Genomic DNA, 71,249 nt, shown 5'->3' on the forward strand with positions numbered 1-71,249 from the left:
CACCCACCTTACATGATCTCAAATATTTTTAAATCTGTACATGTTAGTGTGAATACACCTGGTTAATAGTTACTTATGTAAACATTTTAAGCATCTCTTGCTAATTTTTAAAATCTAAATAGTATTTCTGAAGCAATTGGTTTAGATAAACAAGACAAAAAATGACATGCAGATGAAGACTGGAAAAAATATAAGGAGAACTCCAGTAACATTAACATGAAAACTACACTTATTAAAAAGGACAGAATGGATTGGGTACTTACAATGTAAAAGAAAAAAAAAGAAAAGCTTTATCCTAACAATTTTTACAAGAATTCACGTTTCCTACATCTATATTTAAAACATTACCTTGTTGGCACGAAAGGATTTAACTTAAAAAGATGGCCAGGTATTTTAGTGTTTAATACAGGAAACTATACTTTTTAAAAAAACTGTATTGCTCAGGCAGATAAACAAAAGCCTTTAAAAAACAACCCCCCAAAAAAACAATGTATTTACTTTTTTGTAACACAAAATTGTTACTGCTGACTTAAGGGCGTGCCATGACCTAGTTATATACAAGACAAAGATGGGTTCCAAATCAAAGGGAAAAATCCAGATCTTTTTTTAAAGTCTTCCTTCTTCATTTGAGTCCTCTAAATGTTGTCAGACATTAATACAAACACTGAGAAGTCCTGAAATGGAGGTTGTGGATTCATTCAAATCAAGTATCCCCTTTTGGAACAAAGGAAAACCCAGTTGGCCATTTAATTCCATTGCAGAAAAATGGCTGCCTGATCTGTTGGCCTCTCCTTAGCTGTCTGCTGAAGGATGTTTTTAGATCAGCGTCTAATAACTCAAGCCCAATGGAAGCTGCGCGCTGATTGGCTGCGGCTGCCTGGTGCCTTTAACCAGCCAATTACCTAACCACGGCCAAATTACAAACCAAAAAGCACAAGACGAGCTAAAACAACACGAAGCCCCAGCAAGGCGACCGGGGGGGGGGGAGAAGCCAAAGAGGGGGAAGGAAGGGGGGAAAAAAGACAATTCCGAGAGAGCCTTCCACGGCGGACTTTCTTTTAACTGAAACAAAATGGAAGGTCCGATCTGATTGGCTGCTCAGGACCTTTAATAAGCAAAGCTGCTACTTTCCTCCTTCCTCCTCCCACCTTTGGAATCGTGAAATTGACAAATTGTAACGAAACAGGGGTGCCCCCCCCCGCGTTCAATCAAGCAATCCCTCGGAGGTGGAAACATTGCGGTGGCTTCTTTGCAACGTGCCAGTGGAAGCCGAGTGGCCGGGGCCCGACCCCATGAGACACAGCCTCTAAAAGCCCCGGCCGTTCAGTTTTTCCTCCCTGTCCAAAACTTGTCCCACCTATGTCCATCTTGTTTAGGAACAGTTTGGCGCTTAGGTAAATGTAGCCGGCAGATTCCAAGGGAATTTGGACGGGCGGCTAAAGCGGAGGGGGGAAGCCGCTTTGGGGTGCCAGTCGGCTGGGGAAAAATGCATGGTCCTTTATTTGGGGCGGGGAGGCGCTCCAGGGCTGCGGGTCCGGGGGCTTTGCAGCGCGTTGCAGCTGCTGTGAATGTGCATTCGGTTGAGGGCGGTTAGCCATTAGCCGAGGCTCCATAGCGGTGAATTGTGGGATGCCTGAGAAGCAAGCAGAAAGCTCACACACACACAATATGTGTTGGCTCGCGAAAAAAAAGAGAGAGAGGAGGCAGGAGGTTTTCAAAACCCGTGTAATGTAACCAGCCAAATGTGAAAGAAAAAAAAAGGCGCTCGCCATTCGCGGCAAAGGAGACGATCGGCCACCGAGTAACAATGTCGTTCAAAGAGATCAAGGCAGGCGAGAAAGCGAAGCACACAGAAGACCATGGCAAAAAACAGAGTTCAAGTGAGATTCAGTCTATTTTTTCCCTCCCTCTTCTTTCTGTCTCTTGTCTGACTCTGAACGGGAGGGGGGTGTATGTGGTGGTGGGGGACACCCGTTTTAGCAACTGCCTTGGATGTATATTATTTTCCAGCTTAACGATATGGGGGGGATAGCTCTGAAATGCTAATATCTCGGGCTTTTTTTTTTTTTTTAACTTTGTTGAATTTTTTCCCCTGCCTTCTCTCCTAGGCTGGATCAACGGAATGGAGAGCAGCTCCCAAGCTAGCACCTCTGCCGAGAGAAAAAATCACCATTGCAAAAGTTACAAGTTGATTATTGACCCAGCTTTGAAAAAAGGACAGCACAAACTCTATCGTTACGATGGGCAACATTTTAACATTCCTGTAAGCATTTGGTTTTGTTTTTTTTAAGGGTTTCTCATCACATTCCTTATCATTTCTTTCTTCCCCCCTTCATTTTATTCTCCTACCCACCCATCCTTTTAGGGGTGAAAGGGAGGGGGCAAGGGGTGTCTTGAAAGGTTGTGACAAAATGTACAGGAGATATTTTAAAGTTACACCTCCTGATATAATTCAGTCTGTCAGAATCCAAAGGTAAAACCTGCAGCTGTGATTCCCAGCGGAGTTGCAGTTTGACATGTGTGTGGTTCCTCCACCCCCAAACATTCTCCTTAGTTTTCATTGTTTTAAATGGTGTCAATCTGCATTTCAAAGATTGCTTTTGTTGCATCTGTGCCTCTCATACCTCAGTTGCTTCTTCTTCTCAGAACTCTGGTCTTGCCCCAGTGGATTGTGTCAGAGATCCCAGGATAGGACGAATATGGACCAAAACCAAAGAGCTGGAGCTTTCTGTCCCTAAATTCAAGGTACACCTGTTTTGATGATTGAATGGAGACTTAAGTGCCTGTTGCCACTTTATTGGTAAAGTGATTTGGAAAGTTCAGTTTGGCAATCTTTAAAAAGTGGCAGAATGAACCTTTTTAATATGAACCTGCTGTTTGTCAAAGTGTGTTTGACTAATAACTCAAGGACCTCTTTGGGTCTTGAATTTTTAAATTAACTGTTTGCAAATAAGTTATTTGTGATGTGGTAGCAAGATATTTCTCCATGAACTGCTGTGGTATTGGGGAAGGAAAATGTCTCTAGTATAGCTGCTTTTTAACTCCAAGAGATGTCATTATCAACTGCTCACTCCCTGTATGTTTTCTTTTTTCTTTTAACTTCCTGCTACTCTTTGTGCAAAAAAAAAAAAAAATCTTCAGATTGATGAATTTTATGTGGGGCCTGTGCCTCCCAAACAAGTCACGTTTGCTAAGCTGAATGACAATATCCGTGAAAACTTCCTCTTGGACATGTGTAAAAAATACGGTGAAGTGGAAGAAGTGGAGATCCTCTACAACCCCAAGAACAAAAAGCACCTTGGAATTGCCAAAGTGGTCTTTGCCACAGTCAAAGGAGCTCGAGAAGCCGTACAGCACCTGCACAACACCTCTGTCATGGGCAACATCATCCACGTGGAACTGGACACGAAAGGTGGGAAAGCCGCCTCTGAGCATCCTGTCCTGTCCTCACTCCCCCTCTCTTCTGCCCGGTGGGGGGTGGGATGCATTTGCAGATTGGACTGGGAGCGGGGACTAGTAATTAATCAAAAAATACTGCTAAATAGATGTCAGTCAATTCCCCCCCTCAACCTCTCTGCTTTTCTGTGGGCCTTTGGTAGTCACGTGGAGCAAATGTGTTGTCTGTTGCTAGGAGACAGTCCTGTAATTTACAAAATGCTACCATCCTCTCCATTTCACTCACTCATTCATGCTGACACTTGGCTCGCCAAACGGTGTCCCCCCACCTCCTTGCCAAAAAGTACCCTTTGCACTTAGCTGATAGCTTCAAACACATTTTTGATGGAGTTTAGAAATGTTATTTTAGAAAAAGCTTGAGAGGGGAAAAAATAAAACATTATCTCTGAAGTCAGTTTACAGCAGTGTTCTTTTTTGTTTAGGCATTTGGCTGCTGGAATCTACATTCAGGAGGCACTGAAAGTCTTCCCCCCCTCCCTTTTGTCTCTTAAAGAGACAGTAACACACTTAAGGTCTACATTGCTGACTGTGTGTGTGTGGGGGGGAAATGGACAGTACTGCAAATCTAATGAACAGTACAACTTTGAATGCATTGATTATTTATATAGTTTGTAAAAACATATATTCTTCAGGCTGCAATCCTATGACCAGTTTCCTGGGAGTAAGTCCTGTTCAATAAAATGGGACTTACTTCTGAGTAGACCTCAGGATTCCTCCCCAAATGAATAAAATTGGGGGTTTGCTGTATTCTCTTAGTTTTTTTTTCTTTTTGGCCTGGAGGAGGGAAGCATTTAGAATACTTCAGACTAGTTTGTTTGACATATAGATGCGAATGTGCCTCTCCTGCTAAGAGAGACACATTTTCTTTCCTGTTAATTGTCATATTGAAAATATTTTAAGTTCTTAAGCAGACTGTTTGGACAACATGCCCCAAATCATCTGTATGTAATAGAACAGTTTTGACTTTCTTTCCCTTGTGTTAAAAAGCACTCAAGTTTTGGATTGCATTTTCATACAAAGAGGTATAGAGAATGCCAGAATACATTTTTACCTTTATTGCTGGAGTTCTGTTTTGATTCTGAGGCACTACCCATCTTCTGATCAAAGCTAAAATATGAGGAAGTGTCATGTATTTATGCTAGAGAAGTAGCTTGAATGAGATTATGACAGAATAGATGTTAGAAGACGTTGAGTAGATGGATTTATTGTTCAGTGTTCTATCAATATTTGTTTTGAGTACCCAAGACATAAGTTATCCAAAGAGGGGCATAGTCAGTGAACTACCCCACACTATGTGATTTGAGCAGTACAGATTGAGAAACTTGCAGTCTGATCCATGTGTCAATTAAGCTGGGGTATTTAGATTTGCAGCCCAATCCCATATCAGTTTACTTGAAAAAAATTCCACTGAGTTAATAAGATTTACTCCCAAGTAAATGCACATGATTGCTTAAGCAATCTAACTGAAGTCAATTAAACTTAATTTCCCTAACTCAGCCTAGTTTTGTAGTTCAGACTGGTACTAAAAACTTTTTTTTGCATATTTGCTGATACTTAGAATATTCAGAATATGCCCTCTGTATGCAGCTAACTTCAAATACTTGTGCTCACTTCCTCCTTTGCAATATCTGCAATATTTTGCAATATTTTGTAACCTAACAAGATACACTGCATTCAGTTTTTACATGTGATACTAACAATAAACAAGCAAATGTGTAGATGAACAGCCATTTGTTTTTAAATCCAACCATTTGCCAACTGATCTATACTTTTAAATCATTTATCTATACTTTTAAATCATAGTGAAGTTAATGTTAAAGGGAACACATGGCATTTCTAGTGTGTTTTAATAGTTATTTGATGAGCTCAGAGGACTACAAGTGTGTGTAGCACATGAACTCCGATGATGGACCCTAGAATGAACTCTGTAGCTTTCAGTGAGTCACTTAAGGTGAAATCCTGACCGAGTTTGGCTGTTGTGTGTTTCCCCCCTACAGTAGGATCCATTCTACCTTAGTTTCTGTCGTCAGTAGCACTGTCATGTCCTATGTTCTCGTTAAGTATTTTAGTATTTTAAAGACTTCAGATAGAATCTTTGCCTCTGTGTGAACTTAGTAGGTGACCTTGACCAAGCCATTTTCTCTCGGCCTCAACCCCTGGAATGCAGTATGGGGTATGCAACACTGGCCTATTTTCTACACTGATATGAGTACATTAGTGAATTCATGTGCCCCCAGACCCTACTCTGCATAGTGTGCTGACTGAATTGTATTAGCAGAGTTATACCACCTGTAGTTGCTGCATCAGTACATCACCTTAAGTTTGGACATGGGACTAGAATCTCTGTTTTTCCCCTTGCACATTAGACCATTAGAGAGGATTAATGTTTGGCCTCCCAAGATTCTAGCAAGAGTTATGGACCCCCAGAGGGCTACATGTTTAACCTCGTCTTTTCTAAGCCATGCATCCTGGTCCTATTCATGTTTACCCATATGTAAGTCCCACTAAAAGGGCTTATTCCCAAACAAGTGTACATAGAATTGGAATTTTACTGGTCTGTGAGAAACGGGTAACCTTTTGAGTTAGTTTGAATAAGAGTGTACAATGTACCTTTTATGGGGAAATTTACCATGTCAGATTCTAGTGTTCTGTTCTATGCCATTTGGATTTGTAAAACAACATATTTGACATTTTCCGTATTCGAGCAGAAGCCCACATGAGGTTGTATATTACATTTTTTGTTACAAGTGGACCAATCTCTAAATGTAGTAAACTATTTTGAGAAGAGAAATTTCCCTTCTCCAAAAGAAATGACAGTATAAAAAGAGTGGCCAACCCTGCTGAGAACCAGTTTTGTTTTGAAGAAACCCTCCTTGTTATAATGTTCTAAATGTACAGTGAAACTGGTGTTAGCTGTGCCCTAGTTAACTTTTCTCTTTCATAAACTATGTTTTGTTGCTATACCCAGCTGATCGCAAAGAGTGTTAAAACATCTGCCTCATTATGTTTGTGAGAAGTGCGATTGGTTGAGTTTCCTGTGAAGAGGTATTCTCCCCTCACTTGACCTGACAGGCAGTATTGAATATTTCAGCAGATCCAGAAGTCTTGCTCCCTGTTGGCAAAGGAAATGAATAAAATGAGGGTTCTAAATGGAGGGCTGGGAAGTTTTCATTAACAGTTGTGATATGCTGTGTGTTTTAAGAACAGCTTGTTATTATTTGTCCAGGTGAAAAACGTATGCATTTCTATGAGCTACTAGTAAATGGACTCTACACTCCTCAGACCCTTCCTGTAGAAAATGAGCCGGATGTTTCACCCACTGTGAATGAAACTCTGCAGGTATCTTTCACTTGATTATTTTTAATAGTATGCACTAAGTTTGATAGAATATGTTCCCAGTTTATCTCCATTTGTAATGAATGGTGGGTTGTCTGTCTCCTTATGAAGATACATCTTTGCGTTCTTGTCCAGACAGCTGCCACCTCTAACTTCCATTATTGGGGTAATGGAAAGAATTCTGTTGAAGCGTCAGGTGTACCTGAAACTTTGATCCAATCTAAAGAACGGTGCCGAGTTAGATTCTGACTATGGCAATTGCATGATACTTTGTTAACCTGCATATAAAGATTGTCAGGGACAAATTGATCCTGATTAGTGCTAGTTAAGGTCCCAAATTTTAATCCATTTAGAAGGTAGATTAATCAAGCAAAGCACTGGATGAGCAGTTGGTGGGGTTACATGTGTACTTGCTTTTTAAGATTTTTTAGTTCAGGGCTGTTGCTTGTACTAAGACTGGAATATTAAAATATTCAAAACAGCCTTGAGGCTTTGTTAAAACGCACACATTAATTTAAATTAGTTAAAAAGCAGATGCTTGATCTATTGAAACATTAATTGGTTGACCACTCTAGTAGATATTTTGGTGGAATTTCATACCATTGGTCAGGAAATGTTACAAGACCAGAGTTCCAGGATCTGTGTTGGATGATTTCTAGGCACAGTGTATGATGTTTGTATCTCATCCTATAAAGTTTGTAACACCCTGGTGCAGGGAGATGTTAGGGTTTTTGGATAATATATTTTCCATTGCAAAACCCATATCTTTTTGCATCTGGTTCCTACACACCCAAAAGAGAGCCTCCTTCCCTATCCATATCCCATTTTCATTTCTGAGAGAAAGGTTTATCTACAATATTAAAGTAATAGTTAATAATGTAATTTTAACACTACAAATTCAGGGTGTTTTTTTTTTGCAAAGTGTATGCATTTAGTCACTACATCAGAAAGTTTAAATTTGTTGCTAAGCAGTTTGTTCCACAAATAAGTATAATAGCAAAATAAACAGCTTATGATTTTGTGACTTGAGAGTACTGGAAATGAAAGTGGTTGAGTTAAACTTAATCACTGGCTATTTGTCTAGCCTACTTGTATAGAATCCCCTATGGGGCTGGAAGACACTGTGCTGTGTGATTCTTAGCATGTTTATTTGGAGCTCAGTCCCTACAAAGTGTGCATAGGATTGCCATCTTTCTAAGTGGTTAAAAGTTTATTATTTACATTGGTGATTGAATACCTTGAAATATCAATTGCTTAGATCTAACAAAACAGATTTTTAAGATTGCTGACCCTTTGTTCTGTCTACTCAATTCCACACTTCAAAACAAGAATCAAACTGGTGTAGTGTAAAATAAAATCTATTTTTTAATTTTTGTTTCTGTGGTATGTCTTTTGTCAAGTGTAAAAGGTAAAGGTCCCCTGTGCAAGCACCGGGTCATTCCTGACCCATGGGGTGACATCACATCCCGACATTTCTAAGGCAGACTTTGTTTGTGGGGTGCCTTCCCCAGTCATCTTCCCAGTCATCTTTGTCAAGTGTAGGAAGTTTAATTAGGAAAGCTGTTATGATTACTTCAAGGGTCTAATTCTGCTGGAGCTGAGGTTGCTGTTCATAAATGGTTAACATCTTGTTAGAGCCCCAGTCTAGTGAATTTCACCATTTGTCCCTTTATACAGCATTCATGACAAGTAGCATGTTTGACTGTTTTGTGACTTTACTCAAAACTATAACTTGCTGTGCTGTATGATTTTTTAGTGTGGGCACCTGGTATCTCTTGCTATCTAAACTATCTGATACTACTGGTATATTTTTATCACTAAATTGTTTTAATTTCATGATTTGACGTGTTACGCTTTAACCCTGTCTCAATCAACAACCTCATGCTGGGTTTATTTGTGCAGAAAGGGAATAATAGAGTGTTCTAATCATCCATCCCTTGTGGAAACACCTTAAGTGAGTGGCTTAATCACTGGCATTCATTTCTTCAACAGAGAATAAGGGAGGGGAATAAATCACAAGTTTTCAGTTGAACCCCATTGTTACTTGATGCCTTCTTTTTAGTGTTTGGTTTTGTTGATCGTGGATTTGCTATTGCTGTGCTAGCTTAAAGGTAAATTCACACTGCAAACCCATGAAAATTGGGGGTTGATGTTTTTTGTAGGTGCTACTCAGTCAAACCTGCATCAGGTACACTGTCAGCATTGTTCTGAAGATTTTTATTTTATTTTTCTCTGAACTTCAGACTCAAAAGTGGCCTGGTGAAGAGAGCTTTGAAGTAAATTTTAATTGGGAGTAACCAGTTGTCTGTGCTTGTGGTTCCTAAAAATCCATATCTGGAAACATTCCAGGTTGTCGTTGCATGTCTGTATTCAAAGATCTTGTTTTTATTTTACCATTCAGACCCAACCTCTTCTAACACTAGTACATTTCATTGAGTCTCTCTTTCCCACCTGAATCAGAGTTAAAAATAATAATGTTGGTGGGTGAAAAGGTTCCAGAAACTTTCTATCCTGTGTTGGTTCCAGAAACTTTCTATCCTGTGTTCAATCCTGAGAGACTCAGACTGTGACTGAAATCTGCTATTTGGATTTAGTTGGATCTATTTGGATCTAGGAAGAGTGTCTCCATGTTAGTCTGTATTTTGTTAAATAATCTTTGCTGTTACCCATTTACGGGGGTGGGGGAGGAACTTATTTCGCCAACTGTTCCGCTAAAACCACATGCAGGCAGGTGGGCTGATAAAATGGCATAACAAGAAAACTAATGTTTTGATCTGCATGAGATGGTTCATTCATTCCTGTAGCTTTGGTAGTTTGGGAGATTAATATCAGCTTTTCTTCACTAATGTCAGTTAGATCTCTTAATAGAAACCTATACTTTTTAATTTAAAATATTTTTATGTTCACCTTTCTCCTGAGCCACTCTGGACTGTGTGTGGTTATTACCGTAGTAAGCGCTAATAGTGTCGGGATCAGACAAAGGACAGTTGAGACAGTGACTTCCCATATGAGGTAGCAGGAGTAGGTGGAACTAAGCACTTCTATTTACTTTCTCCCCGATTGGGAGTCAAAGAGGCTTGCATCGCTGTCCTCCCTTTTATCCTCACAACAACCCTGTGAGATAGGTTAGGCTGAGAGTGTATGACTGGCCCAAGGCCTCTATGGCCTCACCAGGAGGCAGTGGGTCATTGTAAGTCTCTTCCATGGTCAGCAGAGACTTGCCCAGTCTCAATTGGGCTCATTCAAATTCCCTTTATCACAAAGAACCATGTCCACACAGGTACCCACACAATCACGACTCTCTTCACCCGCTGCTTTGCCCCTTTAAAACAACAGGGGGCTGAGCTGTGCCTTGCCATGGGGCAGTTCCACCAGGCCTGCACAGCCCTGGTTGCCTTTTCTTGGCCAGGGCCACACCCCTCCTCTAGGTTCCTCTTCCTCCTCTATGCCTCCTCAGCCTTTCCCAACCAGCTTGCCTTCCTCTCCTCCCCTGTCTCTCTTGACATCTCCCTGTTTACTTGGGCTCCAGTAGGGTTGCCAACCTCCAGGTACTAGCTGGAGATTTCCTGCTATTACAACTGATCTCCAGCCGATAGAGATCAGTTCACTTGGAGAAAATGGCCGCTTTGGCTATTGGACTCCATGGCATTGAAGTCCCTCCCCTCCCCAAACCCCGCCCTCCTCAGGCTCTGCCCACAAAACCCCCCTTTGGTGGCCCTGGCAACCCTAGGCTCCAGCCACATTGGCTAAGCCCATCACCTCTCCCTTCTCTGAGCTTTGTTCTTCTCTTAAACCCTTTCTTATCTATCTTATCTGTAACTCAGTAATCAATATTATTAGACAGTCATTTTAATTATATAGCACAAATTCTCCCATCCAATACAAAGTCTGATCCTGACTTCTAGTGCAAGCCCATTAAGCAAAATTTTCAGCTTAAGACTTGGAGAAAGATTCAAAAGCAATGTATGAATTTACATTTATGCCCCTCAGACTTCTCCAATCCCATTTCATTCATATTTTTTTAGAAAATAATGTTGTGAATGAGAATCCATAGCAAATATGTGTGTTCTGGTAATAATTCTAGTAGGTCTTGAGATACATTTATCAATACTTTTCTGATTCCCTTTTTTGCAGTTGGCTGATACTCTGAAACGCCTGAAAGACAGTAGCCTTTCTTCCGTGGGATCATCAACTACTCCAAACAGTAGCACCCCATTTTCCCATGATACGGCCTTTTCCAGTTGTCGGCAAGACACCCCAAACTCTTTCAGCCAATTTACCCCTCAGTCCCAGGGCACCCCACTCACCCCACGCGTGGGAACTCCATTTTCCCAAGACTCGGCATACTCTAGTCGTCAGACGACACCAGCTTACCATTTCAGACAGGACTCTGGGTATAAGCCCAGGAGACACGAGACAAAATTTACCGATGCCTACAATAGACGTCCAGGTCACCACTATGTTCATAATTCTGCAGGTGCTTTTCGAGGGTCAGAGCATCAGTTTAGCACATTCAAACCCCATCAGCAAGAGACTGTGCAATATTCCCACACTCCTCCTTTGAGCCACTCGGGGTCTTCAACTTACAAATCGGCCTTCTCCCCATACCAAGCACCGACTACGTATCCTCCACCTGAAGAGCCACCCCTTCCCCCAGAGTCCAGAGAAGTCGAGTACGAGCGACCTCCGCTGCCTCCCACAGAGTCGCCCGTTAAAAGCAGCACTGCTACCACCGCTGATTTTGTTCCAGTGAAGGAAAAGCCCGAGGAACCCCCTCCCCTCCCAGAGTCAAACAGTCTTAATGAACCAGCTGTGGTCCCCTTCTCACAGACTCCAGAAAGGAGTGAGACCCCGGGCACCCCGACAATGGAAGCAGAAACTCAGCATAACAGTTTGGACTCGAGGATTGAGATGCTCTTGAAAGAGCAGAGAACAAAGCTATATTTTCTCAGTGAGCAGGACTCAGACAATGAGATTAGAATGGAAGGAAGTCCAATCTCCTCCTCCTCTTCCCAGCTTTCCCCAATCCCAACATTTGGTTCCAGTTCTCAGCCCAGTCACAGGGTACAAACCCCATCCTCACGTCCTTCCAGCACTGGCTTGGAGGACATTAGCCCAACCCCATTACCAGATTCTGATGATGATGAGCTGGTTCTTGGCACGGCTTCTCTCTGTCAGAATTCAAGAGGAACATCAGATGCCAGTATGACTCCGGTTGACCAGCTGTGTAGGACACCTAAAACGGAGTCCTCTGAGACTAAAGAAATGCTGCCTGGTAACCAGAGTCCAGTATCAGAAAAAATGGAAGAGGTAAGCAATTAAGATCAACTCTGTGTGTCACAGATATGGAGAACCTCTCCTTTGGGAGTTGCACTGTTGGTTTAATTTTGTGGCTCAGTGGTAAAGCATCTGCTTGGCATGCAGAAGGTCCCAGGTTCAATCCCCAGCATCTCCAGCTAAAGGACTAGGCAGGTGGGTGATGTGAAAGACCCCTCCCTGCCCGAGACCCTGGAAAGCCGCTGCTGGTCTGAGAAGACAATACTGACTGTGATGGACCAAGGGTCTGATTCAGTATAAGGCAGCTTCATGTGTTCATATATAGGATGTGTGTGTCCTAAGTTTCTCTCCCCCTGGTTTAGTAGGCATCCCGGCCATTCATGTCCGGGGTATACTAAAATGTTGCTTATAGATGAAAGTCCAGAGGTTACAGCAGGCATGGCAAAGTTTTGTGCAATGGCCTGTAGAATCCATCAGACGCTGCTGAGAACGTCGGTATGCCAATAATTTTAATGGGTAGTATAAATAGTTTATAATGATTGTGCAAATAACTATTTTACAATTTGTATAAACCTGTGGGTAGAGTGTAATACTAAGGGTTTAAGTGGTAAACTGTGAAGAGCTGTGCTGGTCTATGACTGTTTTAATAAAGATTATGATGTGTAGGACACCTAAATCTTTACTGGTTCCCATGCACATGCAATCCTTCATTTGTAAACTGGGAGGCTCATACCTGCTTGGAAGCTATGTAATCTACTCTAGGAAACTGGGATGGGTTAGAGTTAGGTGGCGATTTTACCCATGCTCAGAGACACTAATCTGCAGTCATCTTGCAGGTATAGGGAAGGCAAACGCATCACATGATGCATGATAACTACTTCTGTGATGTAAAACAGTTTGGGGGTTGAATGAGGCGCACCTGACAACCAGCTTGGTTGAGTTTTGTTGAAATTATTTCATTGGGAAAGGATAGGTGGAAAGGATTGGTCTGTGTGCTTTCCTGTGCAGTTTTTATGCCTCCTGTGGGAAACCATCTTTGGTCAGGGTATGCTTATGCTACACACCTGGCTGTCAAGGCTGACAGACAGGACTGCATATGTAGAACGAATTAGCAAGGAATGTGGAATATGTGTAAAGGGTCAGATGAAAAAGAAGAGGGGTTTGATTCATCAGCACAGGACACTGCCTTTTTACCCCCCCACCCAAATTATAAAGTTTTTCATCCTTGTGCTTCATCCTGGCTTTCTCTGAATTTCATTAAAAGCTGATCTTGGCAAAGCCCTGTGTGTGTATAAAGTGCAGTCAAGTCACAGCCGACTTATGGCGACCCCTAGCCTATGTAAAATACAATATTTCAGTCAGATTCAGAGGTCTTGTTGTCTGAAATCTTAGGTTTTCTTTTTAAAAAATCCAACCCCAAACATTAATAGTTACATTGCTGCTGATTATTTTATAGTTTGCTAGCTTAGTACTGACTGGCTATGTCCAAGCATACCACCTCTGGCCTGCCCTGTATGGACAGGAGAAAAAGGGAGGAGAATAAAAGAGCTTCTTCCTGAAGCTCATTGTGGCTCTGGAAATCATTTTGCTGAGGGAGGGAACACGGGCTGAATTACTGCTGCCAGCCCCATTGTGTTCATGTGTGTAAAGACTAGATGGAAAAGTTATCCATTGTGGCAGGAGATAATCACCTATCTGTCTTCCTGCTTTACTTTCTGAAGAATGTCCGTGCTCCAGATAAGTCTAGTAAGACACAAAATAGTCCAATGTTTATCAGAATATAAAAGATCCTTAATGCTGCTTTTGTTGGAATTAAGCCCCAGCGAACCTGGTGGGACTTCTTTCCAAGCAAGTATGTATAGTATCCTGTCTGTAGCATGTCCACAACAATAAAAGAGAGGGAGCCTTATGGAATCCACATTTCTTTGATTTTTGTTCTATTTGTGCACTCCTCTAGAACTTGTAGATCATTGTGATGAGGGTTTCTGACTTTTCTTGATCCATAGTTCTGAATAAATTATTAAAGACACACACCCCACACACACACACCTGTTTTAAAAGACGGCTGACTCAAGCTTTGGGGATTTTTTTTTTTTTTAAGGACTGAAGCTGAAATAATGGCTATTGAAACCTGAGATGTAGCTTTTCCAGCTTGCAAATGAGATGGGAAGGAGTGCCAGGTTTTAGCCTATGAAGGGGTTGGGAGAAGAGGAGCTCGTGTTTCAGCCTATTGTGAGGCTGCTGTTCCTGGCCAGTCTTTCAAAGAATTCCTCAGCAAGAGGAGGAGAGCTGGGATCTGGGAGTTCTAAAGCATTTGGGGAAGGAAAACAGAAAAGGCTTCAGTTGACTCTACCCCTTTGCCAAAAGGAGATTCCGTGGATGCCTTGTTTTCTTCATAATTCATATAATGCCGACAAATGTATATTGTTACATGATCTGTCTGTGGATAGCAGTTTCTATAGTTAACATGTCTGCAGGGTTCGACATCTCAAATGTTTTTATAACCAAATTAATAACGATGGGGTGACTTTCTCTCTCTGAAATATGGATGACCCATCATTAGCTATTCCAGAGCCTCAGTTTCTATTTCCACCAGTATTGAATGGGAATGTTGCCATTTTTCTGGAAGAAGCACTAAGGTGTATCCCTGTGTTTTCTTTTAGTGGCGATGCTTGTTATAAATTTATGTAATACTTTGCCCTTTTTGTTTATCCTGGCAACAGGGGTCTTAACTAGCTTAAGCTGATGAATGGTAGTGTTCTCAAGGCCACCTGATGAACTTCATGGTTAAATGGGGGCTCAGACGACCCTCCCCAACCCAGCATGTGTGTCAAAATCAGACCATTTTGCTCAGGGCTTGTTGTCCATCCAAGGCATTCAGTTTGCTTACAGTGTGTCTGGCTGGGGTTACAGTCCTTGACTCCTCAGCATGGCGTAGTGGTTAAAAGTGGTGTTTTGGAGTGGTAGACTATGATCTGGAGAACTGGGTTTGATTCCCCACCCCTCCATATGAGCAGCAGAGGCTAATCTGGTGAACTGGGTCAGTTTCCCCACTCCTCCACAAGAAGCCAGCTGGGTGACCTTGGGCTAGTCACACTCTCTCAGCCTCACCTTCCTCACAGGGTGTCTGTTGTGGGGAAGGGAAGGTGATTGTAAGCCAGTTTGATTTCTTTATTAAGTGGTAGAGAAAGTCAGCATATAAAAACGAACTCTTCTTCAAGCCCTTGACTCTTTGCTGTTTCCCACGCCCTTTGTCTGCGGTCACACCAACATCTTCACAGGTAGATGACGGGGATTTGGCACTTGGGACCAAAAGGTCGCCCACCCCTAATGCAATGCCTTCTGTTTACTATTCTTTCTTTGGTTGTGTTTCAAAGTTATGGTTATGCATTCCAAAGGAAGCCTCACAAAAGCTGAAGATCTGTACACTGCTAACAGTGTGACTTGCTTCTGCATAGATCAGGCTACAATCCTGTCTTGGCTAAATGAATGCAGCCTTGATGTGGGAAACAAAGTTAAGAGCAGGAGAATCTTTGCTGAGGAAACACAGAGATTCTATATAGCACATAGGATTTCTGTAGAAAGATGAACTGAGAACAAAAGATGAACTGAGAACAAAAGATGAACTGAGACCAAATGAAAAAAGAACATAAAAATAACTGAACATTATCTTTTGGGTAAATTAATATGAAATCATTTATATTGCCCACTCCCATCAAGAAACACAGTACAATAGAATTGCCATTATACATAAAGAGGTGTGCATTAATTACCTTTCCCATCTCTCTCATCAAACTGCAGCCAGATCTGGACATCAGAGGGTTAGTGTGTGTGTGTTAAGTGCCATCAAGTTGCTTCCGACTCATAGTGACCCTATGGACATCAGAGGGTTAGTGTGTGTGTGTGTGTTAAGTGCTGTCAAGTTGCTTCCGACTCATAGTGACCCTATGAATCAATGTCCTCCAGAACGTCCTATCTTTAACAGCCTTGATCTGATCTTGCAAATTGAGGGCCGTGGCTTCCTTTATAGAGTCAATCCATCTCTTGTTGGGCCTTCCTCTTTTCCTTCTGCCTTTAACTTTTCCTAGCATTATTGTCTTTTCCAGTTATTGTCTTCTCATAATGTCAGGGAAGTACGACAGCCTCGGTTTAGTCGTTTTAGCTTCTAGGGTCAGTTCAGGCTTGATTTGCTCTAGAAACCACTGATCTGGGTTTTTTTGGCAGTTCACAGTATCCATAAGACTCTCCTCCAACACCACATTTCAAAGGAATCTACTTTCTTCCTATCAGCTTTCTTCATTGTCCAGCTTTCACACCCATACATAGTAACATGTACATAGTAATAGGGAATACGATGACATGAATTAACTTGATCTTGGTTGCCAGTGACACATCCTTAATAGGGGACACTCTGAAGTACTAGTGAAGAGGGAAAATCTTTCCATGGCTTGCTTGCTTTGAATTTCAGCAGTGTTGATTCTTGGTGTGTTTGTAGCGAAAGGGGATATTAGATTAGACAACATAGTTACCTGTCTCCTATATGGTGCTGCTATGTGTTCTCTGGTTCCACACAATAAAGGGCAAAATTACTCAAAGATTATGGTGGGGTATCGACGACGCATAGATGTTAATCTGAAACTGACCTGGTGGTATGGCAGATACTCTGGCAAGGCATGTTTAAGTGTTGCCAGGCCCAGTCCACATTTTGAAAGACTTTCAGCTCTGATCTTGCCTTGGGGAAGCTCTAGGCTTGCCAGGTCCCTCTTCGCCACCGGCAGGAGGTTTTTGGGGTGGAGCCTGATGAGGGCAGGGTTTGGGGAGGGGACGTAAATGCCATAGAGTCCAATTCCCAAAACAGCCATTTTCTCCAGGTGAACTGATCTCTATTGGCTGGAGATCAGTCATAATACCAGGAGATCTCCAGCTACTAACTGGAGGTTGGCAACCATAGGTAGCTCAGTGAGGTGAAGGTGGGGCGGGGGTTGATGTTCCAGATTACTTCCAAACCATTATTAAGGTCACAGGCACCAAACAACTGTTTGGATGAGCTCTTGTGCTTTTTGTCATATCACTTTAGATGAACAAAACTCAACGAAGGACTGGTGTGTGAGTATACTTAATAGAAACTTGTTTTGCACAATGTGTATCACTTACATTCCCTCAGCAGGCCAGGCAAAACGTACAAGACTATTGCTGCTGTGTATCTGATCTTCTGTCGTAGCATTCATTCGATTCCCCCCTTCCCCTCTCCAATTGACAATCCCCCCTTGGCCGGGGACTGAGGGCAGGATATAAACAACTAAATAAATAACCAAAACTACAGTTTTGAGCCGTTAACAAACTCTGAGGAATTCTATATCATATTTTTTTCTACTATGCTTTTCAGAGAGTCTGTTAGTGCAACTACAGGGTGATACACAGTCTTTCTTCCTGCTACATCTCTGATTTAAACCCCCCCCCCATTATTTCTGTTAATTGATATTACCACCATACGTGGAAAGGCTTCCATGATAAGCAGAATTGTCCTGACCACTGAATTTCCTGCACGTGTTTCAGTATTTTTTAAAGTGTCCCTCCTGCTGCCCTTCATCCATTGTTGGAAGAAATCGATATAGCAATATTTCATTTAGCTCTTTCCGTCTGCCTCCTTGTCACCCCTTTTTCCTTCCAACTGCATGAGATATTCTCTTTCTGCCTACTGTTTTTTAGCGTTGGTTCATTACATGCTGTTTAACAGATGAAGCAATTCTGCCTTAAAACTGTTTCAATAGATAAAGAGACTAGATTACTATATCTATATATTCTGAAATTCTTTATTATTGTTATCTATTCTTTAACTTGGTCCTTTGGATACTAACTTGATTTCCTCAGTGTGAGTCCGTCCGTCCCCCCAGTAAGATTTGTAGTTGGTGGGGGATTCAACCATTGTCTACCAAAAGGCTTTTGAGCCTTAGCTATGTCCATTGTTTTTAATAGGGGGGGGGGAGGAACAAATCAAAAGAACACAAACACTTGGCTAAACATATATGTTTGTTCATTGCTGACTGAAGAAAACTGTTGACTTGGGGAATGTCAGATGCTTTCTAAGATCTGTGTTCCTTTGGGCTAAGGTCTACTTCTACAAATCCAGAATCCAATTTGAATACTGTTTGCTAATTATGAAAATCAAGGATATTAATTGTTTCATTATCTACCAATTGCTTTGTTCTTGTTTAGCTAGCACAAAAAAAGATGGGGAAGGATCATAGGAAACATCTTTACTGGAGGCTTTACCTCTGTTCAATTAGTCCACAAGTTGAAGTTCCTGCAGAGCAGATTCTAATTTGTTTTTCTACCAAGAGTTGAATCGTGGAGAGTTCAGTACTAAAAACGTGCACTCCTTAGCATGCAGCATTTAGCCATAGTAGAAATGTGCACAACTACCTCGTATTGGTTTCAGTGGTGGTTCCATTACATTTACTGTCAATTAAGTGTGAACAGGATCGCAACCTAAAAAACCAATCCTAGTTTTCTCCTTAGGAGATGCCTTCAATTTTACTCCTTTTGACTTGCCCATGTACCATCTAAAAATAACTTAAGAATTTTGAAATTATAAAACTCATTTCATTTTTCTGTGTTTCTCAGTATTACTGACAAAGATGGAGAAGGAGTTGACGCACGCTGCGCTTGTATACTTTTTAAAGGGAGGTACTCTGTTTGATTAAATTAGTTTTGCAATTTGGAATAATTTGGAAATTCAAACAGGCATGAGATATTTTTCATTAAAATTATTTACTTTTAAAAGCCAGTTAAAGCCTAGAGAAGCAGAGATTACAAACAGACTACCAATTGATGTTGTAGACCCTCCCAGCAAGAGGGAAGCAAAACATTTTGCTTTAAGAACATAAGAAAGGCCCTGCTGGATCAGACCAGGGCCCATCAAGTCCAGCAGTCTGTTCACACAGTGGCCCATCAGGTGCCTCTAGGAAGCCACAAACAAGACGACTGCTGCAGCATTGTCCTGCCTGTGTTCCACCGCACCCAAAATAATAGGCATGCTCCTCTGATACTAGAGAGAATAGGGATGCAGCATGACTAGTATCCATTTTAACTAATAGCCATGAATACCCTTTTCTTCCATGAATATGTCTACTCCCCTCTTAAAGCCTTCCAAGTTGGCAGCCATCACCACTTCCTGGGGCAGGGTGTTCCACAATGTAACTATGCGTTGTGTGAAAAAATACTTCCTTTTATCTGTTTTGAATCTGTCACCCTCCAGCTTCTACAGATGACCTCGCGTTCTAGTATTGAGGGAGAAAATCCTCTCCCTGTCCACTCTCTCCAAACCATGCATAATTTGATAGAGCTCTATCATGTCACCCCTTAGCCGCCTTCTTTCCAAGCTAAACAGCCCTAAGCATCTTAACCTCTCCCCATAGGACAGTTGCTCCAGTCCCCTAATCGTTTTGGTTGCTCTTCTCTCCGCCTTCTCAAGCTCTGTAATATCCTTTTTTAGGTGCGGTGACCAGAACTGTATACAGTATTCCAAGTGTGGTCTCACCATAGATTTGTACAAGGGCAGTATGATATCAGCAGTTTTATTCTCTATTCCTCGTCTAATTATGGCCAGCATGGAATTTGGCTTTTTTACAGCAGCCGCACACTGGGTTGACATCTTCATTGAGCTATCCACTACCACCCCAAGATCCCTTTCTTGATCTGTCGCTGCCAGCACAGATCCCATCAGTGTATATGTGAAGTTGGGATTTTTTGCCCCAATATGCATCACTTTACACTTACTCACATTGAATCTCATTTGCCATTTTATTACCCATTCTTCCAGTATGTAGAGATCCTTCTCGAGCTCTTCACAGTCCGATTTTGTTTTAACCACCCTAAATAATTTGGTGTCATCTGCAAACTTGGCTACTTCACTGTTAACCCCAACTCCAGGTCATTGATGAACAAGTGGAAAAGCACCGGTCCCAACACAGATCCCTGAGGCACCCCACTGCTCACATCCCGCCATTGTGAGAACTGACCATTGATTCCTACTCTCTATTTCCTATTTTTCAGCCAGCTCTCAATCCATAAGAGGACTTGTCCTCTTATCCCGTGACTATGAAGTTTGCTTAGCAGTCTTTGGTGGGGGACTTTGTCAAAAGCTTTTTGGAAATCCAAATACACAATGTCCACAGGCTTATTTCTTTCCACATGCTTATGATGCTTTCAAAAAGCTCTAATAGGTTAGTGAAACAGGACCTACCTTTACAGAAGCCATGTTGGGTTTTGCTCAGTAGACCCTACCCTTCTATATGCTTGACAATTCTATCTTTAATAATGCTTTCCATCAATTTACCCGGAACAGACGTTAAGCTAACTGACCTGTACTTTCCTGGGTCCCCCCGGAACCATTTTTTTAATGGGTGTTACATTGTACCAGAGGACTGGAGAATGGCCAGAGGCTGATCGAAGGGACATATTACATATCTTTGTTAGAAGTTCAGCAATTTCCCATGTGAGTTCTTGAAGAACTCTAGGATGAATACCGTCTGGTCCCTGTGACTTGTTGGTTTGCAGTTTGTCTAGACGTTCTAGGACTTCCTGCCTTGTTACCACTATTTGCCTCAGTTCCTCATTTCCCCCTCTCCAAAATCTCTGTTCAGGAGAAGGAATCTGCCCTGTATCTTCAACAGTGAAGACAGATGAGAACAATTCATTTAGTTTTTCAGCAATCGCTTTATCCTCCCTTAGAGTTTCTTTACTCCCATTGTCATCCAATGGTCCAACCGCTTCCCTAGCTGGTTTCCTACTCCTAATATACTTAAAGAATTTCTTATTGTTTGTTTTGATGTGTTTAGCAATATGCCCCTCAAAATCTTTTTTTGCATCTCTCATTATCTGCTTGCATTTCCTTTGTGCAAGTTTGTGTTTGCTCCTGTTCGCCTCGTTTGGGCAAACCTTCCAGTCTCTGAAGGAAGACTTTTTTTCTCTAATTGCTTCCTTCACCTTACTTGTTAGCCATGGTGGTGACCTCTTGGACTTATTACTACCTTTCTTGACCTGTGGTATACAATCTAGCTGAGCCTCTAGTAATGTGGACTTGAGTAACCCCCAAGCCTTTTCCAGAGATTTAACCCTCCTAACTGTTCCTTTCAACTTCCTCTTTACCAGTTTTCTCCTTTTAGAGAAGTTCCCTCTTTTAAAGTCAAAGGTAATTGTGTGAGATTTCCCAGTCACTTTCCCACTTGCATATAAATTAAATTTGATGCCATTGTGATTACTATTGTCAACTGGCTCAACTACATCCACATCCCACACCAAGTCAGTACGTTATCCTAATTGTTCTCAGTTCTCAAGCGGGTGCTGGCCAAACAAGTAGTCTGGAAACTAAGGCAGTAGTACAAGCACACGGAGGAAGAACTGTGGTTCAGACAAAACAGGGCAAAGTAACTGTAGCATGAACAAAGTCTGATAACGTATCGCCAGACTATCCAAGAACTGACCCAGGAAGTATATAGAGAGAACATTCAAAGAGTTCTGTTGGATGGCCAGAACACTCTGTCTTGCCCAAGGCCAACCAGTGAATCCAAGTGTGAAGAGGGATTTGAATCCTGCCCTTCCAGGACAAAGTCTATTTATTACTCTCATCATTGCAATGTGTTGACCATAAACTTATCTGCCTTGGAGATTAGTATCAGAAGGCAGGATAGAAACAGTTTAATAAATAAAATAAATAGTTGGAGCTATTTCCTTTTGTTGTTCCCTCATGCTTAACCTCAGTGGATCTACTGCAGGATAGTTTAGAGGTGGCCATCTATTTGTACTTGGGGTTTATACAGAGTAGCGAATGAGTAGCCACCATCAGTAAAACTCCATCAAAGACATTATTCAACATTTGCCTGTCAATCTGTAGGCCTGTTCTTTAGGGATGAATCCCAGCTTGAGTCCTTTCTGGTTTGGCAGAACTCCTTCAAGGGGGCAATTTGCTTGTGACTTGTTGACACAGAATCCCTGCAAGATGACACTTCTTAGAGAGTTGTAATTAATCTACTTAAGGGCACTTGGCTTGGTTGCACAGTGCTTGTTGTCCACAGCTGTTACAAAGATGTGTGTATAGTATTCAAAGGAGCTGGGCGGGCTCTCCACAGTGAAACTGATAGGGAGAAGAGGGTCTTCTCTTCTGTTGATTAACCAGTGAGATGCTATGGGATGTTCTAGATACCAAAGCAAAAGAAAGCCAGTTGTGGTTGTAGGCTACTTCTTTCGCTCTCAGGAGTCAAATTGAGGTTTTGAGGCTTTTGAATTTTGCATATTTACACAAAGTGGTGTAGTGGTATCTTCTTAGAAAGGGTGATGCCCTGTATCTCTTTGGGCCTCACTTAAGCAATTTCTTTTGGAATACTGGAGGGGCAATGATCTCTGGTTAGCTGCAAGAATTGCATTTGCTATATGTGGGTGGAAGGTTGCTCTTAATGAGTTGTTCAAGGTGTTTTTAGTTTCTCCAGAATGTTAAGCAATTATAAGAAGTGCAATCTGCTATGAAATTGTACCTCTAGATCAAGGTCCCCCAGCCTTTTTGAACCTGTGGGCACCTTTGGAGTTTTGACCTTAGATGGTGGGCACAACCAAAAAATGGTTACCATAAGAGGTGGGCCCAACCACAGAATCTCAGGGAAGTGAGGTCATGCATAACTCTAATAGCAAATCTTCAGTATTTCAGGCAGAATCTAATCGGATGCCTTTTAAAATGAACATATTGTTTAAAAATATTTTCTTGCATACACACCACTTATCTTTAGCCATGCAGTGAAGATACTTGTGCTGTGGTAGCAGCTGCTGCTGAAGCATCTTCTTAAAAACTGCATGCCTATTCTCTCCAGGATCAGAGGAGCAGGCCTATTATATCAGGTGCTATGGAACGCAGGCAGGACAATGATGCTGCACTGGTCTTGCTGGTGGGCTTCCTGGAGGCACCTGGTTGGCCACTGTGGGAACAGACTGCTGGACTTGAAGGGCCTTGGTCTGATCCAGCACGGCCTTTCTTATGTTCTCATGTGTTTACTGCATCTGTGAATCTAGAAGTTTGCTCCTATTGTTCACATTAAGTGTTTGTCAGTCATTGTCATGATTTAATTTTATGGATACCTTACTTTTTCCCTCCTCAGAGGCCATGTCTACCCACTGGCTTTCTTGGCGGTAGACCAGGACTCCGAGGAGGGGAAAAAGTCCCCCTTCAGAGGCCAGGTCCACCAATTGACTTCTATGGGTCTCTGGAGGCCAGGTCTACTGCCAAGAAAGCCAATGGGTAGACCTGGCCTTCCAATGGGACTCAGCCGGAGGCCAGGTCTACCAATAGGCTTTTATGGCGGTAGACCGGGACTCCAGACAAGGACTCCGGACGGGGAGGGGGAAATGGCAGGGACTTACAATTTAATTTTTATCAGTAAATAAGATCACTATTAAGTATGATATCAAGTTTTATTCAGTGTACCTATAGTTTAATTAAGACTTAAAACTTTAATTAAAGTTTATTAAGTTAATAAACAGTGTACTTACCTATATAGTTTAATTCACAGTGGGTAGCCGTGTTAGTCTGTTTGTAGTAGTCAAAAAGGGCAAGAGTCCAGTAGCACCTTAAAGACTAACAAAAATATTTTCTGGTAGGGTATGAGCTTTCGTGAGCCACAGCTCACTTCTTCAGATACCTGAAGAAGTGAGCTGTGGCTCACGAAAGCTCATACCCTACCAGAAAATATTTTTGTTAGTCTTTAAGGTGCTACTGGACTCTTGCCCTTTTTGACTATATAGTTTAAGTTTAAGAAATTTGGTTCTCAAAAGAAATCTCAATCGTTGTACTGTTGATATTTGGCTCTTTTGACTAATGAGTTTGCTGACCCCCGCTCTAGATAACAGCTCCTAACCTCACACGTTGAATGTAAGTTGCACTGCAGTCAACTGCTGTTTCCAGATATCACAATGCAACTCTGGTTTGTCTGTGATTAAACTAGCCTGGTTCATTCTGGGGTTTGAGTGCTCTTCTCCCTCACTTCCCCATCCCAGTACAGAGCCAAGACTGAAGACCTGGTGCTTTGAAAGAGACCACAGTTTGTTGTGACCACAGTTTAATCCTGTTCCGTAAGCAAGAAAACAATGCAGCTAGTTAAAGCACACCAATTCTGAATGTCACAGATAGGCTGGTTTCTTTTGCAACAGGGAATCTTCCATTTTGACTGTGTGTATGAGGAGAGCAGGGGGCGTGCATGAGCCTGAGGAGCGATCAGGTTTTTTTTTTATGCCATCTGAATCAATTCAATGGATCTTGCTTTGGAGCGGTGGAGTCTGATCTGGAGAACCGGGTTTGATTCCCCACTCCTCCACATGAGTGGCGGAGGCTAATCTGGTGAACTGGATTTGTTTCCTCACTCCTACACATTAAGTCAGCTGGGTGACCTTGGGCAAGTTACAGTTCTATTACGAGCTCTCTGTCTCACCTACCTCACAGGGTGTCTATTGTGGGGAGGGAAAGGGAAGGTGATTGTAAGCCGGTTTGAGTCTCCCTTAAGTGGCAGAGAAAGTCGGCATATAAAAACCAACTCTTCTTCTGAGTTTAGGAACCAGTGTGTTCTTATTATGCTGGATGTGGGTGCACAATTCCTAACTTGGAAAACTATAGGGTTAATTCCTCCTTGGAAGCCACATCCTTTGACCTGGAAACCCAGCCCTCTAATCACTGATATGCTGCTGATGGTTTCTCAGTACAGAGAGAAATACACTTATTAATACGTGCTCTGAAGTATCCTGCCTTCTGTTGCAGCATCATGTATTTTGGAGCTGAGAACAGGTCATTCAGAACAGGTTCCAAGGCTGAGCTCTGTCTGGATGTACTGGCATTCTAGTAACAGGAAACTGCTTTATATTTTCAAGCAGAGTGTTCTTTACACCTGAGCACACACTATTAAAATGAAGCAATAAAGAAAAAATGTTTTTCTTTTAGCAGACAGACTTATTTCTGAAGGAACCGATCATGGCTCCCAGCTCCTCCTCCCTACAAGTCAAAATGGGGATGTGGTGTTTGGGATGTAGGCTGTCTCTGTTCAGTCATAAAATCCCTATGTGGGGAAAATACCCAATGTTTTGTTTTATTTAAGGGAAAAGTAGTCCTCTGTGCAAGCGCCAGAGGATGTGACCCATGGGGTGATATCACATCCCAACATTTACTAGGCAGACTGTGTTTATAGGGTGGTTTGCCATTGCCTTCCCCAGTCCTCTACGCTTTACCCCCAGCAAGCTGGGTACTCATTCCCCAAACTCGGAAGGATGGAAGACTGAATCCACCTTGAGCTGGCTGCCTGAAACCGACTTCCATCGGGATCGAACGCAGGTTGTGAGCAGAGCTTTTGACTGCAGTACTGCAGCTTACCACTCTGCGCCATGGGGCTCTTGTTAGGTGGGGCTCTTGTTAGTGAATGAAGAGTTATCCCATCCTAAGAAATGCTTCAACAGCAAGTGACCGAGTAGCAGCTATGAGTGGATGTTGCGCTTGAGAATTCCTACTGCAGAAAAAAACAAAGTTCCACCTGAAAGGTGGTGGTAATAAAAATCTTGTTACCACTGCAATGCCGCCTTTGCGATCCAAGTTGCCAATCATCCTCCAGATGTAAAGGTTCTTGGCTGATCTGCTTGCTATCATTTTTCAGTACTGAATGAAATACGGGAGCTAGAAACAAAGGAGCTGGCTTTTAAACCACACCTTTCACGTCATTCCATGTGATTTGACAGGGTGTGTGTCTGCATAGGCATTACCTCAGTAAAAAAAACCTACCACATAATTGTAACTCCCTAGACCTCTGTAACTGTAGCACTCTTTTACCTATTTCATACTCTGTATCTGTATGCATAGTCCCAGCGTGTCTGTAGTTGGGGGGGGGGGTTTGGTGAACTGGATACATTATAGTAAGGAAAAGATGAGATCCCCTGCATTTATAGCCCCTCAATATGCCAGGTATATTCTAGCACCAGCTGCATATTTATACTCCCTAGAAAGGAACACACATAGAAGGGCCTATACACTGGCCAGATGTGCAGCCCTACCATCTGCCATATTAGAAGGGAGATTTAAGAAGATCCCCAGAGTGGAGAGACTTTGCCCGTGTAACACAGGGGAGCTGGAAACCATTGAGCATGTATTTTTAAGATGTCCCCTCTACAAGTCAGCCTGCTTCAATATTATTGACCCTTTGATTAGGGAAATGGGCTCTGGTGATGAGGGTGAATGGACCAAAAGGTTTCACCAATCACCACCCAGGTCGCAAAATACTGTGCAGTAGCAATGAAGCTACGTCGCCTTAATGTACTTCCTTAATCTGTGGAAATGTAAAACTGGGTGATTCCTAATTTTGTTGGCCTTGGTTGTAAACATCTACTCTGTATGGTCAGTTTCTGTTTTACCTGTTTTATCTGGCATACTAGCTGCAAATAAAATTTATTTATTATATATTTAGTAAGGAAAAGAGCACGGTCTTTGGTCAAAATTACAAGATTTTTCTCAGGTGCCCTTCAGCACAAGCTTGAATATACCCGGGAATACTGGCATCTCATTTTGAGAATAACAGGCCATAAGTAAGAGTCTGGACCGTGGCCCTGTCTTGTGCCGATGTTTCAGATACAAAACAAAGCAGATGTTTACAAAGAGGGGCGTTTTGCATCCCTGAGTTGCGAAGAAAGGAAAGTTGCATTCCTTGTAAGACAGGAAAACAGCTTAACTTAAAAAAAAAAAACCCTGCCCCATCGTGATCAATTGACTCCCCCCTCGTTTTCTTTCTTGCCTTCCCCCCCAGTTTTCTCTTGGTGTGAGGCGGCAGCTAATTAGGAAGCAGCACCTGAGCCTGTCACATTGTGCGGCACAAACACACACCGTGGTGGCATTTCTTTCCCAACCAAGTAGTCCTGGGAGTGAGTTGCTGTTTTCAGGGGAATAGTTCCTCCACCCCTGTGCGCCTTGAAGGATCAGCTTAAATTTCCCCTCTTGGGAATTTGATCAAGCAGCATACATTAGATCCGATATTGTTCAGTTTTCTTTCCTTCCAGGAAGGTGCCTGTTTGTGTTTTAACGAGTATCTGGGTAGGACTGCAGCTGTTGCCTGACCAGCTGCATGGCTCTGCAGGGCAGGTGACAGGTGTCCAACAATGGCCTTTTGCTCCAGAGGGCCAATGAGCTTCTGAGAACTGGCAAAAGCTGACGTAGGCAAAGGGCACGCTGTCTGGTAGCTGCTTTTTTGGAAAATAAACAGCTGAGATGTGATACTATATCTACTGTGGACGAACTGTTGACCTTTCTCTCCCTGGTTGATTGGTTCTTACTACATTTTCTTTGTAATCAGGGCAGAGCTAAAAATATTTGCAAACCTTATTTTGTATTAAATTATGCGTATACATAAGAACATAAAAGCCATGCTGGATCAGACCCAGACCCATCAAGTCCAGCAGTCTGTTCACACTGTGACCAACCAGGTGCCTCGAGGAGGCCCACAAACAAGACGACTGCAGCAGCACCATCCTGCCTGTGTTCCACCGCACCTAATCTAATAGGCCTGACCCTCTGATCCTGGAGAGAATAGGTATACATCATGACAAGTATCCAATTTTACTAGTAGCCATGAATACACCTCTCCTCCATGAACATGTCCACTTCCCTCTTAAAGCCTTCCAAGTTGGCAGCCATCACAACATCCTGGGGCAGAGAGTTCCACAACTGAACTATGTATTGTGTGAAGACAGACTTCCTTTTAACTTTTTTTAATCCCTCACCCTCCAGCAGATGACCCTGCATTCTGGTATTATGAGAAAGGGAGAAAAACTTCTCTCTGTCCACTCTCTCCATACCATGCATAATTGTATAGACTTCTATCATGTCTCCCCTTAACCACTTTTTTCCAAGCAAAATAGCCCTAAGCGTTTTAACCATTCCTCATAGGGCAGTTGTTCTAGTCCCCTGATCATTTTGGCTGCTCTTTTCTGCAATATCCTTTTTTAAGATAAGGGAAATTACTGATCTTCTAACAAAGATATGTAATATGTCCCTTCGATCAGCCTCTGTACCAGAGGACTGGAGAATGGCCAATGTAACACCCATTTATGAAAGAAAGGTTCCAGGGGGGACCCAGGAAATTACAGGCTAGTTAGCTTAACATCTGTACCGGGTAAATTGGTGGAAAGCATTATTAAAGATAGAATTGTCAAGCATATAGAAGAGCAAGGTCTGCTGGGCAAAACCCAACATGGCTTCTGTAAAGGTAGGTCCTGTCTCACTAACCTATTAGAGTTTTTTGAAAGCGTCAATAAGCATGTGGACAAGAATGAGCCTGTGGATATTATGTATTTGGATTTCCAAAAAGCTTTTGACAAAGTCCCCCACCAAAGACTGCTAAGCAAACTTCATAGTCATGGGATAAGAGGACAACTCCTCTTACGGATTGAGAGCTGGCTGAAAACATAGGAAGCAGAGAGTAGGAATCAATGGTCAGTTCTCACAATGGCGGAATGTGAGCAGTGGTGTCCCTCAGGGATCTGTGTTGGGACCGGTGCTTTTCAACCTGTTCATCAATGACCTGGAGTTGGGGTTAAACAGTGAAGTAGCCAAGTTTGCAGATGTCACCAAATTATTTAGGGTGGTTAAAACAAAATCGGACTGTGAAGAGCTCAAGAAGGATCTCTACATGCTGGAAGAATGGGCATTAAAATGGCAAATGAGATTCAATGTGAGTAAGTGTAAAGTGATGCATATTGGGGCAAAAAATCCCAACTTCACATATACACTGATGGGATCTGTGCTGGCAGCGACAGACCAAGAAAGGGATCTTGGGGTGGTAGTGGATAGCTCAATGAAGATGTCAACCCAGTGTGTGGCTGCTGTAAAAAAGCCAAATTCCATGCTGGCCATAATTAGACGAGGAATAGAGAATAAAACTGCTGATATCATACTGCCCTTGTACAAATCTATGGTGAGATCACACTTGGAATACTGTGTACAGTTCTGGTCACCGCACCTAAAAAAAGGATATTACAGAGCTTGAGAAGGTGCAGAAAAGAGTGACCGAAATGATTAGGGGACTAGAGCATCTGTCCTATGGGGAGTGGTTAAGACACTTAGGGCTTTTTAGCTTGGAAAGAAGGCGGCTAAGGGGAGACGTGATAGAGTTCTATAAAATTATGCATGATTTGGAGAGAGTCGACAGGGAGATGTTTTTCTCCCTCTCCTATAATACTAGAACACAGGGTCATCTGTAGAAGCTGGAGGGTGACAGATTCAAAACAGATAAAAGGAAGTATTTTTTCACACAACGCATAGTTAAATTGTGGAACTCCCTGCCCCAGGATGTGGTGATGGCTGCCAGCTTGGAGGGCTTTAAGAGGGGAGTGGACATATGCATGGAGGAAAGGGGTATTCATGGCTATTAGTTAAAATGGATACTAGTCGTGCTGCATACCTCTTCTCTCTAGTATCAGAGAAGCATGCCTATTATATTGGCTGCGGTGGAACACGGGCAGGATGGTGCTGCTGCAGTTGTCTTATTTGTGGCTTCCTAGAGGGACCTGGTTGGCCACTGTGTGAACAGACTGCTGGACGTGATGGGCCTCGATCTGATCCAGCAGGACTTTCCTTATGTTCTTAGGCATGGTGACCAGAACTGCACACAGTATTCCAAGTGTGGTCTCACCATAGATTTGTACAAGGGCAGTATGATAGCAGCAGTTTTATTCTCTGTTCCTCATGGCCAGCATGGAATTTGCCTTTTTCAAAGCGTTATACCTAATATCGGAGACAAGTAATATAAATTTATAGAACAAATGAACAAATATTCATAACCATTTTAGAGTGTGTGTGTGGTATGTTGATTAGAGTGTTGGGCAGGGATCTGGGAGATTCAGGTTCAAATCCCTAATATGCCATGAAGCAATCCTAAACAGCTCTCTTGAAAAGCAAGTCTGATGTTCAGCTGGGCTTCCTCTCCGGAAAGTGCCCTTAGGGTTGCAGCCTGAGTGACCTTTCACCAGTCATGTTCCCTCCACCCAACCTACCTCACACAGGTGGTTGTGAGGATAAAAAGGAGGCAAGAGTATGATATCAGCTGATCTGAGTTCCTGGCAGGATTAAAAATAATAATATATAAATTAATACTAATCATCTATTTAACGGTATGTCAATATAGAACAGTGTTTATGTTGGCTAGGCTGAATGTGTTTCCATCTGTGGTTACTGAAAGACGCTTTTCAGGCATTCCGTATTCAGATAGAAGCTGCGTATGTGGGGATGGCCATATAGAGACCCTGGAGCATATTTTGCTGTACTGCTGTCGTTGGGATGATTTGAGATGGAAATATTTAGGGCAACTTTTACTTCATAAATTTTATCTCTCCTCGTAAAGGTTAATTCAATGGCTGCTGTTTGGCATAGATAAAAGAATTATATTATTAGTGGCTAAATTGTTGAGGAACATTTAATCAAATGTAAATGTAAAAAAGGTTAATTTTGGGGATTATATTAGTGTGATGCTGCTTGTGGCCTTTTGGCTGTTTAAGCAATATCATTTAAATAAGTACTAATAACCTGAAGGCAGCAGGAAAAGAGGAAGACACAACAAGAGATGGATTGACTCTATAAAGGAAGCCATGGCCCTCAGTTTGCAAGACGTGAGCAAGGCTGTTAAGGAGAGAACATTTTGGAGAACATTGATCCATAGGGTCGCCATGAGTCAGAAGCGACTTGACGGCACTTAACACACACACACACACACACACACTAATCTGTATAACATATTCCATATTTGTACATGATATGTTCAATGAACAGACTGTATGAATTCGCAACTTTTTTGTGTGCTCTGGTATTAATCTTTGACATGCGGTTGGTTTTTCAATATTAAACCTTTCCTGTGGTTTTTAAGTCTTATTGGTACCCTCTATTCCCCCCCCCCAAATATGGTTCTTGCTAATGTTAATAAACATAGTGCCAGCTGTTATATAGATGCAAATCAGATAATTTTATCAAAAGCAAGAAGACACGTTAAGGGATCTGATAACTGCTTCTGGAAGATCTCATCCAATGTATTTGTTATAATTTTCTAGAATGTCTTAGCTCTATTGCGTTTCTCCCACAGGTGGAAAAAATTCTTTTTCTATGTGGTACTGTCAGCAGTTATTACTTCTAACACTTATGCTAAGAGTCTTTCCAAGTGTCACATGCCAATTATGTAGTACTTTGGTCTTGATCTGGAGAGACCTGCATTCAGATTGCTCAGCAATGAAACTTACTGGATGACCATAGCCCAGTAATGCTGTCTCCTGCTATTCTACCTCAAGGGGTGGCTGTCCATTCCTTGGCAAGTTATGGATAATACATTTAACAAACAATCTATAGTCCCTTAGTCTGGGATCTTTTTCGCTTGTCCAGATGTCCAGAGTTTATTATTCTTTACATGTTTGTGTGCATGACCAAGAGTTTATTCCGAATGGATCTGGGGAAGCCCTGGGGCTCAGTGGCAATTCCTGATTTTGTTTTGCTACTGCAGATTAACAGGGCTATTCATCTGGGGATAAAAGTAACAGACATGGGCAATAAATTCTTACTGTACAGATTCTAAGCAGCTGACCCTGTTGTTTTGTTCCCTTATGGAAGCTGAATAGGTCTACACTATCAGAAAAAGAGCAGGAGTGGACAGTGAGAGGGGGCTGATCCACACATGCATGCTCATTGACTGTAATATCAAGTGATGGCTTGCATGTATGAAATTGGCGTTGCAGGTTGATTGCCACAGATAAAGCTTAAATATTGCTTCATTGTCTGTTCAAGCAAAATAGACTTCATACCTTAATCTGAGAGTTATCAAGTATTAAGGGCATTCTTCTCCCGTCTTTTCTCCCCCCCTTTCTTAAATCTTATTTGTGCAATTTTGAGATTGTAAGCCTACAGGGCATATCCATTTATTTTCACTTAGTACGTTGTCTAAGTTCTTAGATGTCTGACAAATAATAAATATTGAGGAACCAAATTATGAGATACCAAGTGATGTACTTGTGTGTGTTAAGTGCCGTCAATTGCTTTATTCTTCAAAGGACTAATATCATGGCGTTTTTAATACTTTATTTAAAATATCGGCGATTATTCCAGCCATGTAAAGAATTTGAGATGTAAAGAATCTGAGATCCAGAATCACCATTGGCTGTTTCAGACATACATTCATACACATACATATGTTTGTGTGTATATGTATGTCTGAAACAGCCAGTGGTGATTCTGCATCTCAAACGGTTTACATGGCTGGAATAGTCTCCGATATTTTAAATAAAGTACTTAAAACCCCATGATATTAGTTCGTTAAAGAATAAAACAAACTTCCTATGACTTTACGTACTTTGTTTTCCTCTTTCCCCTGTAGTCTAGTCCACATTCCCCACCCTGGCTACACCCTGCCGTCTGCTTTTGTTCTTTGCCACCATCCATGATTTCTCTTAAATCCTGAATAAGCTATTAATCCTTTTGAAATTATTTTAATTGAACTATGCTTAATTGAAAGCGTCCTTCTTCCAGCTGGCTTTCTTTTGATTTTAGTATATTTCCTCATTCCCATTTCCTCTCTCATCTCCCTGCCATTATATTTCTAGTCTATCGTTTAGGATAAAACCTGGGTCACAAAACTTGTTCAGTCTGTGAATACAGGTCAGTCACCAACTGTGAAGCTGTTGGAGGCCCAAGAATCTTTTGTAAATGTTCCTCAAGATAAACTTCAGAAGAATTCAGTTGTAGCCTTTCCTACTCTGCCAGCTCTTTGCTTGCCTGTGACTTACATTTCAGCCCATACTAAAATATAAATGTAATTTATGTCCATATATTTGAATACTTACTAAAATATTCAGTGTGACCTTGATAGGAGAAACTAATTAAAGGCAACCAGTGGAAGTCCATGCTGGCAGGAGCTGTCCGTGGGCTGGGGTTGTATTGGATGGAATGATGTGGGAGACAGCTAGCTAAGGTTGCGTTCGCATGAGCAAAGGCAAGCTGTGTTAGGTGTTCCTATAGAATACTGATCTCCAACTGCTGCTTTGTGTTTTTGCATACTGGTGGTTGCATTGCAAGGACGGAGGTCCCACAATCATCGGGGGGGGGGGGGGAAGGAGAGAAAATAATGTGCTAGAATCAAATTAAAAGTAGGTTCCATGTGGCAGGTCGGAGTGAAAGGGGGGTCTTGGATTTGAGAAGCCTGAAGTCCAGAATGGAATAAGATGTTAAGAACATAGAATCACAGAATCATGGAGTTGGAAGGGGCCATACAGGCCATCTAGTCCAACCACCTGCTTAATGCAGGATCAGCCTAGAGCATCCCTGACAGGTGCTTGTCCAGCCTCTGCTTAAAGACTGCCATGAGGGGGAGCTCACCGCCTCCCTATGTAGCTGATTCCACTGCCGAACAACTCTTACTGTAAAAAATCTTTTCCTAATATCCAGCCAGTACCTTTCCGCCCACAATTTAAACCCTTTATTACGGGTCCTATCCTCTGCTGCCAACAGGAACCGCTCCCTGCCCTCCTCTAAGTGACAGCCCTTCAAATACTTCAAGAGAGAAATAATGTCTCCCATAAACCTCCTCTTCTCCAGATTAAACGTTCCCAAATCCCTCAGGCTTTCCTCATAGGGCTTGGTCTCCAGGCCCCTGATCATCCTCCTCGCTCTCCTCTGCAGCCACTCGATTCTGTCCACATCCTTTTTGAAGTGAACATACAAAGAGCCCTGCTGGATCAGACCAGTGGTCCATCTAGTCCAGCATCCCATCTCACACAGTGGCCAACCAGTTACCCTGGGGGTCCAACAACAGAGTATAGAGGCCAAGGCCTTCCTCTGATGTTGCCTTCTGGCACTGGGATTCAGAGGTTGACTGCCTGTGAACGTGGAGGTTTCCTTTAGTCACCATGGCTAGCAGCCACTGATAGACCTGCCCTCCATGGATCTGTCTAATCCCCTTTTAAAGCTGTCTATGCTCATGGCCATCACTACGCCCTCTGGCAGCAAAATCCACCTTTTAACATTCAGCAAGGTGCTGGATGGTTGTGATGTCCATACTCTCTCCTGCGCATCTTCTCCAGGAAGACTGTTCACTTCCCACAAAGAGCATCACTTCATAAGAACATAAGAAAGGCCATGCTGGATCAGACCAAAGTCCATCAAGTTCAACAGTCTGTTCACACAGTGGCCAACCAGGTGCCTCTAGGAAGCCCACAAACAAGACAACTGCAGCAGTATTATCCTGCCTGTGTTGCAAAGCACCTGATATAATGGGAATGCTCCTCTGATCCTGGAGAGAATAGGTATGCATCATGACTAGTATCCATTTTTATTAGTAACCATGAATAGCCCTCTCCTCCATGAACATGTCCACTCCCCTCTTAAAGCCTTCCAAGTTGGCAGCCATCACCACATCCTGGGGCAGGGAGTTCCACAATTTAACTATGAGGATCCATGAGGATCCTTGTGTTGAGGTGGCAGCTGCTGCCAAAGCAACTTTTAAAAAATCTGCACAGCCAATCAGATCTCCAGTGGCCAATGAGAAGCCCTGCTGGGCAAACTCCTCGCCTGGCCCTGACCTCTTTGTAAAAACATTTGGCAGGTGCCAGAAAAAGTGTTGGCAGATGCCCATGGGCACCACGTTGGGGACCCCTGCTCAAAACCATTTCTGTTTAACTATGTTTAACAATTGAACTTCCATTGAAGTTATATGAGGGCATCTTTGTGAAAGGAGCCTCTCTTTCCACTGCTTTTCCCATTTCACAGGGGGAGAACTGAGGGTGGGAGAGGCTACATCTAGGATTTAATCTCAGGACCAACAGCCAAGAGCAGTTCCCTGTCACTGGTTCTTCTTGGCCACAAACTGAATGTTGTGTTGTTTGACTTTCTTTACAACTGCTGGGTTATTACTGTATGTAGAGTAAGAGTTATGAGTGGTCCCAGTGCCACGAACACTCTCTTCCGCTCTGGACACATTTTGACATTATGCAGAGGAAGTCAAAGGCAAACCACCTCTGTTAAGTCTCTTGCCTTGAAAGCCTTACTGGGTTGCCATATGTCGGCTGTGACTTGATGGTACTTCACACACGTGTGTGCGTGCGTGTGCGTGCACACACACACACACACACACAGAGTCTTTCCATTGGAATAGGTTGTTGAGATTGCATCTGTTAATTCTTTGCTGATTTGTCAACTATTCTTTTAGATGCAGGTTTGCAAATACTGCACTGCCAATGTCACTCTTTTGAAGCAGCTGCCCCCTGGTGGCAGTATATTGATCAGACTTGATTGAAGTCCAATAAAAGATGCATCTGTGCTGAGATTTTTAAACTGCACTTAAAGTTTTACATTGAGAACAGGTCGCTCCATAGTAAAAGAGGAGAGAAAGAGGAGAGAAAGTTTCAAAGTCTCTGGTTGAACTAAATGTCTTAAAGAAACCTTCAGGTTTTTAATCTGAGTCCCCAAGATTTAGGATATTGTTTTTGTCCTTGAAATGGGTTGTTGGTTCTTTTTTTAACTCGTAAGAACACAAACTTTGCTAAACAGAATATGTTTTTTCTCACAGTGTCATCCGTCTTCAGGGGAGGACATGGAGATCTCTGACGATGAAATGAACCCATCTCCCATCACAAGCACAGATTGTGCCAAAAACATTGTGGTGAATACCTCAGTCAGCAACTCTGGGGTGATGGCTCCCTCCATCCCCATGCCCCCACCAGGGTATCCTCCCCTGCCTCCGCCACCTCCACACCAGCCAGGCTTCCCGATGCCCCCGCCTCTCCCCCCTCCCCCAACGCACACAACGGTCACTGTCCCGCCTCCACCCCTTCCTGCCCCACCTGGGGTCCCCCCGCCTCATATCTTGCCTCCCCTCCCTCCGTTCCATCCCGCAATGTTCCCCGTCATGCAAATGGACATGATCAGCGTCTTGAGCAACCAGTGGGGTGGCATGTCGATGTCTTTTCAAATGCAAACCCAGATGTTGAGCCGCATGATGCAAGGGCACAACACGTACCAGTACCACCCTTTCATGGGGAACCGGATGCAGTTTGTGAACCTTCCTCCCTACCGACACTTCTCCATGGGTGCAGCTATTGGCCGTGGGCAGCCCTGGCCACCTTTGCCCAAGTTTGACCCTTCTGTTCCCCCGCCGGGTTATGAGCCCAAGAAGGAAGATCCGCACAAGGCCACTGTGGATGGTGTCCTATTGGTGATTGTGAAGGAATTAAAAGCAATCATGAAAAGGGACTTGAACCGGAAGATGGTGGAGGTGGTGGCCTTCAGGGCATTCGACGACTGGTGGGATAAGAAGGAACGTCTGGCAAAGGTAAGAATCAAACAACAACCCTGGTTTCTAAAGAGGGAATGGCTTTGCGATGGGAGAAATTACAGGCAAGATTCCTGGGCTTGGAGGTACCTCATATCTTCAGGACCACCTCTCCTGGTATACCCCCCCCAAATGACATTGAGATTGTCTGAAGAGAATTTGCTGGTGGTCCCTGACCCTAAGAGCACGCGGCTGTCCTCGATTAGAGCCTGGGCCTTCTCAGCCCTGGTCACGGCCTGGTGGAATGCTCTGCCTAGTAATCTCAGGGCCCTGTGGGACCTTAAAGAGTTCCGCAGGGCCCGTAACACAGAACATTTCCACCAGGCCTACAACTGAGGACAGCCGCAGAAACCATACCATCATTTCTAGCCTCCCCGCTTCCCTTCCTAACATGGATAAATAATATCGACTGGAAGGGGTGCCAGCTGTACATGCCCACAGTTTAGCATCTTGTGCGCTATCTTTGATATAGGTTTTTTAGGATTTTATTGTTGTGATTATTGAGGGTATGTTACGTTTTTAATGATGTTACCCACCTTGAGCTGGCCTGCTGGGGAAGGCAGGATACAAATGTGAAAAATAAATAAATAAAGTAAAATGAATGAGGAGAAGTACATGGCCAGCCACAATAGCAGCTTTGGAGTTCACAGGTCTGAATGGGAGCAGCCATATCTCAGTCCAAACATATAGAAGGTCCCAGGCTTAAATCTTGTGTCTTAAATTTTAAAAAAGGAATTTTAGAAAGTAGAACTGGGAAAGCCCCTTTACCTGGTGCCCTCAAGAATCAGTGCCGGTCAGTGTACCAGTAAACTGGTCCAGTGTAAGATAGCTGTGTAGAGATCTGTGTGCATGTGCCACTTCCATGCAGCTGCGGACCTGGGTGTGGCTTGGAGTGTATTCCTGTCTTCACAGTCCTGTATCAACAGTGGTCACAATTACTTCCCCAGAGCCATCCTGCAGCTATTTGCACGTGTTCCTGGAGGTCCTGGCTTTCCAAAACTCGAGAAGAGATTATTCTACAGTCTGTGTTGGATTCTTTTTGCAGCTGCAGTAAGGAAAGGTTGTCTTCTGTTAGGCAGAGCTGTGATTTTGCAGTTAATCAGCAGACTGTCTATAGCAGGGGAAGGAGGTACAATCCTGCCCGTGGTTTTGCCAGAGATCACACTGGCAATGTAGCTCAGAACCTGTTCTGAAAAATAAAAGCTGAACTTGAGTAGATAATGATGCTGTGCCCAAGCTCCCAGTGTTAGTTGTGTTTGTCCGCGTTTTACGTTCTGTTGAACTTCCTTTTTGCACGCACAGGCATCCCTTACTCCGGTAAAATCTGGGGAGAATAAAGATGAAGAAAAGCCGAAACCAAAGGATCGCATCACATCTTGCCTCCTGGAGAACTGGAATAAAGGAGAGGGTCTGGGCTATGAAGGGATCGGCCTGGGCATTGGCCTACGAGGGGCCATCCGGCTACCATCTTTCAAGGTCAGAACTTCAGTCTTCGGAACACAAACCCCTTCTTTCCCCCCGTATGAGATAATTTTTAGAAGTTATTTTATCTGATAGTGGCTCTTTCGAATGCCAACAGGTGTAAGAATATGAAATGCCTGGTGGGTGGGTCCCTCTGTGAAGGTAGGCAGTACCCTACAGGCCTCAACAGAAGAGCACTTCAGGTGCTTTGGCTTGGGGCAAGAATGCAAATGTGCAAAGTGGTCGGCAATCTCTGGGGAATTATTTTAACTTTTCTGTGTTTGATAACTTTGAACATAGCTTCAAGTGAATATTCTGTCATACATTAAGTCTTTCAAAAATTTAAGAAATGGGGGTCTTATTAGAAACGTTCTATTTTGCTCTGATTTTTATCATTCAGCTTCATGTATTTTAGATTGTTACACTGGATTTAAAATTAATTCTGTCCACTCAGGTTTGATTGACTGCCAGCAGTATTAAAAGATGTGCATAAAAGTTTTTGACTGGTTAAATGGCTCTTTTAGCTTCCTGTGTTTTTTGTTGCCTGTTGTTGAAAGGAATATTTGTGTGTATCTGAACGAATTGCATCTCTTGAAATGGGCTTGTTCTGTCCTTTTTTGGCAGGTGAAGCGAAAGGAGCCGCCTGAAGCAGCCTCAGCTGGAGACCAGAAAAGAATCCGCCCCTCCCCTTCAGTAGATGATGAAGATGAAGGTTGGCAAAACCAATGTTTTGATCCAAACACTAAGATAAAAATTGTGCATTTCGTGTTGTTAAATCAGCAAAAGCAGTTTAGGTTTGATAGGAAAATAAACATTGAATATATACATTTTCCCCAACAATTCTGGTGTTTCCAGGGCTTCAAATTTCCCAGAAAGTTTACATCGTGAGGTCTGATTTTTAAATGCTTGGGTTACCCTTTTAACCTTTTTAAAGAGTATAGGATGGCTGCCATTCACTCTTATGGGGGAAGGGTAATGTGTTGCCATTGGGCTGAGGGCAAAACCAGCCTCCCATCTCTGACACCGGGTGGTCCAGAGCAGGGTCCAATATAATTATACCCTGCCCTGGAGATCCTTACTAGGGTTGCTAACCTCCAGGTACTAGCTGGAGATCTCCCGCTATTACAACTAATCTCCAGCCAATAGAGATCAGTTCACCTGGAGAAAATCGCTGCATTGGCAACTGGACTCTGTGACATTGAAGTCCCTTCCCTTCCCAAACCCCATCCTCCTCAGGCTCCACCCCAAAAACCTCCCAACGGTGGCGTAGAGGGACCTGGCATAGAGGGACCTATTCTCTCCAGGATCAGAGCATGCCTATTATCTTAGGTGCTGTGGAACACAGGCAGGATGGTGCTGCTGCAGTTGTCTTGTTAGGGGGCTTCCTAGAGGCACCTGGTTGGCCACTGTGTGAACAGACTGCTGGACTTGATGGGCCTTGGTCTGATCCAGCAAGGCTTTTCTTATGTTCTTAATCCTTACAGTGAACAAGTCCTTTCTCCACACAAATCACCCATCATAATGACAAGCATTTTGCTCACATTATAACCGTGTCAGGTAGCTTGCTCTCTTCCAGCTCATAATATATTTCCAAGTTGCCCACTAGTTATCTCTAAAATGGGACAGGGGGCGTGGGAGCAACTTTCCTCACATTTGGAACCTTGTGGCTGACACTCCCCCCTTCCCATTTATTTTCATGTTTCAGAATCTGAACGAGATCGAGACCTGCCAGACGCAACCTCTGACCTCTCCAAGAAGGATGCAGATTCTGTTGGCCTCAGACGAAGACCCGCGCGGCCACTGGAGCTAGACAGTGAAGGAGAGGAGGAGGATTCAGGCAAAGAGGAGGAGGAGGAAGAATCCTCTTCGGAAAAGGAGGCAGAGCAGGAGGAAGAGGGAGGAGTGATGAAATCGGTGTCAGACAAGGTAGGTCCTACAGGTGACTGGAGTTGTTTTCTCCGACTATATTTGTATGTCTTTCCAAGATGGTTTTCTCCTCCCATATTTGTATGTCTTTCCAAGATGGGCTCCTTCAGATGTGCCTGTAGAGTTGCTGATGAGTGCCTGCATTACTTCTGTACAGAAGATGTTATCCACAGGAATACAGTGCCCACTTCCCACCACCTGTAAAGAGGGTTCCGTTCCATGATTTCATGAGCACATAATCTGGGAGTGCTCTGCTTTCTAGAGAGAAAGCAGTCATCCTCTCAGTGGCGAACAGAAATAGCGTAGTATTACTGTTGGCGCAGACCCTGCTCTGGTTGTTTCTAATCATTGTGGGGTACGTCGTCTTTAAAGAGGCATTTGTACTTTGGCCCTTCCTTTGCCAGTGAGGAAAGAATAGAATTGGAGTAAAAGAGCACTATTGAACTTTAAGCAACTCTGTAGATATGCGCACACTGTTGCATGTACCTCTACTGATATAGTTACAAGTAACATTTTGCCATAGCGGTTTCCTGTCTTTTTCAAAGTATAATAGGCTTATTCCTCCACAAGCCTCTTTGTGAACCAGGGAAGGTTTGTTGCCTGTCTCACAAAGATGGGGAGCTAAGATGCAGAGAAGCTAATGGTAACAAGGCAATTTGTGGCAGAGTAGAACTGAATATTGTCTCTCTTCCCACAAAAATTTTTTTTTGTCCTTTTATGGTCTCTACATATTATTGTGATTACGCCTAGCTGTAGTTGCTTGGATATGTTCACACATTTTTTACTTTTCTGATGATTTTGTTTGTATTGTTGTGTTTTTTCCTTTACTACTATTATAACTTCTTTTCTGCCAAGGGCATCCTGCTGCGTGCTACAAACCAGGTGCTTGTCTTTTTACCAAGATGCTTCTACCAGAAATTGTACCAAACTGCCAATGTGGTATAGTGGTTAGAGTAGGATCTGGGGGACCCAGGTTTGGATCCCTGCTCTGCTATGAAGCTGACTGGATGACCCTGAGCCAGTCAACACTTCCTCAGCTTAACCTCAGCTGGCAGGGTTCTCGTGAAAAGAATATGAGGAGAACTCTGGACGCTGCCCTGAACGTTTTGGAGAAACAGCGGGATAAAAATGTACTAAGTAGATTGTTGTGCCAAATGTCATTGGAGCTCTTTAGAAGCTCTTTAGAAGCACAGGTTTTCCCCTCTGAAAACCTGGGTTCTTGCTAAATGTGTAAAATTTCTTGTTGTCCAAGGAAGAGGAGGAGGAAGATGCTAATGAAGAAGAGGAGGAAGACGATGATGCTGAAGTAGAAACAAGTGAAAAGGAAGAGGAGCAGGATTCTGAAGAAGGTCTGTCAGGTAGCTAAATAGTTGTGCTTTTGGAGACATTTCTTCTTTTTTGTCTTAATGGGTATGCACAACTCTCTGGGCGGGTTCACTTGTTGATAAGCATCACTTGATCAGTCTGCCGCTGATTATCATAACTCATCCATGAAATTCAGTCCACAAGCACTGGGAGAGATGAAAGCTCCAACTCTGGAGCCTGGTGGGCCCATTCTCACATGCCAGCCAACAATCCTTTAGTCAGCAAGTGATGAACATGCATGTGTGAATCAGCCGCATAGTTGGTGCATAGCTGATTAAAGCTACCCCTAAGTCCCTGTGTTGTGCACAGCAGATGACAAAGCAATGCACCAAGTCCTAGATGAAGTACACCTCACTGTCCTGTTCAGTTTTTTTCACCTTGAAATGTATTACATTTCCCCCTTCCCCCTTTTCTTTGAAGTCCTCAGCACAAGCCGTATTTGAGCATAAGACTGAACAAACTTGGCATACATAAGTGCCAAGAAGCACCTGACAGGCAAGAATTAAATGGGTTGTAAACACCTCCTAGAGAGAGATTTTTGAATTGCAGTAGAATCTTCATGGCAAACATTGTGTTATGATTAAATTTGCTTTTCATGAAGGGGTTAAAATAAATTGGCCAGCATCATATCATTATGGAATCCATTGTGTGCAAAAATTAAGAATACTTTATACTGTTCTTGTTACCCCCTTCTCAAAAAAGCTGTTGTAAAACTGGGGGGGGGGGTATCTTGAGGAATCAACTAAATGAAAAGGAGGAGTCAAATACCCTTCTTACAAGGAAAGACTAAAGAAATTGCATCTTTTTTAAAAGAGGGGGGAAAGATGACTGAAGGGCAGACCAAACTCCAAATGGTGTGGGGAGAATGAAGAAAGACATTATGTGTGTCCCTTGGTCGTAGACAAGAAATGTAAGAGCCCTAGTTGTAAAGAGCAGGGGTCATACAGCGAGGCTGATATGCAGTAGGTTCAGGATAAAAGGAAGCATTTAACACCATGTGTAATTGATTGCTTTGAGATGTCGTAATGGCTGCTAGCATAAGATAAATAAGCCAGTATTGTGTAGCAGTTGGGATGCTGAACTAGACCAGTGGAGATCCAAGTTCAGGTTTTCACCCAGCCATGATGGCAACCAGCCTGGGCTCAGTGGATACTTTAGGTAACAGCTAACAACATTAACCTTTTGTCTTCCTTGCAGAAGGTATCGGAAGCCCCGCCTCCTCCAGGGCAGAGGTTGAGTCGTCTGATGAAAGTGATGAATCCTCAGAATTTGGAACGAGTTCTGATTCTGATGAAGATGAAGAAGAGGAGGAAGAGGAGGAAGACGATGAAGGGGTGTCTATGGAGCAAGAAAGAGAAGCTGTACCTGTGGAAATAACAGTAGAGTCTATCACACAAGAGCCTGAGGATGACGATGAGAAGGAGACCATCCTGGAATTGTTTCCAGTAGAAGATGACGTGTACCTGCAGGGGGTTCCTCTAGCGCAGGTGGAACCTTCTATGCCAGAAAGAGAGGAATTCAAAGAAGAAGCCCGACAAGCGGAAGAGGAAAGTGGTGAAGTGCCTGAGGAATCTCTCGCTGCAGAAGTGCTGATGGTGATGGAGCAAACCGAAGAGGAGAAGCTGCAACAATCCCCTGCATGTCTACCAGGTAGGGTTCCTGTTCAACAATCTGGGTATCTTTCCCTACCAAACTAGTTCTTTCCCAATATTGACTGTGGATTTCTAAAAGTGTGTCTGCTCTGGTCTGTACTCTGTACTTGATTTCAACAAGGAAGGAGCGCTTATTTTGGGAAAGAAACCATTCTAAGGTAGAACTGATGGCTACCAATAGGTTCATCGGTGGCTATTAGCCATGAAGGCTAAATGCAGTTTCCAATTTCAGAGGTAGTGTGTCTCTGAGTACCAGTTCTTGGGGGGTCAGCCACATTGGAAGAGGCTTTGGCTTCTGTGTGTCTGCTTGTGAACCCTCTGGGGTACCTGTAGGGTTACCAGGTCCCTCTTCACCACCGGTGGGAGGTTTTTGGGGCAGAGCCTGAGGAGGGCGGGGTTTGGGGAGGAGAGGGACTTGAATGCCATAGAGTCCAATTGCCAAAGCAGCCATTTTCTCCAGGTGAACTGACCTCTATCGGCTGGAGATCAGTTGTAATAGCAGAAGATCTCTAACTAGTACCTGGAGGTTGGCAACCCTAGGTACCTGGCTGGTCACTGTGGGAATCAGGATGCTGCTGCCCTTAAATTGTTGGTCTGATCCAGCCGGGATGCCCTTAAATGGTTAACCAGGCATGACTGCAAAGTCTGACACAAACGCATGCCGCTGTTTTCTTGATAGGCCTGTGAATTACAGAGCCATGTCTGTCCACAGGACAGCCAAACATAAGACTCTTTCTGACAAAATGTTTGTGAAGGTGTGGGAGTAGCTTGCAGGATTAATGTTACGTCTGAACAGTTGTAACTTCAGAAGAAGACTTGAAGTGTCTGTTCTGGTTCCAAGGGCTTCCAAATTCTCTATAGTTTAGCAGCAGCTTGGTTTATAGGCCTTTCTTAAAATTATCATCAGGCTACTTTTTATATTAGCAGATTTAAAAATTCATCTCAGATTTGGAAAGAAATGGCTACTTTTCATGCATCATGTTTAGCTAACAGCCAGAAAACATACGTTCCTAATAGTTGTTCAGCTGTCTTAGGATCCGTAATAAATGCACATAATATTGTCGAAGGCTTTCACGGTCAGAGTTCATCGGTTCTTGTAGGTTATCCAGGCTGTGTGACCGTGGTCTTGGTATTTTCTTTCCTGACATTTCGCCAGCAGCTGTGGCAGGCATCTTCAGAGGATTAACACTGAAGGACAGTGTCTCTCAGTGTCAAGTGTGTTGGAAGAGTAATATATATAGTCAGAAGGGGGTTGGGTTTGAGCTGAGTCATTGTCCTGCAAAAGTATCAAAGGTAATGTGCTAATCATTGTCCTGTAAGTATCAAGATACTTACAGGAAAGAAAGAAAATACCAAGACCACGGTCACATAGCACAGATAACCTACAAGAACAAATGCACATAACTTCAGTAACCCCCAAAATAACCAGCAGCAGAATAAAAGATGTGCCATTTAATCCAGAGCTAACCTCACTTAAAACTAAGCAAATGTCTGGGTGAATTTAAAAAAACACCGAACAACCACCAACTTTTCCTTGACACCAAAAAGTGACCAAATTTGGCTGAAAAGTGCTTGTCAGTGGTCACTCAGCTCACCTGTGAGCGAGAAGGGAGGTCACGAATCAGGGCCTCCACCAATGCAGCACTCAGGAACATTCCCTTCTATTCCCTGCTGTTTTTTCATTGTTTGTTTTCTGTCCCTGTAATTTTCTAAAAGTTCCTAGAAGCAAAAAAAGTTTGAGGGCACAGAGTACACGCAAAAGCCCTCACTTTTTAGAGCTGCATTTGGTTTTCGTTCCATGGTAAAAACAATAAACAGGCCAGTGGCCCGCTGAAAATGTAAAGCATTCTTGATTATAAGTTGTCTGCACAAGTGGAGAAATATAAAATTGTGTTTGCTCTGGGTTGATCAATGTGTGTGTGTGTGTGAGAGAAATAAATGCCCTTTTAGACTTCCCAACACTGAGCCATGAACTGTTTTTGTAACCACTGCATGGTATATACAAATGGAAACCTATAGCAACCTAGTAACCTCACTTAATGCTCTCTCTGTTTCCTAGTGGAGGAGTCTGAACAAGATACTGAGCTGGAACATGAGGTACTAGATAGTCCAAAGCCAGAATCTCAAGAGGAAGAAAACTTCCGTCCACCAACACCAGTGGGTCTCTTTGGAGAGGTCTTGTCCAGCAAAAACTCATTTTTCACCAAGTCTGAGGATAGCAGCTTAGAAGCCCCAGGAAAAAGCAAGCCGCAGTCTGCAGTGGAGGAAGAACAGCAGCACCCTCGAACCCCTGGACGAGACGTACTGGCCCATATGGATTCTTCTGTGCTTCCCGTTCACACGGTGCCTCCCTGTTCGCTTCCCCTCCCGTCCGTTATGTCCCTGAAAGAGGAACCGTTGCTCCTTCTGGACAAGTTCCCTGAACAAGTAACTGTGACCAAACCATCGGTGGAGGAAGAGCTCCCTCGGACTCCCGGGCGGGACATTTTAGCCAAGTGCTCCCACAGTCTCTCCAAGTCCCAGAGCACAGACACTGTCCCAGCCACACCTGGCAGCGATGCTCCTCTCACAGGAAGCAGCTTGACTTTAAGCTCCCCCCAGGTCCCAGGGAGCCCCTTTTCCTACCCATCCCAATCCCCTGGGATCACCAGCGGCATCCCTCGGACTCCGGGGAGGGATTTCACTTTCACTCCCACCTTCCCGGAGCCTGGTGCTACCCACCCTTGCCTCTTGTCCGTCAAGAAACTTTCCGAGGATGAGCCTGATGAGAAAATCTTTAAAGAGCCTCTTGGTGCTTCCTTACTGGTTGGCATTAACAGTGTTCCCTCCCCCATTCCCTTTGCCAGCCCTCCTGTCCCTGCTTTCCACACACACATTGACTTGTCTCCCAACAAGCAGTTACCTCTTGCTGTTCGGCCTTGTTTGTTCATGGAATCAAAGATGTCTTTAGAAGAGTGCGGCGCAGACGGAAGGGCTCTTTTGCCCTTCCCAGAAGCGCCTGCTACATCCCCACCCCTCCCTCCAACACTTCCCCCTTCCCCATCCATCCTGCCTGTCAGAAGGAAACCCGGTCGGCCAAAAAGGTCGTCTCCTCTGGGCCCTATGTTGGATGCCTATTCCAGCAAATCCCTTGAACCGCCTCTTCTTCCAATCCCAGTTGCCTTGACTGAAAGTGCTGTGAGCAAAGAGTTGTTAAGCGGCCATCCAGATGCTTTCTATTCTCTAAAAGACCCAGAAGCTGTTACCCTGGATTTCAGGAATGATGGCTTCCATGACAAGGTAGCGCCAGACATTTTAGCGGAGAAGCTTCCCTTCAAGGAGCTAGAGAACCAGTGGAACGAGGACTTAAATGAGGAAGAAGCTCACTTGAAATCCAAAAGGCAGTGGAGGCGCCAGAAGAAGAGGCCAGAAGATGTCCCAACTGTTCCTTCTCCTGAATATTCCCCGCATCGATATCACTTTAGGCCCCGCTCCGAGTTTGAGGAGATGACGATTTTGTATGACATTTGGAACGGGGGTATAGATGACGAGGACATCCATTTCCTCTGTGTTACGTACGACCACTTGTTACAGCAGGACAATGGGATGGACTGGCTCAACGACACCCTTTGGGTATACCATCCTTATATCCTTTTCTGCTGAGTCACCAAACTGGACTTACCTTGGGAATATATAATTTCAGTAGATGTATTAGGCAGACCTATAATAAGTATTTTGCTGTCAGGGAATACAAATATCATTTGGGCCTGCTTTGCATGTTGACTTGAGCTTTGTGCTCAGTGTATAGTTTCTAAAAATACCTAAGCACTTGGCGGTACAGGATTTGATTTTCTACATACTTCTTCCAGTTTTTTTTACATCCACAGAGTTTCCAGATACTATTCTGTGCAGGGCTGGTTGCTCAGGTGAAGGAAGTGACCCTGTTTGCAAGCCCCAGCACCTCCCATTTGCTGCCATGATACTCTTGAGTATTCCTATTCTCCTGCTTGAAAGGAGTATGCAATACTGATTTAATGTAGCTTATGATGAGAGTCTAGAAATTGCATACGGCTAATTTTTAAAAACAGCACGTAATTTTTTAAATGGCTGTTTGATCAAACTTCCACATACACTTTATCTCTTGAGCAGCTTATTGTGCAAATCCCATACTGTCCCAAAGGAAATGACATGTGGATTGGGCTAAATGTAACCTTATATTAAACCAGTTTGGGTTAGCAAGGGAGTATGTCAGCTTTCATCCTTCATAACACTCTTCATTTGCTTAATGAAGAGTTCTGTGAATCTCAGAAGCTTGTATTCCAACTGTGTTACCCTTAATCAGTGGTGCTTAGTCCATGGCTTGCAACTATCAGAAACCAAAAGAGCCATAGGATTACTGTATGCTGTGTAGCACCCCACCAAACACTACCTCCACAATATAATATACCACATTTAGATGTATAACGATATATGACTGCAGGTACATAATGTTCCAGGCCTCTGTTGTAGCACAGGGCCTGCAGCTCATCCATCCTCCAGTCCCTCTGGTGGTGGATGTTTCAAGGTGGGAAGCATCTGTCAGCAATATGCCTTACCGGGTACATAGCCTTGCCCAATATCCTGGAACATGGGGCAGGTGCCACATTGGGGAATGGTGCTCAGAAGAGCCACAGAGTGTCATGTCCAAGAGCCACATGTGTCTCTCAAGCCACTGAGTATCACTCTCCTAAATGGTTCCAGTAGACGATCTGTTGTTGTTTTTTTAACCCTGCTTGCTGTTTTTTGTGTTTTTACTTTTAGTGAGTCTTGGGGCAAAACCCACACATGCTTTGCTGAGTAAGGGAGGGGCCATGGCTAAGTGGTAGAGCATCTGCTTGGCTTGCAGAAGGTCCCAGGTTCAATCCCCGGCATCTCCAGTTAAAGGGACTAGGCTTTAAGTAGGTGAAGTGATAAACCCCTGCCTGAGACCCTGGAGAGCTGCTGCCGGTCTGAGTAGACAATACGGACTTTGATGGACCAAGAGTCTGATTCAGTAGAAGGCAGCTCAGTGGTAGAGCATCTGCTTGGCATACAGAAGGTCCCATGTTCAATCCCTGGCATCTCCAGTTAAAGGGACTAAGCAGGCAGGTGATGTGAAAGACCCGTGCCTGAGACTCTGCAGAGCTTCTGCCGATCTGAGTAGACAATACGGACTTTGATGGACCAAGGGTCTGATTCAGTAGAAGGCAGCTTCATGGGGAGGGGCCATGCCTCACTGGTAGAGCATCTGCTTGGCATGCAGAAGGTCCCATGTTCAATCCCTGGCATCTCCAGTTAAAGGGACTAGGCAGGTAGGTGATGTGAAAGACCCTTGCCTGAGACTCTGGAGAGCTGCTGCCGGTCTGAGTAGACAATACGGACTGTGATGGACCAAGGGTCTGATTCAGTAGAAGGCAGCTTCATGTGTTCATGTGAGTAAGCTACAGGATTTGATGGCCCACACACTGCTAGGTTTCTCCTTAACATAGAGCCACCAACCAGCTTTTTGACCCCAAAGAAGAAGAAACGGGATGATGGGATGCGAGAACATGTGACGGGTTGTGCTCGAAGTGAAGGCTATTATAAAATCGACAAGAAGGACAAGCTGAAATACCTCAACAACAACCGTGCGTTTGCTGAGGAACCTCCAGCTGACACGCAGGTAAGGGGGCCCTCCTCTGCCACTCTGTCTTCCATGAACAGGGTTTGCCTGTTGGGAACTTGGTTTGCTTGGGAGCATACAGTATTCTACTTCCATTTGGGGTGGAAGAAACCAGAAACTGTAATGCTGCACCTGGAGTTTTGGGATGTTAAATTTGTGATAACCACTTGAAGGCAATATGGATATAGTTGAGGCGGGGGAGCTTTGCACCAGCAGTGTGTGGAAAAGAGCATGAAATGTCAGGATGTGTGAATGCTGGTATTTCTCTCCCCACATGTTCACTATGTGTGGAAAGGTAGCATACAAATAATGTAATAAATAGACTGCACAGATAATTTACCCTCCCTGGACACTTTTTGTCCATACTCATAATTCTTTGTGCTCCGTACGATTTTCAGGCATAGGCAGAACAATCATTTAATGCATAGTGAAATTGTGGAACTCCCTGCCCCAGGATGTGGTGATGGCTGCCGACTTGGAAGGCTTTAAGAGGGAAGTGGACACGTTCATGGAGGAGAGGGCTATTCATGGCTACTAGTCAAAACGAATACTGGTCATGATGCATACCTATTCTTTCTAGAATCAGAGGAGCATGTCTATTATATTAGGTGCTGTGGAACACAGGCAGGACAATGCTGCTGCAGTTGTCTTGTTTGTGGGCTTCCTAGAGGCACCTGGTTGGCCACTGTGTGAACAGACTGCTGGACTTGATGGCTTTGGTCTGATCCAGCATGGCCTTTCTTATGTACTCATTCTGAGTCCAGGTCCCATAGTTACTTGGACACATAACTGTTGCTGGAAGAAAGTCAAATAGGGTGGGGAAATGATTTTCTAATTATCCTTTTGCTAAATGGTACAACAGGAACAGAGCTGGGAAAGTGACAAAGCTAACTAGTGCAGCTGGCAAGCTGGAAGCATTCAGTTCAGAGATCCAAAGAGAATTGATATAAAAAAGAGGAGGATATTGAGGCCTTAACCCCTTACTAATCAGGCTGTTAGGTAGACCCAGTGGGCTATCGACTGGCAGGAGCTGTCCAGGATCCCCAGCCCTCCTTGGTGAAAGGGAGATGCTTAGAATTGGACCAGGGACCTTTGTACATACGAAGCACCTGCTTGGCTGCTGACAGATAAGCTTTGAGACAAAGATGGCTCATTCCTGAGCAGTTCCATGTTTGCCCTCAGGGAATGAGCATACCTGCCCAGCCACATGCTTCCACCCGGTCTGGCTCGGAGAGGAGGTCAGAGCAACGCCGGCTCCTGTCGTCCTTCACCGGAAGTTGCGATAGCGATTTGCTCAAATTCAACCAGCTCAAGGTAAGTTGTACCTCTCCCCTCTGGGCAAATGGGGACCAGTGGCAGACCTACATTAAGTACTTCAACCCATTGGCTTATGATTCTATCACTAAAATAGCCTTATTTTAATAACAAACACTTCAAAAAAACTCCCATCGATTTTGTTGAAAAATTCACTCATTAAAAAAAAAGTTGATTAGGGGCCCTGTAGCTTAAGCTTCATTAGTTTCATAGTAGATCTGCCACTGATGGGGACAGGCAGCAAATACTTCTGGGAAGAGGTTTGAAGGGAGGGAAGGGAAGTATCTTAATCCCGGTAACAGCTAGCTGAGAACTCCCAAAGTCGCCTTTGGCTTTGGATTCTTGTGAGGCACTGTGCTAAAATGTTGCAGCACGTTGTGTCGCAAGCCCTGGGCTCTGGGCACCCTTATGTCGCGTTCATTTTCTAGCAAATGACTCACAGCGGTGGTGGTCTCTCTCTCTCTTTTTTTAAATCCCTGGATAGTTCCGGAAGAAAAAGCTAAAATTCTGTAAGAGCCACATTCATGACTGGGGACTGTTTGCAATGGAGCCCATCGCTGCGGATGAGATGGTGATCGAGTACGTGGGCCAGAACATCCGGCAGGTAAATCCGGCAGTGTCGCACAGCTCTCCAGGGGGGGGGGGGAGGGAGTGGGAAGGTTGGCTGGATGTTGTCGGAAGCCCAAAAGCCTCAGCCCGTATGTAGTGAAGTACTGCTAGCAGGGGCAGAATCCCACCCACTGCTTCTCAGGCCTAAAGTGTTCAGCTTAGACGTGTGGAAGACCCAGCTTCAGATCTTTTCTTATTGGGCATCCTTGGAAAAGCTGCTGGCGGTCAGCCTCATCTGCCTTCCAGGGCTGCTATGAGGCAAAAATGGCCACGTTGAGTAAACAAATATCACAAATGCATCGGTTCGACTTGACTGTCCCATTGTTGTGGGGGAGGGACAAAATACCCATATTGCACAGCTCTAGACCTAGAAGGGGAGGGGGGCCACTTGCTCTTTCTCCCCGGCCTGCAGCAGCTGGGGCTCCTCCTCCTCTCCCTGCCCTGCCGTAGGCGGACCTGCTCCTGCCCTTGTGAAAGCCCCTCCCTCTGTAGTTTACATTTTGATATTGTGCTGCTTTTTATCAAGGGAAGGATTTTGGAATGGTGAAGCATTGGTAGAAATGAACCTCCCAACTGGTTTCCTCTACTGAATGTGTTTACCCTTGAATAGCGGCCCCGAACTGTGATTTTTGGTTTGCTCTGCAGGTAATTGCCGACATGCGAGAGAAGCGCTATGAGGATGAAGGCATTGGGAGTAGTTACATGTTCCGAGTTGACCATGACACTATTATAGATGCAACCAAGTGTGGAAACTTTGCCCGGTTTATTAACCACAGTTGCAATGTAAGTATTCCTTGGCCTAACCAACAGGTATAAATAAGTCTTGTAAAGCCCCTAACAACAACACAATCCGCATGATGATAGACTGACTTTCAGGCATGACTGCTACCTGAAGTGTGCGTGTATAACATTTAAATATTGATGTTGCCCTCCTTTCTGTTGAGCGCCTCAGGACCAGAGACTCCTGCTGCAGTAGACAGTAGACTGTGCTGAGTCTGATGGATGTCCTTTGATTGCCCACAATCTCCAGACGCTTCAGCTCACAGCAAGGGCAGCCGTTTTTTCCTTTGTGTCCCCCCACCGTACATTTCTGTCAGCAGTCTAATCATTTTGAAGATTCTGGACCCATGCTTAGTATCTAGGGTTGCCAGTCCCTCTTCACCATCGGTGGGAGGTTTTTGGGGTGGAGCCTGAGGAGGGAGGGGTTTGGGGAGGGGAGAGACTTCAATGCCATAGAGTCCAATTGCCAAAGCGGCCATTTTCTCCAAGTGAACTGATCTCTATCAGCTGAAGATCAGTTGTAATAGCAGGAGATCTCCAGCTAATACCTAGAGGTTAGGAAATCAGTACAGGGGCGACAAAATTGTACAATAACAATTACTGTTAAGTGCAACCAATATTTATCCTATGGTGTCTAAATACAACTATACATATAAACATACAGTGTTATGTACAAGCATACAAAAATAACAAGCACAACCAAACAAGTCCACATGGATGGTGACACAGACACTAACAAAATTCACAAAAATGCAAGGTCTTTAGCAAGGTGCTGCATTCTTCTATAAGTCCCATGCAGGTAAGTGTGCAATTCTAGCAGAAATACCAATTTTAGAGGAGTAACTTGATGGAGGATACGGCCATTTCAAATTCTTATGGGTAGAATTCTTCATCAGTCCTTCCTATTCCAATATGTAATATTTTAAAATGCAATAAATATAATATAATGCAATAAATATAATAACTTTATATTTGAAACATATTATATTTATTGCATTTTAAAATATTACATATTGGAATAGGAAGGACTGATGAAGAATTCTACCCATAAGAATTTGAAACGGCCGTATCCTCCATCAAGTTACTCCTCTAAAATTGGTATTTCTGCTAGAATTGCACACTTACCTGCATGGGACTTATAGAAGAATGCAGCACCTTGCTAAAGACCTTGCATTTTTGTGAATTTTGTTAGTGTCTGTGTCACCATCCATGTGGACTTGTTTGGTTGTGCTTGTTATTTTTGTATGCTTGTACATAACACTGTATGTTTATATGTATAGTTGTATTTAGACACCATAGGATAAATATTGGTTGCACTTAACAGTAATTGTTATTGTACAATTTTGTCGCCCCTGTACTGATTTCCTAATCTCCTGATAGTAGTACAGTGGTGTCTTTTTCTCCTACTAATACCTAGAGGTTGGCAACCCTACTAGTATACAGCAATGCTTCTCCGATATATTGAGAAGTGTGAAGAGTGTATTTTCAAATGAAACGTTTTATTTCCTCCCACTCCCATTTCTAATATGGTTGGGCCCAAATCTAAATAAAGCAAATCAAAACCTTTTTTTAATTTTTTTTTAATTTCGCTTGAATTCTGTCTCTTTAGCCAAATTGTTATGCTAAAGTCATCACTGTGGAGTCTCAAAAGAAGATAGTCATCTATTCGAAGCAGTATATCAACGTGAACGAGGAAATCACCTATGACTACAAATTCCCCATTGAGGATGTCAAGATTCCCTGTCTTTGTGGCTCGGAGAACTGCAGAGGGACCCTGAATTAAACCTGAGGTTTCTTGCCACGCATTGGTTCTGTCCGAACTGTGGTAACCAAGGGTGGTTGCACTTTGCCAAAAATAAGGAGGAAGGAGACAAAAGAAAACGAGGAAGAGAAGGAAGCCCATTCGGCAGTCTCGTGGCGGCAGGGGAAGTGCAAGTAGCAGACACGCACACTTGGACTCTTCAACTCGCTGGTGCTTTATCGTCTTCAGCTCTGACCCCCTCCTTTCCCTCCCCCCTCCATGATGAAGAGTCAGGGGCATCAGAAATCAAAACACTATCTCTCCCCCCTCCCACCCCCTCTGCTCGGTCCAGAACGGTGTTGCTCTCACGGGTAGAGTAAGGTACCTTTTTATTGTTTGAAAACGTTCCTCTTTCTGTACAATGCTGCTACCTTTTCCTCATTAATTTTGTTCGTTGGATGGGGGGGGGGAGAAAATGATTTTTAAAAAATGTGAAGCGGAGACTGAAAAAAGAGGCCACCAACTGGATGTTTTTGCACACAAGTACAAGCTGCAAAGGGAGCGCAAGGCTGCGTTTCAGGGCAGGCTGGAGATTTCTGTCAGGATTTGTCATGTCACGCGCAGGGGTTCCCTTTAAAATGAGCCCGGATGTGGCAATTTTGAGATATTATTTACACACGTTGGTATTATTTCAGTCTTTTGCTATTCAGTTGAATTCACTGGTCTTCAAAAGTGGCTGTACTTAAAATCGACTGAGAGAAAATGATACAAGAAGAGCCTAATTGAATGCTGCCTCAGGCATCCCACTAACACGAATTGGTGGTTTGCGGCCCGTGTGGGCTTGATCGCTCTTCTATCCCACTTCCCATTGAGGTGGGAGAATTCCGCTTGCACGTTCTCCTTGAAACTACTTATTTGGCGCAACAGCTTCATCCTGCTTCCTGCAGCGATAAAGCAGGGCAGAGCTCCACCCTGTAATTCCCAAAGGCTGAGAGGACCAGGCCTTCTGAAATCAATATGAGCTGCCTTCAGTTTCTAGAAGGATTGTTTCCTTTGACCCCTTTGGATAGTCTGAATGAAGAAGAGATTTTTCAAGGTCTTGGTTGGATTAAACCAGCTTCTTGTTTATTTGGCACATCTTCCTCCTTACAGACTTCTCCTCGTGGCATGCCCATGGGGTGGCTTTCGAGACTTCCAATCCTTGAGAAGGCGACGTACATTTTGCTGGTTTCAGAACCAATACCCTTGTCAATGAGTAGCCTGTTGACATGTTTCTGTCCTCTTTCATGCCACAGGCGGGTCCATCAGGAGCTTCTCCTGCACAAGTGCTTCTCCTGCACATGAGTGTGGCTGCTGGTGCAAGAGAAGTTCTATACAACTTCCTTGGGAAATACGGCAATACTAGCTTGTCACCATGATTCTGCTGGTTAATCTTTGCCAGAACTTCATGGCATAGCAGTTGTCACACAAACACAGTCACACTCTGTCCAGCATGCACAAGCGTAGTTGCAGACTTGCAGAACTTTGAGGAGATGGGTTTGTGAAAGTGTTTTCGTTCACAGAAGAGCGCACATGTAAAACTAAAGTACATTTGGACACCCTCAGACCTGGGCCAGCTTCCAATCCTTGGAAGGCTCTGGGTTTAAGGGAGAGAAATCTTGGGTGAAAATGGCCCGCTATTGCTGGCCCACCCCAGGGAAGGGAGCACTTTGTCTTCATGAAATGAAGAACCACCTTATCTAGGTTGTGATATATCAATTGGATTCCTTTCTGGCCTGTTTACAAACTGAGCGCCAAAATCTCGTCCATCTACTCCCAAGCCTTGTGCTTCACAGGCAGTCCTCTGCCTGGCTTCCACTAGTATTCCCTCACAGACCCCCTCTGGGCTTGACCCCCACCCCCCACCTGTGTTCCTTTTGCTTGGGTTCACAATAATCTCTTCCCCACCCTGCCCGTTTCCAGATTGAGGCAGAAAGCGTGGGAGTTTGGGAGGAAACCACCTCCGCCTGGCAGGTATTTATATTGTCAAAGCAGCTTATTTCTACACCCGCAAAATACTTTTCAAACTCTGATGGAAAGTAGTTTCAGTTCGATCATTTGTGACCTATTTTCAGGGATCATTTCAATGCATTTCTTTATGAAAACCTTTTTTTTTTTAAAGAGAAAATAAAATTTGAAGTTGGATACATCATCTGTACATAGGAAACCGTTCAGACTCTTCTCTTCAAGCACTGTTTCTTGTAGAAACATGTTGATTTTTTGTCTTATTTTGTTTTTGGCTGTTTCCTTTGTATTGCAAAAGCATGTAAATAATTTGTTTAAAGTAACTATTGTAGGTTGGAGTTCTTTTTTTTAAAAAAGTGCCAGCACTAAACATCCAGCAAAGAGTGGCGGGTGGAGGCGGGGGCAGCTCTGAGGGGAGGGAAGCTGGCTGCATTTTACAGCTTGTGTCAAGCTATGTATAATGTAAATTCTGTACAAAAGAACTTTTTTGTCAAATACGTAGAGCAAACTAGAAAGATTAAGCTGAAGATTAAAAAAAATGCCAAGTTTGAGGCTTTTTTTTTATTTGCCTTTTCTGATACCTTAACGTGCAAATCTATTTATTTCAGACAAGAATGTGTATAGTCTATTAATGACAACCTAAAATGTATTTAAGCAGATCTGCAACTTGATTCCCCCCCACCCAAATTTAATCTATTTTATAACTTTCCTCCTTGGTTACCAACATAGTATTTGTAGAAGCGAAGCGATCTGGAGCTCCAGAGTGCTCCATTGCGCATGGAGAGCTCCGTGGGAGCAGACGCTTCACTGTCCACACCACAGGCCCCTGCTCATGCAAAGCTCTCTGTGTATTCTCAGAGCCCTTGCCTTCACACCCGAGTTGCTGGATCAGGACAGTTGTTGGGGGGGGGGTTAGGGAGGGGAACAAAAGATACTCTAAAATCAAGAGGTAGTTCTTGAAAAGGAAAACTTGTGGAGACACCCCCCACCCCCAATCCTGATAGTTCCTGTCTCCTGGAATCTCTGGAAAGAGTGGTTTTTAATCCACAGTGTGACAGATAAGGACCTCCTTTAAAAGGGGGAAGGAAAATGGTTTGCAATAAACATCTGCTTTTTATGTTCCTTTGGGGGGGATTAAAATCTCTACTTTCAAGATTTAGAATTTTTAAAGTTTTTGTTCCCTTTTGTTTAAACAACTGTATAAATTTAAGATTGTTCTGTGCATCTAGGCTCTGTCATCGGTATGTACCTTGTTTTGAAGAACGTGGTTTTTTTTGTGGGTGTGTCATGCTGTATATATTTGTTCATATTTTTTTGTGAATTGAATACTATGTACCATTGTATTATAGTAACTTTTATAAAGCAAACCATAAATATACTGACTTTTCTTACAGAAAACCTGTGCTTTGGTTCATTAGTTTCTCATTAATTATAAAAGCCTCTGTTGGAGATGCACACAGGAATACACAATGGGTACTATTTTAAATCATTAACAAGGGATGTAAGATCTGAATATGTGTTAAGGAAAAAGATGCCTGTGAGGCAAACGTCGTATCGTGGTTAGTATGTCAGCCTAGGATCTGGGAGATTCTAGTTCGAATCCCCACTTTGCCATGGAAGAAGAGTTTGTTTTTATATGCCGACTTTCTCTACCACTTAAGGGAGAATCAAACCGGCTTACAATTACCTTCCCCTCCCCACAACAGACACCCTGTGAAGTAGGTGAGGCTGAGAGAGTTTGGAGAGAGGTGTGACTGGCCCAAGGTCACCCAGCTGGCTTCAAGTGTAGGAGTGGGGAAACCAACCCAGTTCACCAGATTAGCCTCCGCCGCTCATATGGAGGAGTGGGGAATCAAACCTGGTTCTCCAGGTTAGAGTCCACTGCTCCAAACCACCGCTCTTAACCACTACACCATGCTTGCTGTTGACCAGTCACACATTCTCAGCCTAACCTTCCTCACAGGGTTGTTGTGAGCATAAAGTAGACGAGACTGAGAATACTGTAAGATGCTTTTGGTCTCTACAGGCGAGGAAGGTGGGTTATAAACAAAGTAAAATAAACTAGAAATAACTCCAGAGGTCACAAGTGTTTATCAAGAGACTGCTATTTCATTTCTTGTTGATCTCTGGATACAATGCATGAGAGAGAGAATGTTCTCTTGTGGCTTTCCAAAACCCTGGGGATGGGAATTGATGGGTTTATTGTTTTCAGCCCCCCTGACCAAGCAAAGAAGCAACAAGCAGCGGCCCCCACGCTTTGAATCCTTTTTATTCAACAAAGAAAGGAAGATTCATTCTGAGTTCCATAACTTTGTAAGACTGTCGTGTTTGCTCTGAACTCACTTCCCTAATTGGAACCTGTTGCATGAAGATCACCATTTGACGGCAGGGTCAGGGCCTGCGTGCAGAGCTAAAAACTGGGACTCCCTGATCATCTGGGACACACTGGGTAAGTGCCCCCTATAGGTTGTCAGCTCCTGGCTCTCATACAGGTTTGCCTCAACTGTATTTAAAAATAACTACAATGTAATTTCTAACAGTTACAGCAGTTCCTCAGTGGAACAGGCTTCCTCGGGAGGTGGTAAGCTCTCCTTCCCCTGAGGTTTTTACACTGAGGCTAGATGGCCATCTGTCAGCAATGCTGATTCTGTGACCTTAGACTGATCATGAGAGGGAGGGCATCTTGGCCATTTTCTGGGCATGGAGTAGGGGTCACTGAGTGCGTGTGTGGGGAGGTAGTTGTGAATTTCCTGCATTGTGCAAGGGGTTGGACTAGATGACCCTGGTGGTCCCTTCCAACTATGACTCTATAATAAAATTCACGCAGTTTGGGAGGCAAAGCTCCGTTTTCTCTATCCATGTTTCTGCAGTAATGGGAAGAGATGTGTGTGGGGGAAGATTGTGCATTTCCAGATGCAAAACTGCTCTAAGGTGGGTCCAGAATCAACTATAGATGCCTACCAACTAACCCAGCCTGACTGTACTCTTATATTTTGGAAGATGGTGCAGAGGAAGGAATCTCTTCTGATTACTATAATGGCTGTTGGGAGAAATTCTACAACAATCCTTTAAAAAAATCCTTTCCTACAACCTTTCCTACAATCCTTTCCTACAACAATCCTTTAAAAAAAATTATTATCTTTTTGTCACTACGCCTTTCACCGCTGAGCATTACATGAGTTCTGATTCTCCATTGGGCGTCAAGATAGTGAGGTTTCCCCGGGCGTCCTGGTCTGCTTCAATAGCTTCAAACAAAGATTTGAAGTTTCCAGCACCAAACCCCTAAAACCAAAGGAGAAATACAAAGGACAATTAGCATAAGAGTGGGCATGATTATTTATTTGCTTTTTACCCTTGTCCTTTCCTGACGGGGAAACTTCAATCATAGTCCATTGGAGCTGGAACGGGATTCTCTCCGACCTGCTCCTTCCTGCATTTAGTCTTGGGATTTCTATCCCATCCAAATGTTATATTCAAAATGGTGGTTATGGCCAGTTACACAGAATATATAATCACAGGAGCAGGAAAATGCACGCAAGTCACATTACTCACATAGATTTGTAAGCATCAGTTGGGTAAAGATGGTGGTTTCTCGCTTGAGGTAATATGCTAACCATATTCTTTACTTTCACAAGCGCTCACATGAGTTTGGCCATCTGAGAAAGTCAAATTGGATGGAACCTACAATGCCCAACAAACCTGGTGGTTGTGACGCTGTATGACTTCGAGAAAGACAGTTGGCCTGTCCTGAACAGGCTTAGTAAAGATCTGGAGCAGATATCCTTTCTCATCAAAGTCCACTAGGATTTTGAGTTCCTTCAAAGAGAAAAAAATAAGGCTCATTAAAAATGTTGCCTGGGAAACGGGCAAAGTCATTTGCTGCTAAGAAATAGCTACTGCCACCCCCTCCTCAATTAGAAGAAGAAGAAGAGGAGGAGTTGGTTTTTATATGTCGGCTTTCTCTACCACTTAAGGGAGAATCAAACAGTCTTATAATCACCTTCCCCCTCCCCAGAAAGACACACTGTGAGGTAGGTGGGGCTGAAAGAGCTCTAAGAGAGCTGTGACTAGCCCAAGGTCACCCAGCTGGCTTCACGTGGAAGAGTGGGGAAACAAATCCAGTTCACCAGATTAGCCTCTGCTGCTCAGGTGGTGGAGTAGGGAATGAAACCTGGTTCTCCAGATTGAGTCCACCACTCCAAACCACCGCTCTTAACAACTACACTTTGCTGGCTCTCCAGCTTATATGTCACTCATGTATTTATTTACAACAGGTTTCCAATAGCCACTTGCCTATCTGATGAGTAAGAATTTCTTGCAAGGAAGCCTTGGAAAAGACACACAAGAGACTCAGAAGAGTTTAGTATCTCCATTTTGATTGTATTTTTCACTTGGGAGAAACAAATCTGTGCGTCTTTTATTGAGGCGGCTATTGAAATCTCTGGCAAGCAGACAAAGCCTGGTCCCTTCCTCCAGCACCTGGGACCCTGGATGGTAAGATGGAAGCCTGGCAGTTGCATTCCCACCTGCGAGTCCAAATAACTGAGCAGAGAGAGCTGCCAATGTTGGGGAAAGCCTCCAGCCTCCTCTCAAGACGAACGGTGCTAAAAGTATAAAACATAATAGTCATCCAACTTACCTCCAGTTTGTCCATGTTCTCTTTCACCTTAATCTTGGCAGATACCAGCTTCTTCCGCAATTGCTGGTAGTAGGAGGAGGGGACGGACATAAACTCCATGCCCCGCTTCTTCAGGTTCACAATCTGCAACCAAGCATGCCTGTTAACACAACCGTCCAAAATACGGACAACGTTTGGGTGGAGGGGAGCTGTTTTACCAGGTTGATACTAGCATGCACAACTTGCATGAGATACTAATTCAGCCTAGAGTAAAACAACTTGCAGGTATCCCACCTAGAGGGCTTTCTAATTTGAAATTTATTATACACCCTACATGTATGCCTGGACTTGTACTCTATATATGGTGATACATTTGTACATTACTTGAGTGTGCATTGTATGGGTTTTTATTTGACCACTGATGAAGGCCTGTAGGCCGAAACGCATATGGTGTGGTGTTTATCAACTTTATGAGTTGCCATTGTGCCTTGTTTTATAATTTTTAATGCTTTTAACCCTGATATAAGTGCCTTAAAATAAAAAATATTTCTCTATTATATCATTTTACCTTCACCCAACCTTGGGTACCCAGTTCTTATAGGTTATCTGGGCTGTGTGACCGTGGTCTTGGTATTTTCTTTCCTGACATTTCGCCAGCAGCTGTGGCAGGCATCTTCAGAGGAGTAACACTGAAGGACAGTGTCTCCACCCAACCTTGGGTACCCAGCTTTGAGTGGAGGGGAGTGCCAAGAAGACTTACCGAAGAAATAATGTCCGAGGTATTCAGAGCGATGTGCTGGACTCCGGAGCCTCCATAATAGTCAACGTATTCCTGCAGACCAGAAAACATGGGCAAAGTGCACACAGACACATTTTAACTCAAGTATTCCCCCCCCCGCCAAATCTCCCCTTAGGAGCAACAAACACAAGGGTTAAACCACTTTGGCCTCACAACATGCCTGTGAGGTAGGTTAGATTAAAAGAGAGAATAAACCCAGGTTCATCCTCCTTGCTTCATGGTTGAGAGAGGATTTGGACCAAGCTCTCCCTGGTTTAAGTCCATCTACTGCATACCTTTGATTTCCTTCATGGAAAGGTAGTGTAGAAATCAGTTTGGGATGGGCAGACATTTTAATGAAGTAGCCATATGTGTAGCTATGGGCCCAGCAAGTCTATGTTTTTACCTGGATTTGAGACTTCTTCTTCCCCATAGCAGGCTCATTAATGGGCATTTTAATGGTTTCTTCATAGTTGGCCACCACGATTGACCGCAGAGCACTGAACGCAGTGTGCAATTGTTTATCGTCCACAGACCAGAAGCGGTGGAACAGGAGATTTCTTTGGTACCTGTGGAGATGCAGAAAATGCAAACTGAGTTCCAGATCAAGCAGACAGAGGATGGCCAACATTAATGGGATCCCCTCCAGGAACAGTCATCTTCTTCCAGAAGAACTCTCTGGCCAGAATCCAGATGCCAAAGATCTGGAACCATCTGCAGAACAAGTTGTTGAAGCATCTAAAAAAACTGCAAAGAGGTACCGGTAATAGTGCAAAACCCACCCCTCACTGTGGTTTTTCCAGTTCTTGCTCAGTCTGTTCCTTTTTCAGTTAACTGCAGCTCCCTGTGAGGGTTGGCCATGCTGCTTTGGGCCAAGCTAGAGGCCAGGACATTTGGAAGATCAAACCAGGCAGGATCATTTGTCTCGTGATGTTTATCCTGCCATTTGCCTTGTTCATGGGTCTCTGGGCCAGCTGTCAGCACAGTGGAAGCCAGGTAAATTGCCCCTGTTGGGGAGCCAACTGAACAAAAAGGGGAACAAAGAAACTCAACCAAAAAGCCAAGGGAAACCAAAGGGGTTGAGTGAAACACTATCTAATATAACAACCGATAAATCTATTATTAGTTACAATTATCACCAACACATATTTTGACCCAGGTGTAAGCCGTGAGCCATGTTTTAAGGCACATGGACTAACTATTCTAACATAAAGCCACACAGAATAAAAAGTAAATATGTAATTTCAATTATTTTAAATTTTTGTTTATATTATTTATTAATATAATAATTGGATTTTTCGCCCCTCTTTTTTCTTCTTTCAAAAGGTTTATATATATATTTTTTACCTTGTACAATGTTTGTGTGTATGTCAGGATGTGTATTGTAAAATTGTGTATGTCTGGCCTCTGAGGAAGACCAATAAAAGGCCAAAATGTGTATGGTCAGATTTTGGTCATTGTACCAACTGCTATGTGTTGGTAATATTTGTAACTATGTTTGTGCTTTTAAAGAAGCCTGTATTTTAGGCCCTGTGTTTTTAAATACATTTGTGCACAATATATAATAAAAATAGATTTATTGGTTGTTATATTAGATAGTGTTTAGCTCAACCCCTTTGGTTTCCCTTGCTGGGGAGCCATTCACAGGCTCAGGTGGGGGAAGGGATGCAGAGTGAGAGGAAGACATAAGAAAGGCCCTGCTGGATCAGACCCAGGCCCATCAAGTCCAGCAGTCTGTTCACACAGTGGCCAACCAGGGGCCTCTAGGAAGCCACAAACAAGACGACTGCAGCAGCACCATCCTGCCTGTGATCCACAGCATCTGATGTAATAGGCATGCTCATCTGATCCTGGAGAGAATAGGAATGCATCATGACTAGTATCCATTCTAACTAATAGCCAGGAATACCCCTTTCCTCCATGAATATGTCCACTCCCCTCTTAAAGCCCTCCAAGACCCCAATCTCTGCTCATCAACCAAGTTGGAGAACACCCCTCTCTTCCCCCCTACCCCCACCCCCCCCGGCAGAACTGCTGAGTCCACAAGGGCTGGGTAAACTGCAGGTGAATGAGCCAACCTCTTAAGGTCTCCTAAGTTTCCAGGAGACCCACAAGAAATGTTTCTGGTAGGCTTTTAGTCAAAACTCCTCCAAAAGGCTGATTGAGACCATCTCATGGGACAAAAAGCATTTAGATTTTTGCATGGACGTTCGACGGCATTTCTCACCATTCTGCCACTGGGACCATCTCATGGTCAGGTTGGTTCCCCACTACGTGGTCAATGAAGTTCAGCCCTCCGGGCGGCCTGACAAGAAAAAACGACAACGGTGGGAGTTTCTGTTCAGAGAGGCAACCATTGTTATTCCAAAGGAGTCGTGACTGTCGGTGTTTTATGAGATCGGTGGTGGGAAGTGCCCTTAGCTGATTTATGGCGACCCCATAGCGTTTCCATGGCAAGAGATGAACAACAATGGTTTGCCATTGCCTGCCTCTGCATAGCAACCTTGGACTTCCTTGGTGGTCTCTCGTCCAAGTACTAACCTAGGCCAACCCTGCTTGTGTGTGTGTGTGTTAAGTGCCGTCAAGTCGCTTCCGACTCATGGCAACCAAAATGTCATCAATGTCCTCCAAAATGTCCTATCTTTGACAGCCTTGCTCAGGTCTTGCAAACTGAGGGCTGTGGCTTCCTTTATTGAGTCAATCCGTCTCTTGTTGGGTCTTCCTCTTTTCCTGCTGCCCTCAACTTTTCCTAGCATGGAAAACTCTGGACTAACCTTGCTTAGCTTCCAAGACCCAACAAACTCAAGCTAGCCTGGTCCATCCAGGCCAGTGCAAAAGACATACAGAGTGGTTTGCCATTGCCTGGCTCTGCGTAGCAACCTTGGACTTCTTTGGTGGACTCCCATCAAGTCACAACCAAATTATGCTGACCCCAGGACTTGGGGTTAAGGCAAGACATGAGCAGAGGTTGTTTGCCATTGCCTTCCTCTACGCAGCAGCCCTGGACTTCTTTGGTGGTCTCCCGTCCAAGTACTAACCAGGGCTGACCCTTCTTAGCCTCCGAGGTCCGATGAGATCAGGCCAGTCTGAGCCATCCAGGCCAGGGCAAGACCTGCTGCAGTACACTGAAGAGCAGGCACCACAGGGCAAATCCAGCCTTGCTGCCACATCAGGTGTGTGGAATAAGCCTCAGATTGCCCCGCTCAAAAATGGACATTTTCTCTTGGTACTTACAGGCTTTTCAGCAGTGGGTCCTTGAAGAGAGGAAGCTCAAAACCAGGCAGGAAAAGTCCTTTGTAGTCCAGCTTCTCAATCAGGGTATGGGTGGTGTCCCCGTACTAGGGAGAGGGAGAAACATAAGAGCATAAGAAAGACCCTGCTGGATCAGACCAAGGCCCATCAAGTCCAGCAATCTGTTCACACAGTGGCCAACCAGGAGCCTCCAGGAAGCCCACAGACGACTGCATCCTGCCTGTGTTCCACAGCATCTAATATAATAGGCATGCTCCTCTGATCCTGGAGAGAATAGGTGTGCATCATGACTACTATCCATTTTTCTAGTAGCCATGGATAGCCCTCTCCTCCATGAACATGTCCACTCCCCTCTTAAAGCCTTCCAAATTGGCAGCCATCACCACATCCTGGGGCAGGAAGTTCCACATGACACAGGCTTAAGAATATTATGTTGAATGGGAGGGATTCTGGCGAATGGGAGGAGGAAGAGGAAGAAGAGTTGATTTCTATATGCCGACTTCCTCTACCACTTAAGGAAGAATCAAACCGGCTTACAATCCCTTTCCCTTCCCCTCCCCACAACAGATACCCTGTGAGGTAGGTGGGGCTGAAAGAGCTCTAAGACAGCTCTAAGAGAGCTGTGACTAGCCCAAGGTCACCCAGCAGGCTTCATGTGGAGGAGTGGGGAAACCAACCCAGTTCACCAGATTAGCCTCCGCCGCTCATGTGGAGGAGGGGGAATCGAACCCAGTCCTCCAGATTAGAGTCCACTGCTCTTAACCACTACACCATGCTGGCTCCCTGGTAGGCTTGTTGTAAGGATTTCTGAAACAATGTATGCAGGGCTTTTCCTGCAGAAACGCAATTTCCTAGCTGGGTTTTTAAAAGGGCAGTTTTGATGGACAGCCTCCCTCCCCTTCTTACCGTCTGAATGACTGCAAATTTCACCTTCCCAAACTTGTCTTCCTCTATCCACGGCTCTTTTACTATTATGGCTCCCCGTTCTCTCGCTTTCTGAAGGGGAAATAAAGGAAGAAAGGATGGTGACTAGGCCAAGCATGTTGGTAGCAAAGCTCGGCGGAACAGAGGAAAATTCTCACCGGCGGTTTACCTGCACAATGAAATTGCAGTCCTGCACCTCAAAGGCAATGTCTCGGACCCCGTCTCCATGCTTCACTAAATGCGCGCCCATTTCTGTACAACAAGAGAGAGAGGAGAAGGCATGGGAGGTAATTTCGGGGAGGATAAATCTATCAAAAGCTATTAGTCATGACAGATGAAACCTCCATGTTCAGAGACAGTATACCATGGAAGAGAAACACCAGGGGAAGGGCACTGCCTTCACGCCTCGCTTGTGACTTTGCAGAGGGTCGCCTCGGCTAAAAATGGAGGGCCAGGCCAGGCCCTCTAGGACAGCTTATATAGGGTTGTCAACCTCCAGACACTAGTTGGAGATCTCCTGCTATTACAACTGATCTCCAGCTGATAGAGTTCAGTTCCCCTGGAGAAACCGGCTGCTTTGGCAATTGGATTCTATGGCATTGAAGTCCCTCCACTCCCAAAGCCCGCCCTCCTCAGGCTCTGCCCAAAAAACCTCCCGCCGGTGGCAAAGAGGGACATAGCAACCCTAAGCTTATATGTTCTTAAAGCATCACAGAGCCTCTGCATGAATTTTGCAAGAAGGGGTTTGTGGCTGAGATTTAGTAGTTGCCACCCTCACAAGTGTAAGTCCCCGCTCTGCAAGCCTTCCCCCTCTTTCTGGTGAACTAACCCTTGAATTTTGTTTAAAAACAACTTTTCCCATCTGATACTTAGAAGCCAAATAAACTCTACTAAACAAGCAATTAGATGCAAAGTCTACTCAATTTGCTTATTTTGTTCCAGTCAACAGTATCTGTGTTTTCCTGTTCTGGTTTGCATGGAATACAGACATTCCTGCCCGTACTTATTAAGTCGGTCAGCATCTGTTGATTATTTTTATCCCCTGCAAAACCTGACTCCCGAGGGCAATCAGATGTCACATTATAAAATCAGAAACATACATATATAAATTAGCAGCACGGAAGACAATTAAAAACCAATCAAATAAGCCATGTTCCAGTTTAAAGTCTCTCCTCCCCCACATCCATCCACTGAAACACCAAAGGATTTTAACATCTTCATGAAAGTATGGCTGGACTAAGGAGTTTACCTTGATTTCCTGGGTTGAGAGCCGAGGAGAAGACAAAAATAATCTGGAAATATAATAACAATATTGTCATTTTCTCTAACTCAGTCAGTGAGGTGCAGCAGTTAGAGTGTTGGACTTGGATATGGGAGACCCGAGTTCAAATCCCTGTTCTGAAGCTGGGTGACCTTGGATCAGTCTCTCTTGCAGCCTAACAGGGTTGTTCTGGGGCCATTTTTGCCTCCCAGGCTCCCCCTATCACAGCGCAGGGGTGGGCAGCTTCCAGCAGGGCCTAGCAATCATCAGCTGTCAGGCAGTCGGTGGGGGACTGTCAGGCAGTCAGTGGGTGGGTTGCCAACCTCCAGGTGGTGGCTGGAGATCTCCCGCCATTAGAACTGATCTCCAGGCGACAGGGACCAGTTCCCCTGGAGAAAATGGCCGCTTTGGCAATTGGACTTTATGGCATTGAAGTCCCTCCCCAAACCCCACCCTCCTCAAACTCCACCTCCAAAATCTCCAGGTATTTTAAGAAGGCGGGGCCCAGGAGCATTGCCAGGGGGGTGCCAGTTACCTTGTCCTGCTTGACGACGTGGGACGCCACTTCACGGCTGCCGGTTTCCAGGCCTCTGTAGGCCAATTCTTCAAAGCCCATTTTGTTGCAGTAAAATGACGCCGCCTTGAAACCCACACAAGCAGAGATTGAGGGAGGGCTCGGTCAACAGGGCAGCTCCCTTCCCTCTGTGGGAGGGGAGGGAAACTCTTGGAAAGCACAGTCCACTCCCACAGGTGAATATTTCACTGGGCTTCAGGGATCCGTGACTACAGAACTACCCCTCCCAGGTTGCCAACTTCTCTCCTGGGCTCTGCTCTTTATTTTTAACAGCAGCCTGACACACAGAAGTGGACAGAGGGTGGGAGGGATGGAAAAAGACTCAACCCATTTAATTTCTGGATGTCAAGGAACATTTACATTTACTCTCTGTGGAACACTGCACCGGAGTGGTCTTTGGACTCATCCCCCAGTGGGGCCTGGAGATCTCCTGGGATCTTCTTGCACATGAATGAGGCTAGGTAGCTGCCCATGGGTATGTGTGTATATACACATGCACGCTTGTCCCCTCCCCACCAATCAGCCTCTCAATAAATAGGGTTGCCAACCTCCGATGGGGCTTGGAACTTTCCCAGGATTACAGTTGATCTCCCAATAAATTTCCCAGGATTACAGAGATGTTCCCCTGGATAAAATGGATGCTTTGGAAGGTAGACCCGGCCCAAAGAGTGTGCGGCTGTCCTCATCAAGGGCCAGGGCTTTCTCGGCCCTGGCCCCGGCCTGGTGGAATAGTCTTCCTGGTGACATCAGGGCCCTGTGGGACCTTAAGGAGTTCCGCAGGGCTTGTAAAATGGAGCTATTCCGCCAGGCGTATAATGGAGGGCAGCCGCAAGAGGATCCATCATTACTGACTGCTCCATCCTTCCCCCTCACATCTGTGGGGGGCAGACCTCCTGAATTCATGTCACACGGTGGCATCTGGGCATTTTCTAAGGCCACCCGTTTATGGTTGTATTACGATATTTTTTAGAGAAGTTGCTGATGCTTTATCGATGTTGATAGTTTTATGTATGTTAATAGTCGCTACCCGCCCTGAGCCTGGTTCGCTGGGAATGAAGGCGGGCTATAAATTTGAAAAATAAATAAAATGGACTCTACGGCATTATACCCTGCCGGGTATACCGCTCCCTTCCTTCCCCATACCCCACCCTCGCCAGGGTCCACCCCCAAAACCTCCAGGTGTTTCCCAGCCTGGAACTGGCAACCTTATCAATCAACCATCTTAGCAATGCAGATCTGAGCAGTCCAGTGTCTGTCATGCTGCATCACTAGTCCAAAGACCGCACCAGATCGATGCTCTGCATGCAGCCATGCGCTAACGAGACACAGGCCCTAAATTGATTGCAGGTTGCTCAGGAAATTCCCCCTGCCAGGAATGCTGCCTCCTTCTTTCTGGCTCCAATCAGAAAACTGCCAGGGCAGCATAGCCCAGTCACCCGCCCCCCTTACTTCAAACAAAAATGATGACGTGGGACTCAACCCCCCACCCCCACCTCCGCCACAGCCCAGGCACCCCAGCGAGAGCGGATTGGCTCACCTACCTGCTTGGCATTTCCCACCCAGAATGTCAGCGAATGGAAGTTGAGGAACTGTCCTTTTTCAGGCTGAAGGGGAGAAACGGGCAGTGGGTCATTTCCAGCCACTATCTGCCTGACGGTTCACACCCACCAGGATCAGAAATTGGAGCATATCCAAGAGAAGAAGAGTTGGTTTTTATATGCCGACTTTCTCTACCACTTAAGGGAGACTCAAACCAACTTACAATCTCCTTCCCTTCCCCTCCCCACAACAGACACCCTGTGAGGGAGCTGGGGCTGAGAGAATGTGACTGGCCCAAGGTCACCCAGCTGGCTTCATGTGGAGGAGTGGGGAATCAAACCCGGTTCTTCAGATCAGAGTCCTCCGCTCCAAACCGCCGCTCTTAACCACTATACCACGCTGGCTCTCTACACCATGGCAGGGCCTCTGGGTGCCTCCTGCGGCAAACGCACTCTGGCTCCCCAGTCACGTAGAGTTGCCAACTCTGGCTTGGGGAATTCCTGGAGATTTGGAGGCGGTGACTGGAGAAGGTGGCGTTTTGGGAGTGGGGAGCTCAGTGGGGGTGTGACTCCAAAAAGGAAGATGCCATTTCCTCCAGGGGAACTGTTCTCTGTAGTCTGGAGATCAGCTGTAATTCCAGGAGAACACTTGGCCGCAGCTGGAGGTTGGTAGCCTTATTCCCCCACTGGTCCTGGACAGCTGGGGCATGTGCTCCAGGGGTCTCTCTTGACTGAGGATGGCCTCAGCTACCTGGGAACCTCTCCAGTAGGGGCTGGGGAGGAGCTGTGGCTCCGTGGTAGAGCATCTCATTGACATGCAGAAGGTCCCAGAGTTCAATCCCTGGCTTCTCCAGTTAAAGGGACTAGGCAAGAACCGGGTTTGATTCCCCACTCCACCACATGAGTGGCGGACACTAATCTGGTGAACTGGATTTGTTTCCCCACTCCTGCACATGAAGCCAGCTAGTCTTTTAGAGCTCTCTTAGCCTCACCTACCTCACATGGTGTCTGTTGTGGGGAGGGGAAGGGAAGGTGATGGTAAACTGGTTTGATTCTCCCTTAAGTGGCAGAGAAAGTCAGCATATAAAAACCAACTGTTCTCCTTCTTCATCATTCATAAACTGGATTCGTTCGGAACAAAAACTGCAAAATTATCAGTGGGTTCCCAGCAGGATAAAGACTAACCAAAGAGGACGACTGTCTCTAACATGTCGATCAGGAGCAGGCCAGCCATGCTCCCTGACTTTTTTAAAGGGACTTTCCACTCCTCAGCAAAACTTGAACTCCCAAGTATTTTGATAACCTTGCTATGTTAAATATTAATTCTCTTTGAAAATGTTTACCAATCTCTATGAAGGGGAGAAGCTACAAAGTGAAATAAGATTAGCAAGCTGGAGAGATGCGTGTTTGCTCTCTTCCCAAGGCAATATTTTTCAAAAAAATAGTTTTTTCCTCTTTCTGTACAGGATGTGATGCCTATTGCCTCTCTGATCCCAGACAAAATGAAATTTTCTTGGAAATTTCCTCTTTTTCCCAGTGGGACATTCTCTCAGACAAATGGCTGCAGATCACCACCTTGATATGGTTACTTATTGCAGGTGCTCGTCAGATGAAAGGCATGTACACAGTACAATGTGTGGCAACAACACTGTTTTCAAAAGTCATCATAATAAGATTGCAAATTTCGGACACTCTCTTCAAAGATAAACATGGTAAATTTCAGTCACACTTCAAAGTTTCTTTCAGATATTAATTAGCCTTGGAGAGAAATAATATACTTTGTACTGAATTCAAGCATTGTTAAAAATTCCTTTTGTACACAAACCTGTCAAATATTAGAATATTTACAGTGCAGAGTTACCCTCCATCTAGATTTTAATGGACACAGGCAGGTGTAACAGTCTGGGAATGTACCGTAAGATTCAGAGAAGGTTAGGGAAGCAAGCTACAAACTGTATTGCAGAATTTTAGGGCCTGTTCACACACATTATGGGTTGGATCAAGAGCGACCTGCTCTCCACGGAAGGGTTTTTCCTCTTACAGCAGAATCTTCCGCATTTGGAAGAAGTTTCCCACTCATGAAAGGATTCCCCCACTAAATGCAAGGACGTCTGGATCCATCCCTGTGTTTTGAAGAGTAAACATAGTAAGTTTTAAAAGTTCCCCTAAGATTGTGAAGTGTGAATGTGAGTTTGAAAAAAGCGAAGCACTACATCAATGCGCACAAAGGATCCGGAATTAGCCATTGTTCCCAGAATCCAAGCATACCTTGAGTAATGTGAGAAACAACCAAGATGTGTGATTGAACTTGCTCCTATTTAATAACTACACGTAACTACAGAAGCATCTTATGGCTCAAAAAACAAAGCTAATTTCCATACTGGATTTTGCCTGTTTCGTGTAAGTAATAAAACTGGATCATGTTATAAGACATTAATACCAGATCTGATGCATTCATAGAATCATATAGAGTTGGAAGGGACCACCAGGGCCATCTAGTCCAACCCCCTGCACAATGCAGGAAACTCACAACTACCTCCCCCACACACACCCAGAAGATGGCCAAGATGCCCCCCCTCCCATGAACTGCCCAAGTTCATAGAATCAGCATTGCTTCGTAGGAAGAATACTCAAGGAAGGATATGCTTATTAACGTTTTGGTCTTACCTTCTCGCCTTTGTCTGTGTAAGATGTCTAGAAAAAAAGTATGAGGATAGAACAGAACAGAGACAAGCATTTGTTTTAATTAATTAAGAAGAAAAATTTACCCCACAATGAACACCGTTCACATAAAAAGCATCTTAAACATGTGTTACAAAACACTACAGGCAGTACTAGAAAGATTAAAGCATAGGAAATAAAATCATCTTCTGAATATGTATTCACCAAAGTGTAAAGAGCAAAGATTAAGAACCACAAAATATTATAATACCCTCCCCCACAATTGCTGACCAGAAAGTAGATTTTCAGGCCCATCAGTAGGTCCAGATTTCAGTCCCAAAACAATGTGCAAATTTTACAGAGAAATTGAGTTCTATTTTATTGTGCCTGGTGATGACAATGACTTTGAAAATAACAGTTAAGAAAGTGCAGCCCCCTCACCATTTTTTCCTGTTTGTAGCAGCCAAAAAACAGCACAGAGAGACAGAGCTGGATAAAAAGAGAGAGGAACAGCTTTGGAGCCCTTTAGCTATAGAAGCTTCCCCTGGCTCCACCTTCTCCAGATGGGAATTTGAAACACATTAACCCAAAAGAGATATTTGCCGACTCTCAGCTGTTGGCCATGAATGAAGAGGGGTGCAGAAGAGGGACTAACTAGTGTAGCGTACACGGGCCTGAATTCGGATCTTGCCTCAGCC

General features: G+C 44.1%; 2 protein-coding genes across 2 annotated transcripts; one reads left to right on the plus strand and one right to left on the minus strand.

Moving 5' to 3' along the window:
• The first annotated feature begins 1,786 nt into the window (after positions 1 to 1,786).
• SETD1B (SET domain containing 1B, histone lysine methyltransferase) lies at positions 1,787 to 53,063 on the plus strand. The gene is made up of 18 exons (XM_056859455.1): positions 1,787 to 1,880; positions 2,109 to 2,263; positions 2,647 to 2,745; positions 3,142 to 3,412; positions 6,683 to 6,795; positions 10,927 to 12,102; positions 35,673 to 36,434; positions 37,737 to 37,910; positions 38,520 to 38,607; positions 39,601 to 39,821; positions 41,074 to 41,170; positions 42,384 to 42,836; positions 44,898 to 46,463; positions 48,331 to 48,497; positions 49,680 to 49,811; positions 50,296 to 50,415; positions 51,066 to 51,203; positions 52,810 to 53,063. The coding sequence occupies exons 1-18, from the start codon at positions 1,808 to 1,810 to the stop codon at positions 52,981 to 52,983; spliced, it is 5,979 nt and encodes a 1,992-aa protein (XP_056715433.1). The 5' UTR covers positions 1,787 to 1,807; the 3' UTR covers positions 52,984 to 53,063.
• Positions 53,064 to 58,099: 5,036 nt separating this feature from the next.
• On the minus strand, positions 58,100 to 70,579 carry HPD (4-hydroxyphenylpyruvate dioxygenase). Its single transcript, XM_056859462.1, has 13 exons — positions 70,558 to 70,579; positions 67,894 to 67,956; positions 66,314 to 66,418; positions 65,767 to 65,809; positions 64,687 to 64,769; positions 64,500 to 64,589; positions 63,576 to 63,679; positions 62,569 to 62,646; positions 60,748 to 60,910; positions 60,324 to 60,395; positions 59,585 to 59,707; positions 58,645 to 58,761; positions 58,100 to 58,227 (listed from the first exon to the last, which is right to left on the minus strand). The coding sequence occupies exons 3-13, from the start codon at positions 66,392 to 66,394 to the stop codon at positions 58,117 to 58,119; spliced, it is 1,065 nt and encodes a 354-aa protein (XP_056715440.1). The 5' UTR covers positions 66,395 to 66,418; positions 67,894 to 67,956; positions 70,558 to 70,579; the 3' UTR covers positions 58,100 to 58,116.
• Positions 70,580 to 71,249: the final 670 nt, after the last annotated feature.

Source organism: Euleptes europaea, chromosome 13 (genome assembly GCF_029931775.1).
Source record: "Euleptes europaea isolate rEulEur1 chromosome 13, rEulEur1.hap1, whole genome shotgun sequence".
Lineage (NCBI taxonomy): Eukaryota > Metazoa > Chordata > Lepidosauria > Squamata > Sphaerodactylidae > Euleptes > Euleptes europaea.

What these genes read in the sequence shown, in the direction of transcription:
- SETD1B (XM_056859455.1), top strand. Translation starts at nt 1,808, where the DNA reads ATGTCGTTCAAAGAGATCAAGGCAGGCGAGAAAGCGAAGCACACAGAA. An exon ending in CGTGGAACTGGACACGAAAG is followed by an intron (nt 3,413 to 6,682) that starts GTGGGAAAGCCG and finishes TTATTTGTCCAG; the next exon opens with GTGAAAAACGTATGCATTTC. An exon ending in TATCAGAAAAAATGGAAGAG is followed by an intron (nt 12,103 to 35,672) that starts GTAAGCAATTAA and finishes TTTTTCTCACAG; the next exon opens with TGTCATCCGTCTTCAGGGGA.
- HPD (XM_056859462.1), bottom strand. Translation starts at nt 66,394, where the DNA reads ATGGGCTTTGAAGAATTGGCCTACAGAGGCCTGGAAACCGGCAGCCGT. An exon ending in TCTCAACCCAGGAAATCAAG is followed by an intron (nt 64,770 to 65,766) that starts GTAAACTCCTTA and finishes CTTGTTGTACAG; the next exon opens with AAATGGGCGCGCATTTAGTG. An exon ending in TACAGCGTCACAACCACCAG is followed by an intron (nt 58,228 to 58,644) that starts GTTTGTTGGGCA and finishes CTTTGGTTTTAG; the next exon opens with GGGTTTGGTGCTGGAAACTT.